This window comes from Manis pentadactyla, chromosome 8, assembly GCF_030020395.1.
Source record: "Manis pentadactyla isolate mManPen7 chromosome 8, mManPen7.hap1, whole genome shotgun sequence".
Lineage (NCBI taxonomy): Eukaryota > Metazoa > Chordata > Mammalia > Pholidota > Manidae > Manis > Manis pentadactyla.
The window spans coordinates 71,322,594-71,383,541 of NC_080026.1; the positions used below are offsets into that span (position 1 = coordinate 71,322,594).

Consider the following 60,948-nt stretch of genomic DNA (forward strand, 5'->3'; position numbering starts at 1 on the left):
TCAAAGATGTATTAAAACAGTATTTTTATCTCAAAAGAACTGTTTGGAACCAATTGTGTTATCTATGATACAGCCCATAAGGTTGCAATTTCAGAGACCATGAATTTGCATAAGAATCCAAGTCAGTTAATGGTTCAGATAAAAGAAAGACTTTTGTGAATTCTGGACCTTCTAACCCCTCAGAAAAAGCTCATGGGTTCACGATGAAGCTGTTTCCAAAAGACCATAATCAAAACAAGAGGTTTCACCTTTTGCAAGGGCTTGGGAAGTGCAGACAAGTGCATTTTCTTTCCAAGAAAGAGAAAGACGCAGTCATCAATGAGAAAACATATACAGATCTGGTCCAGATATCTCAGGAAAGTTCTCTTGTCTAATGTTGTCTGCTTCAATTCTGGGAAATCTTTATTTCCAGGTCACCAGATGGAGTGTGGCCCAGTCAGGGTTTGATGCTTTCTTTAGATGTGTCACATGAACCCAAGAGTCTGTTCCCTGGAGTTTGACAGCCCCAGGTTTGGTTAGTTCCTGATGAAGACCTTTCTGGTGAGGTTGAAGAGTCTTCCTGGACGTGTCTTTTCTAATAGGTGAAATCTCAGGTTAGGTGTGATGCTTCAGGTCGTTGTCTCCTGAGTGTGCACTGTGAAAGATTGCTCTACCAAGCATGATTATTTTAACAGAAGTAATTGGGCCTTCACAGTATTAAAGTGTCTCCTTTTATCAGCTGTGAGGTAAAGGAGGAAGGGGCCAAGTACATTGGACTATCTCAAAGGGGGAGAGTCTACTCATTCCAAAAGGGTGTATCTGAAGCTTAAAAGGACTAATAGCTATATTTTTGGCTAAGGTATTTGGATGGGCTCTACAAATTTTGCCAATTGAATCTTAATTGTGCTGTTAGTGCGTTCAATTGCCCCGAGGATGTTATACATGATGCAAGTGCAGTAAAACCAACCAGACAGCACAGATCAAAGTACCTGACCAGTAACTGGGTTCCCCTAATGACTGTGATGTTTGAGAGGGATTCTCCAGGAGGGGTAAGTTTTCCTAACGGAAATTTTAGTCACAGAAGCAGCATTGGCCTGTCAACAAGGGAAAGCTTTGGTCCAGTGAGAAAACAAATATAACATGACTAACCCATTTTTATCCATGTGATGCGGAAGCTGTAAGAAATTCCTTTGTCAGAACTTACATGGCTCATTCAGCAATTTAATACATCCAGAAGCCACATGGACAGGTGGGACAAGTGAAGTAGGCTTTTTTTTGCAGGCTTGTTCCTGTTTCCCCACCAATTTTGGTTCACGAACACTATCACTGTCAGTAGACTGATGGTTTAGTGCATGTTCAGTGGTAAGTAGGAGGAATTTTAGAATTTCTGGTAGGGCCAGATTGTTATTTAGTCCAACCCAGAGTCCTCTGTTTTTACTGAACCAATAGTTATTAGATTTCAGATATTGTTTTTCCCTCTCCAGGTCCATTTGTTGGGTACCTTTTGTCAATTCTCCAGATTATCATTTGGGAGAGCATCCCTTTGGAACATGTCAGAGATTTGGCTTTTGCCTTCTTTAAGGGCAGTATTTTTGGTAGAAATACTTGTGAGGTGGTCTCCTTTGGCCTCCAGGGAGTTGAATCTGGAATGCCCAGAGCCACCTGCAAAAGAATGGCATTTAGTAAATTTTGGACTTAAGAGCTGTTTTAAATTTTACCCCCATTGGAGGTTAGAAAACCTCATTGTTTCCATAATATTCCAAAGTCATGAACTACCCCAAAGGCATACCAACTGTCAGTAAACATGTGGTTTTACCCTTGACTTAAGTTATAAGTTCGACTAGAGGCATATAACGCAGTTTATTGGGCCAAAGTAGCCAAACGTAAAAGTATTGCCACAATGATTTCAAGTGTAGTGCAATTTCATACCCTGCACAATACTTGCCATCTTCATTTTTTAAATAAGAACAATCAATGAGCTATGAAAAACTGCTATTGTTAGAGGAGTTACCTATAAATTGTCATGGAGTCAAAAGGTGATCTGCCAGCATTAAGCAGTTGTGAGGGATTTCCTCTGCAGCCAAATGTAGTCCTATTGCAAGACCAGATGCCCTAAGTGTTGAACTTGAGCTTGAGCAAACTGCAGCTTTTCTTTGGAGACTTCATACGCCGAAAAGGCCAAAAGTTTTAGCAGGTAGAATCTGTCTTCCTGTAAAGGGACTTGAGAAGGAGAGCAGAAAAGCAGACTATTTATGTATTTAACAAGGTAGATCCTGGAAACTTTCCATCATCCAAGTAAGTCTTTAAGGTTTATGGAAAGTAAGGATTCTCTGTGAAACCGCAGGGCATTACCTTCCAGTTGTATTTCTGTTCTTCCCAAGTGAAAGCAAAAAGATATTTGCTATCCTTATCAAGTGGAATGCTAAAGATACACTGAATCGATCAATTACAGTGAAGAATCTGCTTTCCGCGGGAATGGATGTCAGCTGTTTATGGGGGATAGGAACAACAGGGTACTAAGGGAGAACAATGACATTTGTTGCTCAGAGGTCCCGGACAAACTTCCATTCTCAGCCATTGGGTTTTCGCACAGGTAAAATGGGGGTTTTATGGGGACTGGTGCAGGGGAAGAGGTCCTGAGCCTTGTAATCTTCTATTAAGGGCTTGATGCTTTAAAGGGCATGTTGTAGAGTATTGTTTATAGAGGAGAGGTTTTGAGTGATCTCTTTGAATTTTGATGGGAGTTTCTGTGGAGTCTGCCAATGTGAGTTGAAAATTTTGCCCATCCAGAGGATATCAGCTGATCCAAGAAGACAAAATGATCAATGTTCCCAGACTCAGCTGGAGTACCTGTCACAGACAGAGCAAATAAAAGATGTTTAAGGGTCACTTAATTCCCATGGTTGGCTATTTTGATTACTACTGTCAAATTCTAAGATTATTTCCCTCCTTTTGGGAGAAAGAAGTTCTGTCATGATATATATATTTTAAAGAAATATTGGTTCAATAAATAAATAGGGTGGAGGAATTGAGGAGAAGAGGATATTTATCTCTCAAGGGCCCAGACAAAAGGGAATAGGTTCAGAGGCAGGAGCTTGAGGTCTATTTGAGACCCCATTATTTGCACCGTTTTAGCGCTCCAAGGCAGGGTCTGCTGTATAGCAGTGGGGTTGAGCAAACGTAGCTCTCGTGTTAATAAGGACAGAGAGAGACTCATGCCCAGTCCAGCGTGGTTCCTCCAGGCCAATTAAGAAGGAGGACTGGGAAGAGTCTTTGTAGTTCCTTGGAACCTGACCGTTGGGAATTTAGGACATTGGAATGGGTGGCTAGAAGGCTGAAGGTGCCTGAAGCATTTAAATTTTAGTAGTATTTTTTTCTCTTTTTAAACCAGTATCCTGGCTCTTTGCAAGAGTGGTAAGAATAAGAGGTTTTGGGTTTTGTTAGGGCCCTTCATTTGCTGGAGTTGAAAGTTAAGAATTTTAGTGGTCTTTATTTTAGGTGAGCTACCATTGTGTTTTATTTAGAGTGTGAATAACCATGGACATGTCCAGAGAACAAAGGAAAGGAACAGTTTATTATAGAGGAAAATGGCTGAGTTGAGAGGGCTGTTCTAAACACAATTATCCATGCAGGACACTGGGAGTCCCCTGTGTTGTGGCTTCTCATTGGCTGAGTTGTGACAGTCTCTCATTGGCTGGGCTGTTGGGAGGTGGTGGAGGTGGAAGCCTTCTTCTTCCTGCTGGGAGTAAAGTAACTAAATTGTAGGGTGACCATCTTTTCTGGTGGAGTCTGAGGTATACAAGGAGTGGTGGGGTGAGAGCTTCCTCTGCAGGCCTCCTGATGCCATGTCAGTGAGGTTTCCCTTTAATAAGTTTTACACTTTCTTGAGGACATTGCATGGTCCCTCCTAGCGGGCTGCAGGCTGTGTTATGATTTTCCCAGTACATGGAACCCTGGGTGGTGGGGTTGCCTTCTCTCTGCCCATCTTGGATACCTGGGCCTGACCTCTGCCCCTCCATCCCCTACCAGTGTTTAGATCCAAAGTTGTAGGATAATTCTCCTTTCCTATATCCACAGTAACTTCTGCCTTGGATTCTCTTGTGGTTTCTTTCTTGGGACATGCTTCCAGTAGCTTTGTGTGATTACTATTTAGTGTATGACTTGATCCTCTATTGGATTAGAAGCCCCTTTAGGGAAAGGATTATGTTGGACCAATTTCTTGATGTGTGCAGAGCTAAGCATGGTATTGGTTCAAGCTTGGTACTTAATGGTTTTGTGTTAATTATTATGATGGTGAAGATAGTAAGTACCAATTACTATATGCTCATGATCTGTCTGGCCCTGTGCTATGTTACTTTAAACATGTTGTCTCAGGTAATCCTCATGTCAGTTCTGTAAAGAAGCATTACTATGCTCCCCTTAAAGACAAGGACTGGACACTTAGATTAAGTGAACTGGCTAAGGCCATGGAGCAAAGAAAAGGTAGAACTGGGTTTTTAATTTATTTCCACGTGAATAGATAGATGCATGGATGGCCTAGTGAAACACACATACAGACTCGTCACAGAATTTGCAAAATTACCACCTCACACCTGAAACCACCACACCTAAGGACAGCTGGCTTCCCCCAGACAACCTGGCCCAGCATCATGATGTGGTCTTCCCATTTGGGGGCTGCTATTGGTCCAGTCCCAGGCTGGGGCTGCCAAACTTATCAGCTCCTGGACTTCAAGATGATCTGCCCAGTGGCTTCTATCCTTTCTCTAGCTTCATATTCCTACTTGGCCTCAGCATACTCTGTAAGCTCCAGCTGGGCAGGGCTTTTGTCTCTCCTAGGAAAGTGCTTGTACGTGGCAGGTGGTCAATAAATAAGCACTGTTTTCAAGTTGCCTTTTATATAAGGTCTACTTGTATCTTCTGAGCAACATTAGTGAGAAATATGGAGGCTAACACACAGGTATTTTACATAAAATTAAGTGCTAAGTGAAGCTCCATGAAAACAAACACAAAAGAGGGACCTTCCTGCAATCTGTGGACAGATCCGTCTGTCTGGGCTTGGCTCTTTGTATAAACAGACAGTCCTGATGAGAATTGTTGCTGAAAGGCCTGAAAGGTAACAACCGGCCAGTTCAGATGAAGCGTGTGATGTGCTGGTGACACCACATGGTTGTGAAGGGAAACACAGTTTGGGTCTTTTGACAACATAGGGAGAAAAATGGTGGAGGTGGTCAGGAGCCGGGAAACCCACAGCAGGAACACAGCTGCAAGTTAAAATTATGTGGCTCTAGCATGTGCACCACGCTGATGACGATGACAACAGCAGCAGTAACAGCTGATGTCAGGAGGATTCCTGATGTCCCAGCACCCCATGCTGTGTGCTTGATGTAAATTAACTCATTTAAGTGTCACAGAGGGTAGTGGAAGTTGGAGGGGGGATGCTCATGTGGGGAATAACCAGAGACTGACTTGTTGAGTATGAAAACCCTGAAGGGCTGTGTCTGGTAGGAGAGAGTGAGAAACCTTGCATTAATGGTGGTATATTATTTATCATACTACTAGCCAGGAGCAATGAGAAATGGCAATCGCAAAAGCCATTATACAAATTATGATCTGAAGGGCAGTGTGATGATTAGTGAGCAATTTCAGTGGGTTCTCCTTGTATTTCAGTGGAGTAACAGTTTATTTAGGATTGTGTTCATAGAAAGAGGTACTCAGCTAAGCTCGAGAATGTGGAGGTGTCTCCTAGATCTCTTCACAAGCCTGACTTTCCCACCAAATTGCAGGTAGAGAAGCTAAAACTGACAGGCAGGAGACTTGCTGACCCTCTGACAAGTACCAACAGGTTCAAGAAACCAAGGTCGGGGGAAACCAGAGAGTGTGGCATTTAATACATTTAGTCTGCAAAGCAGAGAAATGTGTCCCCACAGCTATCAGCCACCTAACAATCCCAACAACTGGAGAGGTCAGTTTTCCTTCTAGAAGAAAGACTGGAGGAAAAGTGACCAGAATTACCGTCCCAATCTGGAGGCTGACATAGAAGAATCCACTGAAACACAAAGACTGGGGTATGAAGTATCCCATGCATGTCACAGTGGAAACTAAAGTTACAAATGCACATTTCATACTTTTTTAAAATAATGAAATTGAGCTGCTGAGATTCATATGAATACATTTTACTTAAAAAAATAAATTTCATTTCCCCAATGAAAAAATGTTTTATCTTTTTAATTCTTATTTTATAAAGCATTCATGATCATTTAAAGAAGTTTAATACAGAAAAGCAATAACAGGAGGTTAATACAGAATAACAAAATAAAATTCAGCAGTAATCCTATCACTCAAATGACCATCTTTTTATATATTTTTGTATGCACAGACACATGCGCACATACACACACACACACATGCCCAGAGGTAATATATTTTCTCTGTGACCCAGTATCTTTCTACACAATTGCTTTTAATGGTTGCCTAATAGTCATTGTGGAATGATTCCCTGATGAATTCCAGTAATGTCTTTTGTTCTTTTTATCTACCTATCTGAAACACACAAGAAATTAAATACCAAATCAAAGTACTCTTTTTGTTATCAGCTCTCAAAATTGTTGTCAGTCTGCGTTGCATGTTTTTGCTTTTGTTCTGTGAAGTTGTTCAGGAAATGTTCAGATTTTTGTTTTAAGAAAAGGTTAGATGCTAAGCAGATTGGAACCTGAATACCACAAGATCCTGGAGTTCATTCTCCGGTTATGTAAAACAAAACTGTTAGAGCTGAGGGTGGGCAGGGAGGACTTGGAAAAGTTTGTGAAACCTGGAACCCCTTTCCCTGCACATCTGCCCCCAATTCTCTGACACTGCCCTCTGGTGGTGGAGGTGGCAGTCAACTTGGACCTAGCAACCTCTGGTTCATGTCTTTGTTTTTTTCCTCCTTTTTTCCTTCCCTTGAGTGCTGGAATGGCACTACTTCAGCAGGAAGAAGAAATACTAAAAGGTGCAAAAGCTTTCCTTTTATTCATGTAGATTCTGAGTCTAATAAAATAGTTTGAAATAGGTAAAAAAGAAACTGACCCTTTTTTTTTTTGAGAGGGTATCTCTCATGTTTATTGATCAAATGGTTGTTAACAACAATAAAATTCTGTATAGGGGACTCAATGAACAATCATTAATCAACCCCAAGCCTAATTCTCAACAGGAAACTGAGCCTTTTTATAGCATCTTTTCAAACCCTGCTTTTCTCTCCCACTAAGTTCTCTCTCTCACACATACACACTGATGCACACATACATACTCAAACCACAGGATTGTTTAGCTGTATCATCCATCACATTCCCCTATTGGTGGAAATCCTGATTGCTTTGGCTTTTTCATTATTTTGATGAACAACTTTGCACATACATCTTTATACATCCTGATGAATTAAAAGCTCATTTCCTGCCTTAGTTCCTTTGTGTGAGCAAAGGTGCTGCAAACAGAAACCAGAAGAGCTCCTTCCAAAGAGAATTCTTCAAAACTGGGGCAATAGTGACCTGCTTTTACGGTCTCATTAAAAACAGGTGGGCAAAGTGGCAAGAGGTTCTTTTCCTGACTTCTACCAGAATGTCCCATAGCCTCAGGGCTCTGCCTCTGGGGGATATGGTGGCCTTGAGGCCCTTGAGGGAGGGTGTGCAGGCTGCAGCAGCAGCCCTGGAAGTGGGAAGGCGCAGAGACTGCTTGAGGGCAGGTCCCTTCAAACCATTCCTGAGAGAGCAGAGGCCTGAAGAGCAAAAGCCCTGAGTGGGAGAGGCACTTCTTGGCATCATATATGAGCTCACATGACATATGCAAATAATTTAAGGAAGAATCTGAATAGGTGGAATAAGACCACTAAAATACAGGTAATCACTCTTAATGTAATGTTTTTCAAAGGCCATAATGGGCTGGGGGAACATGGCAAAGAGCTTATTGAGCATTTATATGTATTGTTTCATGGAAACCCCAAAACAACTTTACATGGGAAAGCTTACAAATGTCTTAATTTTAGAGGCAGGCAGGCATCTGGGGCCATGGAGAGGTTAAGTAACTTGTCACAGCCTTACAGCCACTAATTTCCAGGGCTTGTATTTGTGCTCAGGTCTTGCTGAAACCAAAATTCTTGCTCTTAATCATTATGTTATATTACTTGCTTTCCAATTAGAGGGGAAAATAGAGTAGGGATTGATCAATCTTATCATCGATTTGTTGCAGAAACCGCAGGAACTATGAACAAGGAGTCGGGACACCGAGACGTTTGGCGAGAAGCAGAGTTTATTGGTGCCGGCATTGGCTCAGCAGATTCCCATCCAAAGGCTGAGCCCCGACTGCAGCAGGGCCATGCCATTCATACATCCACTACAAGGTTGGGGAGTAGTCAGTATCCAGGAACCGTTGCAGTGAAAGCTATTAGGTCACCATAGGTGTATCCAGGATGCTAGTTATATTTTAATCTATCCCTGTAAAGATTACCCAGATACCGTATTATAAACTAATGGGCTTCCGTGACTCTGGTCAACAAGCTGTTCCATACCACTGAGTCCTGGTGGGGGGAATACATTGTTATATTGTTCCAATCCCAAGCACCCAAGCACCTTGTGATTCCTCTACATTCCTGAAGCCTCAACAGAAACTTTGTCTCCTTGGCTTCCTTGACTTCCTACCACAGATTCTTTATTTTTGTCTCCATTCTTCATTGAGCTTAAGAGCTACACTCCCCTCATTTATCCACTAGGTACCCATATAGTCATTTGTTTTTTCTTCTCAAGTTTCTGAAATATTTGATGCATCTTTAGATCTATTTTGTTAATATTGATAATCTGTTGAGAAATAGCTTCTTAGATAATTTCACCATCATTCTTCTTGTCTGAGGAGTATCACTTAACCATCATGGAAAAGTTATGGTTATCTATAAAATAACCACATTCAAGAAGGAATTTAACTCAGATTGAGAGAATATCAAGGAGTAATTCAATCTTGATTAACAGCCTTAAGAGGACTTGTCTCTTGTGATGAAACTTCCTTGTGAAGCATGGCTGGATTCCTTCATCTCTTCTCAGTGGTGTCTGTTCACTGGCTTTAGGTCCAACATCCACCTCTCCTGGAGAGGCAATTTGCTAAACAGCTCCTCTCAGCTGCCAACTTGTTTTTGAAAACAAACACTAGCAAAACTTCATATCATTTTAAAGGCAAGTCTTTGGGAATCATTCTTTGGGTAACTTCATCCTGACTGACATTCTCTGATGGCTGTGATTTTCATTTTTGTTCACTGAAATATTTCATCTTTGTTAATCTTAGTCTGGAGTTATCTCTTGTGAAAACTTTTGTAAAGATTACTTTTGAAATACTAAAGTTAAGCAAATTAAACTTGAAATGAAGAAAATATTTATGCTTTCATGGCTACCTAGAAATGGGTCATAGCACACTGAAATACCTTCTGAAGTTTTACCTTGGGCAACCCTGACTTGCATTACAAGATGACATCTGTGGGAATACTTAGCCTGAATTTATTTTACCTTGCTTATCTGTTTTTCTTGATAAAAGATTGAGATAATGGAACTTACCTCAGGAGAGGTGGTATCTTCAGGAGAGAAAACACTGAGCATTTTGTCCTGATGGGCTACAGGCAGATGGCATTGTGAGCTCAGCGTCAGCCCAGCCTTGCTCCAAACTGCTCCCAATTCCTAGGACATTTTTTGTGGCTATCTTCCACTAAAAATTTTCTTCCTCTCTATAGTATTTGCCAGGGGACTTCACTGAGTTGGATCCTCTCCATAGATTTTGTGACAGCATTTTCTGGGAAGAATTGCTCTGTTTCAAACTATTCACTATTTGTTCCCCTCTTAAAAAATGCCTTAGATTTTTATCCTGACTCATCTTATACTTCAACCTTTTTATCTCCAGATGTATTTAACTTGACTTATGTGCTATTATTTGTGATGACATTTGCTGAGAAATTTGTTCTTTATTTAGTAGCTTTATCCATGACAATGATAATTCTTTTGATATTTTGTTTTGAAGGGACCTGGATCTGGGTACTAATGTGCCTAAAGGCATGTTCTTAGGCATAATACCCTGTAGAAACTCTTCAGTAAACCTGTCTACTTCTGAAGAGTAAAGCCAAGAAACTCTGTCCTGGGGCTTCCCTTATAATGGTTTAATTCCTCCTGATTTCAAGATTTGCTTAGTTTTATCATTTCTCCTTGACTTAACAAACCATCCTTTTTTGTTCTGAGTATCTTGATTTTGGGGCATTATTTTTCTGTATGAACTTCCTGAACATCTTCTGTTCTGGCCAATTCTATTGATGGAAGCTTCTCTTTCTAAAGCCATTTTCTCAGTAATTATACTTTAAATGTAGTGATGGAAATGCTTCATACATATTGGAAATTTGGGAGAGTTTCCCTCTGGATTTCTCTGTCAATTTGACTCAACTGCCCTAAATAGACTTCTGAAGACATGTGTTTTAGTCCACCTCTTTTCTACATGGCAACCTCCCAGAAGGAGCTGCATAAGCATTGCATTTTGAGGAGCCTTGTCTTGATTATCTTTATCCAAGGATCTCAGGTGTACAAGGGACCCTCTTGAGCAAATTTTTTTGTGGCTAGTTTTTATTCATGGAATCTCTTTATCCAACAACTGATTTTTGAGGAATCTCACAAACAATGATTGTGGCAGTGATGAATATTGAGGAATTTTTTTCTAGCTAGCTTTTCTAATAGAATTGCTTTCTATGGTCTTTATTCATGAGGATTTCTCCTTGGCCCAACTCCCCTGATAATAATTCTTGCAAAGGTCTCCTTAGCTATTTTATCCATGAAGTTAATTTCTTCAGGCAAATGATTTGGAGATATTTTATTTTGGCCCATTTATGGTCTTGGAAAATGTCCAGTGTTGACTTTTCTGGAGGTGGGGATAGGGAAATAATTGCAGTCCATCTAAAAACAGCTTTGGGTTTCATCATTAGGGGCAAAATTTCTCATCAATTTCTCCCTTCTTGGCATTATCTGTGGAATTCTATGTTTTGGTGCCTCTCATGGAGTAATTTTTGCCCAAACAACCTGTATCTGTCAACTATATTTCTCCTGATATTTTTGATCATTCTATTTCATTTTGCCTAAATTTATCTACAAGTCTGATATTTTCAGACAATGATACTTTAGGTTCTGTCATTTTATTCCTGGAGGTCATCATTTTGATAATGGCAACTGCAGACTTCTTTTTTCTTTTTAGTAATTTCTTTGCAATGGGTATCTTTCGACCATAACTCTAGAAGGCAGCAGACACAAGAAATCCCATCTAGTGCCAGCATGATTTCTGACCATGGCTTCCAAAGATCTGCTTTTTTGGGGACACTTACTGAGATTCTCTTCCCTCTGTGACATTTGGACTTGCCTTTTGTTGAAAGACATCAGAAGGACTATCTTCTTGACAAATAGAACACAAACATGAAAGGCAAAACACCCAGAGAAACTTGCCTTTAGTAATATGAGACATGCAATATGACTCAGCTCTAAGCCACCTTCGAGGAACTGTTAGCTCAAGCATTGAACTGTCTTCAGACAAATCATAAATCTTAATCCTGCAGGAAAACTACTCACCAGTTTTTCTTTGCTGACAAGCATCTTCTTACAGCTACATTTTTGGATAATATAAACCATTTCATTTTCATATTGTAAAACTGTCTGGTTGTGATATCATAGCTGTTGTATTTGGTCTCCCAAAATCATTCTTACTCCATGTCTAAAGATAGAAAAGGGGATTTATTTCCCCACTGGCTATTCAACCTTTTGAAAAGTGTTTATGAACTACATCTGTCACTGGTAAGAACTTTACTTTATGGACTTTATCACATATATTGTTATAACAGTGTCTCTAAAGTATCTAACATGAATTTTTGAAGTATCCTGTTTATGATTGTAAATGCATTGGTTAATTCTGGCCTATAAGATGATAAAATATGCGTGAGTGAGCTTAAATGCTTCTGGATAACTGAAAGCTCTTTGAAGATTTCATTTCATCTAAGAGAAAAGAAAAAAAACTGTAATCGACTTGAAGCAACAGTCCCTGGATAGAGGAATTAGACTTCCCTTATTAGAAAGTATTAGGCAGCACAGCCTGGCAGTCAAATATATGAGCTCCTGACATACAGACCCAAATGCCACTTCCTGGCTGTCTAACCTTGGGCCAACCATTAACCTCTGAACTCTAGTTTCATTATCTGCAACACTGAAATTATTAAAGTACCCAACTCAGGGAGTGTTTTGAAAATTAAATGAGATAATATAATGCCTGGCACATATTAAACATCCTACGTCAGTCATATATTATTATTGAAAACTAAGATAATGCTTTTTGACTATGTCTGTTTCTTTAATTAAACACATGTGGACAAATAAACTTGAGTTATAAATGGGAATTTCCATATTCCCTTTAGAAGAGTATTGAAAGACAGTCTGACTGAATACACACCCTTTGGGGGAAGATGCACTCTATCCAAGATCCTAGCTCTTTGGGAAGGGTCCTGGTTTTAGTCACTTCAAAATCCTGCATTATTTTGTGACAGATTTACTCAGCCCTTTAATTTCCCCCTACACAAATAAAAGCTGGGATCCATTCTAGACTTCTTCATCCCACTCACTGCTTATACTTGTTCCCCAGCATCTCTCAGATCTAGTCCTTCCCCTGCACCCTGAGCCTCTTGGACAGTTTGGTTTGTACACATACACCCTGCTTAGCTCTAGTGAGCACTCACTCCTGCCTCTGTGTCTTTGCACGAACCCTTCTTCCAGCCTGAAATGCTCTTGTGGTGTCTTCTACCTGCCTTTGTTTCTGCTGTCATCTTTCCCTGCATTGGACTCTCTGTGGTCACTGAACACCTCCCACGCACTCAGCACTGAGCACTCCTGTCCATCACAGCTGCCCTTAGTAGCTACAGGACAGGTGAGAGGGCTGCTGACTCTAAGAACTAGGAGGTGAGGAGGAAAACAAGGTTGCCTTTCTTCGCGGTAGTCTTCAGTTGCTCAGTAAGAGCTAAGCAAGCTTCCTCAGAGGTTGAATACATAATGTCACCTTAGAGAGAGAGGCCAGAAAGACTATACCCTGAGTGAAGGCATTCAGCTCCCTCCAGAGATTGTGTCCATCAGAGGGGGAAGCGCAGCATTGGCAGTGACCTCCAGGAGAGACCTGGTCATTTCACTTTGCTGTTTTCAGTCCCTGGGCAAAACTAGCCCTCAGTAAAGCCTGAGAGAGTCTGGTAACCAGTCATGACTGGGTTTGTCCTGGACTGTGGGGTAGTGCCATTTCCTGGGAGAGGGATGAAACGGGCTGCGGGCCAGTGCCCTTAACCATCTGGGTTCCAAGGCTCTTCTGAGGGCAGGGCTGATGAGTGAGCTCACACTCTCACTCTGGGACCAAACTGTTGGGAGTTTGAACACTGGCTCTCCCACTTCCCCGGAGGCAGGAAGGGAATTCTGCTAACAATCAATGTGCTTGAAGGAGAACCTTGACCTTCCAGTAGGATTGTAGCTTTGGCTGACACCTTGATTTCAGCCTGTGAGACTCTGAGAACCCAGTTGAGTCATGCTTGGACTTTTGACCTGCAGAACCGTGAGATAATAAAAAGGTGTTGTTTTAAGCCACACTAGTTTGTGTTAATTTATTACACAGCAATAGAATACATTCAGTCGTCTGTATTAAAATGTAGAACAGAGGATCCCTAATCTTTTCCTAGTCCTGGCGTACCGGAGGAAACTGGACAAGAGAGTGTTAGTGACTGCAGGTCATCATTCAGGGGTGTTCCCTAGGGATGAGAGGGGTTGCCTGAAGGAGCCCTCAGTTGGCTCTATTTACCTCTGTTATCAATCACTATTGCAAATGATTTAGGCATACTCTCTCATTTTTGCTAAATATCAGAACACAAAATTAAGATGATTTTCTTTTGATGGTCCTCAGTTGATTTTTTCCTCCTGTCACTCAATGGCTCTTTGAAAATAAAGTTTCCCTGCTCCTCCTCTATGCTATCTACCTCAAATTCTCATTGACTTGCCTGGTTTTGGTTCCACACAAGAATTCACTCAGTATGGCTGAACACATTAATACTATGCACCAGCCAAATTACCTTGCATAAGGATCATTTGGAAAAATGGGAGAGGAGAGCACAGTATTAAATGATTTTTAGTTGTACTTTAAAACAGCCCACGTTTTCATTGATATTACCACAGTTAGGTTTCCATGTCCTTTTTATATCACACATCCAATTTTACAATTTAAAGAAAACATGGTGTTCATTATGTTACACAATTTCAGCTGAAGCATCATTAGAAAGAAGGGATTCCAAGTTCTTGGGCCTTTCTACAGCGTGGGTAGATTGAAAATGTCTCTAGATCCTGATACGCTGGAGAGGACTCTAACCCCTGGACAGTGGCCACGAGTTCCACAGGGAGCCTGCTCTCTGCAGAAATTGAGGAGTGTGGGGAGATGGGAGCATTCTATGCAAGAGAAGAGAAAGCAAAGTTCTGTGGTGGGACCAGGCCTGGAATGTTTGAAGAGCAACAAGGTGTCAGTGTGGCTGGAGTGAAAAGAACAGTATGGAGAGTAAAATGGGGAATCAGACTTTTGAGAGTCCAGTAGCTCACAGTAAAAGCCTTGAAAATTTCTGTGACTGAGATAGAAAGCCACTCATTAGACATGACGTGACTTATATTGTATTTACCAAGATCATCCTGGCTTCTTAATGTTGAGGTTAGAAAAGGCCAAAGGCAGAAGGGAGACCAGTTAACAGGCTACTGTAATAATCTAGGCAAAAGATGACTGTGGCTGGGCATTCAAGTGGTTGAATTTTGGGTTTATTTCAAATGGAAAGTCAACAGACCAGATGTGGGGTTACCAATAAAGAATGGAGTCAATGATGACACCAAGAGTTTGACCTGAACAAACAGAAGAATGAAGAGAAATTGGTTCAGGGAGAGCATCAGGGATTCCATTTGGATAAGATGAGTTTGAGATGTCCCTCGGTCATCCAAGTGGACATGTTAAGCAGGCAGTCAAGGAAATCTTGATCAAAGATGTAAATCTAAAATCATCAGTTTAGAGGTGAATATAGATAGAAAATAATCAGGAAAAAAACCTTTGCATTTAATTATCATATGAGTTGTTTCAAAATACCTCTTGTCAGTGACACAGGTACACTCTCGGCCACGTGTAAACACTCTGAGGGGCCTGGCTGAAAAGTCCAACTGAAGTTAAGTCATGAACATATGAGGTGAATGTCTAGTCTTCAAAAAATGATAAAACAAGAAGAAAAAGTCTCATCAGTTTGGTTATTCATTTAAATCCTTATTATGAGTTTATTTCATCCTATGAGTAGTTCAAATTTTTCATGATTAAGGTTTTTTTTTTTTTTTTACATTTTTATGGCTATTACAACAGGACTTAAGCTGTAAGTCCCTACAGATATCTCTTCCATTGTCCCTCAAATTTTTGGTTTTATCCACACGATTATCATCTTCAAGTGAGAGTTCTTCTAGCTGGCCATTGTCTTAGCTTGCGGCTTTGAGGGAATCATCATTAGAATTGCTTGCCTTCTGATAAACCTGACAGGGAGATTTGGAGCCAGGATGCATTCTGGGAGCAATGTCATGTTGAAAAGCCTGGTACTTTCTTTCTTGTGCAGTTCTGATGTTCAATAAGTCTGGCCAGATGACTCCGAAGAAGCAATCTGCTGAGGCATTCCTGGAATCATCCTGGAAGTACCTGGCAGGGACTCCTGCTTGAAAGCCTCCATCTCACGGGGGTTTATGTTTTCCTGCGTGAATATGACCTCTTTTGTGGAACTGGCTACAGATACCAGTGGCTAAATAGAAAACGAAAAACCAAAAAAGTCATTAGCAGAGACCAAAACACACTTGGTATGGCAAGAACACAATATTGCCATTTTCATGCCTAAGACTAAGAATAATACTGAAACAGATGTGCTCCAGTGAAGCATAAAACAAATCTGATAGGATCCAAATGACTCACCAATAATTTAACTACCTGCCAGGAAATAAAGCAATAGCATTTGAAGGAAAATTACACAATCTAGACTCCCTGGAAAGTATCATCTACAATGTTCAGTATACAAACAATTACTAGACATAAGAAAAAGTAGGACAACGTGAACCATAATCTAAAGTTAGTATTTAACAGAAGAGACTTCAAAGAGACAAAGATGTTGGAATTGACAGACAAGGACTTAAAACAGTGATTACAAGTATTTTCAAAAAACTGAAGGAGAAAAATGGACGTGGTGAGTGAAAAGATAGGGCATATCAATAGCGGAAATGGAAATTACACAAAGGAACCAGATGGAATTTCTAGAATTTATAAGTACAATATTTGAAATGAAAAAACTCGCTGAATCCCTAAGCAGGATATTGGACATTGTAGGAGAAAGGGTCAGTAAACTTGAAGACAGATCAATAGAAATTATCCAAACTGAAGCATAGAGGAAAAAAGATTGAAATATGAACACGGTCTCAGTGACCTACAAGACAACATCAGTCTAGCACTGACATGATTGAAGTCCCTGATGAGGTAGGAGTCCTTGGACCTTATGTTGTACTGGCCGCCTCCACTCCCGTCTTCTCCCACTGTCCACTCCACAGCGGATCCTGTGGGGGCGCTGCAGAGGGGTCTTTGAAGTACTTGCCCACATGATCTCTAAGATCCTTCTGACTTCAAAGTGTTTTCAGTCTATGCAGCAAATCTAGGTACTGATTCCATAAAAAATGTATTTCTAAAACATTTGCTCACTCAGATCTTTATAAATAAAGGGATTGCTTTCAGACTTAGAAACTGAATTAGGATTTACTTCTTCAAAGCTGCCTCTGCTTAATGTAGAGAAACCAATAGAAGGTCAACTTTTGCCACCTTTCTTCTAGGTCTGATTCAAATGCTGCCTCTCTGTGAATTTCTTCTTTTAATTGGATATGATCTCTACCACACACAGTGCACTGTTTCTACTCTTTTGACATGTCCAGTGGACCAGTAGTATTCGATCGGGGATTCTCAAAGACTTTCTAAGGAATATGCAAGTAATGATGGCTTTGAGATATTAAGGAAAATTTTGCAAAGCTTTGAACATGTACATAAAAGCCCATCAGCTAAATCAGGAGGCTTGTTAAAATCTTATGCAACCCATCCTGGGCCTATTTGAGATCAGATTTTACAGCACTAGTGACACAAAATCTGAAGGTAACCAATAGAAAGGAATAGTTTGTAATTCACCTTGAGCAATAGATGCATCTCCACCTCTTTGCCCTTTGTTTAGCTCTTTCAGTTTTGTACTAGGAAAGTAACTTGCACTTGAATGATGTGGCTCTCCCTTGCCGGGTAAACAATACCTTCAGCTGTGTTTCAGATTACTGTTGGGTTCTATTTCCTTTTAACAAAAGGAATCAGTTTCCAATAATCACAGCTTGCATATGAACTCTTCCCTAAAACAGAGAACTTGCATGAGTCCAGGCACCATGCTGGCTCTTATTTCCCATATTCCCTAACAATTGCCTTTGTCTCCACTTGGCAAAAGAACAGCATACTTTTCACTCATCTAAATCTTGCTAAGGAATATTGCTACAGGGCATAAAACTGCCTGAGTGCAACACAAAGGGACAATTCAAAATAATGATATGCGCAAAGTTTTCTTTAATAAAGTCATAAAACCAGCGTGGAGTTTTGGGAGTCTTTTCCTGCCTTACATTGCCATATTCTATTAACAGTGAAGTATGGTATTAGAAAAGGAGTAGAATAGGCAGCAAGGTGATGACAACTTTTGCTTAATGACCTCACCTGTATTATCTCCCAACAATTATTCAAAGAATGGATTATTCCTGAGGGAGAGTTCTTTCACACTATTGTCAACCAGTAGTATGAAACTACTTTCTGATTTAATTTATTTATAAAACATCCAGACTTAAAAAATAAACCTATTAATTGTGAGGAAAGCTGAACATATCAGTATAAATGTCCATAAGCATAATATTTTCATGTGTTTATCAAAGTTGGGTTTGGAAACTAGCAAAAGTTAGTGAATTGTACAAGACTGCATTGAAGATTGTAATACATAGGATATAGTGATAGTTAAAAAGATATCAGATGTCTAGCCCATTAAGTCAATTCCTTATCCAGGCGTCATATACTCTGTAGAAGGCGCAAAAGTGAAACAGCATTTTTCAGAAGATTGGGGCAAAAATTGTGGGAGATAAAAGATATGCTTGTCAGACTAATGAATAAAAAGTTGTTTCCAATTACTCTAAGTTAATAATTTATGACCACTATTACAGCATCACAGAGGAGGGATTTGTGACTTGATACATAAACAAATAACATAAAAAATAAAATACATAAGTAATTAGTATATAATAAACTAATATACCTGAAGTATATAATAATAACCATATTTGATTTCTGAAAAATATTGAATCATTTTTTGAAAAAGGCTCAAAGGATCTTGAATGAAATATATTAGTTCTAAGTGATGTATTAGATTTTTTTTAAATCTAATTTTTAAAAAAGTATAACACCTAAGGTATGTTTGAAATCTAAACTGGAATTGCCTTTAAACATTTTTTTCATTGACAAGAATTTCATTGGCAAGGATTGTCAATAAGATTGGTGTTATATGTGAATATGGAAGGAAAAGTCTGCTTTTGGGAACCTCCATGCACTTTGCCTTGTGGCTGAGCTGACTTGTGGATTTCCTGGTATGGATCACTGGGATGTATGTGCCCAATGCTGAATTCTTCCTCCCCACCTTGTGATACTTTTCACGCTTCTGTTGAATCTAACTCTCTCCTTGCTTCAGCACTTCTGTCATTTCAGTTTTTTTGAGGCTATTATCATCCTTCAGCTGGATCTTCTCTTGTCTATTCTGGGGCAATGGGACTCAGATGAATCAGGTCAGCCCCTGGGAAGCAAGTTTAAACGCGCCCTCCCTCACTGGGATAGGCTGCAGGCCCTGGGCCCTTCAGGCCTCCTGAGTCTGCCCTTGTAGCTTTTACCTGCTAGTGCCTCTCAAACCCACCAATCCACAGCTCTCTGGGTTGGATTCCTTCTTCAGATCCTTGACTCCCCACACTTCAGGAACATCTGGGCCTAAGCCATCTCACAAGTTGGATAACTGAGAAACTCCCCAGGGTAGCTCCAGAATCCTGCCTTGGATTTCAAATGACTCTGGGAAAGCCGGAAAGCCCTCCCCATGCCAACCCAGTGCACATACACACCTCTTCTTTCGCTTTAGTGCTCTTCCTGTAATGATAAAGCCAGTGGGCCAGGTACTCTATGGGGTCGCTGGGCCGAACCTTCGCCACATCTGCCAGCGCCTGGGCCAGGCAATTTCCAAAGCACCTCTTCAGATAGTCAGTTTCCATCCCTGTAGCCCAGGAAATACCAAAACAAAGTCACACTGTTTTATACATCTAATCTGATTTTTAAAATAGATACATTCTAACCAATTCAGATTCATTTCAGGATAAATATAAGATGCTTCTGGATCCCATTCTTCCCAAAAGCTTCAATAAATACATACTTGCCAATAGCGCTTATATTCAAATAGTCTTTTAAAAAGCTTTCCAGCTGTTTGAGGTCAGACAATAGGTCCAGCAGGTCATCAGCTAAGAGGAGCTTTATATGTTGGTAGTTAAGGGTGTCTAAGGTCTCCATGCACACATTTCCACCCTTGAGCAAGGAGGAAATAAGTGAGCAGGCAGGAAGTCCCCAAAGGGTCTCTGAACACCCAGCAAGCTGTGCTATTGTGAGGCTGGAAGCTGAAGTCATCTATGACATAGATAAGATAGACTTATTTATACACAAGGGACAACTGAGAAGCCCTGGGGAGGAGAGGAGAGGAAGGGAAGATGCAGCTATGGATGATCAGCTTTGCCAGCACTTAGCACAATATTCTGCTCTCTATGGCTTAAGCATGAAACTGCTTTAGGTTGAGTTGTTGATCCTGAACTTACTATTAATCAGATTTCATGAGCTGGAGGCAACGTAGCCTGAGTTAGACTGTAAATTAGGTGTGACAGTGGAGTGCAGCAGTATGAACACAGACTCTGGGATCAGACAAAACAAGTTCCAGGGCTGGTTCTGCCATGTATCGACTGTGTGATCTTCAGCAAGGCACCCAGTCTCTCTGAACCTCGGTTTTCTCATCTGTAGAACAGAATAAGAAAGATATGTACCTCATTACTGTGAGTATTAAAAGAGATAATAAATACAAGTAAAGCACTTAACCTGGCACATAGTGTTTAATAAAAGCTATTACAGTGGGAGGTTGTGACATGAAATGTTGTAGCACCTGACCAACTCCATATTCCTGAAGTGTGCATACATATTTCCAGTCCAAAAGAGCTAATAATAAAGTGAATAATAAAGACTTGGGTCCAGTCTTGGTATTTTCTTTAGGCATTTTTCAGTTCTAGGAAGGATAGGTGAAGGGCCCCCACCCATAAGATAGCAAAATTCCTGCTTCTCTTCCGGGTCCTCGGTTCCCGCCGGCGCCACCTGAACCCCAATCACCCCTCGCCCCCCTAATCCCAGCACCTAGCCAATAGCCACCAGCCCCGTAGAAGTGACACCACAATCACCCCATGCCCCTTCCTATATAACCCAGCACCTTTCCCTAATAAAGCGGAATTCTCCGGTGAATTGCTGCTGTGTGTCGCTCCCTTCCTTTCATTGGTGCCGAAACCCGGGAGACGGGACACCCCAACTGGGCCCCGTCTTCCCCCGACACCAGCAGCAGCTTGCCCTCGTCCTCTTTTTCCGGCGCTGGCCACTCACACTCACCACTCCTCTCTGGCCTTTGGGTAAGTTTTCCCCCGGAGTGGGCCGCTCTTCCCCGAGCTATCGCAGCACCATTGACCGTGATCGTCCGGCAAGGCCCTGACGCTCGGGGACGAGGAGGGAACTCTCCCTGCCTTAGGCCTTCACGGCTGCGGCGGACCCTCAGGCCCCTCCTCCAACAGCCATAAACGAGGTGACTCCTTTGCGGATGAGAACGCTCCCTTAATCCTCCTCCCTCCTCCTTCCGTTCCTTCCACCGAAAACTCCTAGTACTAGGTTCCTCGGACTCCGGCACTCTGCCTTCTTAGAGGAGTCTGGGTGACGACCCACACTTCCTAAGAAACCGACTCGTATACGAGTTTCCGCAGACCCCCAAGGATCACCGGGGACGCCCTTTGTCTCCTTGCCGTCTGCTCCCAGTCCGAGGATCTCCGTTCATCTTCCCCTGTTCGTCTCCTTCTCTGTCCTTTAGTCATGGGAGCCTCCTCATCCTCCCTGAAAGTTCACCTCTTGAATGCCTGCTCAAGCATCTAGCCACCCTCTCCCTGACGCCTGATATAAAACCAAAACTTCTCTGTAAATACTGCTCCCAAGATTGGCCGACATACCCCCTAGACAATAACAACCAATGTCCCGCAGGGGGAGCTCTTGATCCTAACATCCCTCGCGATCTCTTTAACTTCTGCCAGCGCCTGAAAAAATGGAAGGAGATTCCCTATATCGAAGCTTTCCGCCTCCTCCTCCCCCAGCCTCTCCCCAAGTTCTCCTAGCCTGCAAGCCGTCTCTCCCACAGAAGCCTCCCATTCACTCCCTTCCCCCTCCTCTCCTACAACAGCCCCTCCCCCTTCCTCCACCACCACCTCCTCCCCCACCTCACACCCCCCTGCAGATCAAGCCTGAGCCTTTCAGCCCCCCTCTAAGTCCCAGGAGCCTCCTCCGTCTTTGCCTCCATCACCTGTTTCTCCCCCACAGACTGAGCCAGAACCCTTCAGTCCCCCACCGCTGTGGGTCTCCACTCTCGAGATATCTTCGCCTGCTGCTTAATAGCAGGTCTGAAAAACGCAGCTCGTAAAGTAGTCAATTTTCAAAGGCTCCAAGACATAATTCAAAGGAGGGAGGAGACTCCCTCTGAGTTCTTAGACTCACTCAAGCCCTATTACAGTTACCAGCCTGGACCCAGAAACGCCTGATGGGAGACATGTCCTTATGACATACTTCCTAGCTCAAAGCTACCCCGACATTAAAGCTAAACTCAAAAAGTTAGAACAGGGCCCCGCTACCCCACAGACTGAGATCCTAACAGTGGCCTTTAAAGTCTTCCATAACCGGGAGGAAGAGAAAGAACGCCGTAAACAAAAGGCTGATCAGGCCAATTTCCAAATGTTGGCCCAGCTGATAAAACCACAACCTGGGCACTCCTCTACAAACAAGCCCCCCCAGGAGCTGGTTTCAAGTGCGGAAAAGAAGGACACTGGTCAAGGGCGTGCCCCTCCCCCAGATCTCCTACCACCCCATGCCCCAGATGCCACAAAAAGGGCCACTGGGGTCTGATTGCCCAACCACCCAAAGGGGAGGCTGGACGAACAACCCCCATCCTAAGCCCTCCGTAGTGGGGCTGGCAGAAGAAGAGTGACGGGGCCCGGGGGCTTCTCGCCCGACCATTTCCAGCACCAAACAGGAGCCCAGGGTTACTTTAATAGTAGACGGTCGCCCCATCTCCTTCCTCCTAGATACAGGAGCCACCTTCGCAGTCTTGTGAGAATACCGAGGCCCTACCATGCCTGCCATTACTCCTATAGTCGGGGTAGGAGGTAAACAGATTTTCCCATTAAACCCCCCCCTTTTATGCACAATCCAAGACAATCCCATACCTTTCTCCCACTCCTTCCTGGTTATGCCCCAGTGTCCCATCCCCTTACTAGGATGGGACATCCTTTCTCTCCTCCATGTTTCCATAACTATATCCACTCCCACAGCCCCCAGTACTCCCTTTCTGATGGCCCTCATAGCCGACGACCCCCCTCTACCCAATGAAAGCTCCAGTTCCGCCCTCATACACCCTGTAAATCCCAAAGTTTGGGACATTACAAGCCCCTCCATGGCTCTATGTCCTCCTGCCTCTATCAAATTACGTGACCCCTCTCAGTATATCTGTCAGGCCCAATACCCCCTAACCACTTCAGCCCTCATAGGCCTCCAACCCATCATTCAAGATCTTTTTAACAAAAATTACCTATTACCTCAGACCCACTCACTCCCCGTTTAATACCCCCATATTAGCTGTTAAAAAAACCAACGGATCTTTCTGCCTCGTCCAAGACCTTCGCCTCATCAACATAGCCATTGTCCCTATCCATCCCTTAGTCCCAAATCCATACACCCTTTCATCGCAGATCCCTGCCTCGGCCCCCCACTTCTCAGTCCTAGATCTCAAGGACGCATTTTTTTCTATCCCTCTGGACCCCTCCTCCCAAGATTTTTTTCGCCTTTACCTGGACGGACCCATACACAAGACATTCAGAACAACTCACTTGGACAGTTTTGCCACAAGGTTTCTGAGATAGTCCCCATATTTTTGGACAGGTCCTAGCTCAAGACCTCAAACAGTTTCATCATGATCACTCCGAGTCCACCTTATTACAATACGTGGACGATCTTCTACTCTGCAGTCCCTCGTGGGAACAGTCTCAACTTGACACTGCCTCCCTACTTAACCTTCTAGCTTCCAGAGGTTACCGGGTATCCCCTGTCAAAGCTCAAATCTCTTCCCCTTCTGTCACTTACCTCGGATTTCTTCTATCTCAACAAAGAAAGTCCATTACCTTAGACAGAAAACGGCTCCTCTCTGACCTGCCCATTCCCAAAACCAAGACAGAAATCCTTTCCTTTCTAGGCCTGGCTGGGTATTTTAGAGCGTGGATCCCTAACTTCTCCCTGTTGGCAAGACCCCTATACGACCTCAGCAAGGGCCCCCCTGAAGAACCATTATCCTCCTCATCCCGACACTCCTTCATTAAGCTCCGTCGAGCCCTTGTGGAAGCCCCAGCTCTCCATCTTCCTGATTTGTCGAAGCCCTTCTCATTATACATTCATGAGAGGTCCAGTCAAGCTCTAGGAGTCCTAGGCCAACATTATGGCCCATCCTTTGCCCCAGTAGCTTATCTTTCCAAGCAATTAGACCCCACAGTTCGGGGATGGGCCCCCTGCCTACGGGCATTAGCCGCTGGACAGCTCTTGCAGAAGGAAGCTCATAAACTGACATTCAGGGCGCCCCTTACCATTCTGTCCCCACATCACCTAAAGGATCTCTTAACCTACAAAAGTTTATAGACTCTCCCTCCCTCCAGACTCCTGACCTTACTGTCCTCTTTCATCCAAAATCCCGTTCACCCCCTTTGCCATCCATACCCGAATCATGACTTTTTCCTCCTTTACTGCTCCCTCGCTCTCTCTCGCTTTTTTTCCTATTCCTATTGTCTTCCCCGCCACCCCAGCCTCCTTTGTATGGCGATTCAAGGTCAGACAGACTTACACACAGCATCAAACAAAAATTACTGCCCTCATTGCCACATCAGACTGCCCTCTGAAAGGCTGCTCCGAGCCTTTATACCTCCAGTTTCCTCCCTCCACCAAAGTGTTCACTAGCAGCTACCTTTATTCTCCCTACCTCTGCTTCCTCTATGACCAAAAACAAGCCTATTGCAGGCGATGGCCAGACACCTACGGGGATGTCCCTACTGGTCTTGCGCCATTCACTACATGGGTAACTCCCGGTACCCACAGTATTACTCCTCCAACCCATTCTCTTCAATACTAACAAACCCCTTCCTTACCTGGCTTTGGCCCATTGCAGGCCCTATAATAATCATTCTCCTCGCCTGTCTCTTCTTGCCTTGTAAAGTTTATCAAATCCCAAGTCGGTAAAATCTCTAATCAAACTTTCAACCAGCTTTTACTCAGGAACTACCAGCTTTTAGCCACAGAAGATCCCTCACCCTCACGTAACCTCCTCACCACACGCTGAGATGGACCCCTCTCTCCGCTGGAAACTGTTCCTGGAAACAATGGCCGCAGACGCCTGGCTTCTGGCACCCGTATCCTCTTGGCACCATTAGAATCAACAAGTCCTCAACCTATGGTTACAGGGAACCTTCATTGATTTCCAACCTGAAGAAGTCCACATCTACTCGTCCTTACTGTGGGGAATCCTATCAACCCTTTCCTCCCGGTCCTCAAGCCCTCACTCCCTTCTCCGCTCCCGTTCAGCAGGAAGCAGTCAGAGAGAAAGCAACGTCCACAACCCCATAGAGGAGAAAGGGGGGAATGAAGGGCCCCCACCCATAAGATAGCAAAATTCCTGCTTCTCTTCCGGGTCCTCGGTTCCCGCCGGCGCCACCTGAACCCAAATCACCCCTCGCCCCCCTAATCCCAGCACCTAGCCAATAGCCACCAGCCCCGTAGAAGTGACACCACAATCACCCCATGCCCCTTCCTATATAACCCAGCACCTTTCCCTAATAAAGTGGAATTCTCCAGTGAATTGCTGCTGTGTGTCGCTCCCTTCCTTTCAATAGGTATGGATATAGAAAAAATATTTTTGTAGCTTTTTCTACCACAAAGACCTAGATGTACAACACCTCAGTAGCAATGAGCACACTAAGTATACAGAACTTGCTTTTAAATAGTCTTCACCACTTAAGAGGAATCAGGACTCCTTGGAAAAATGGCTAATTCCTATGTTGGAGCAGGAAAAGTCTAATAAGCCTGGAATATTTTGTTGTCCCAGAAAGGAAGAAAATGCTAAAAAATAAAATGGCTAGGGACACAGGAGCCAACTTGAAGAGGGCTTCTACTAACCAAATCTGCAGCAACTGAACCTTCAAAACAAATAATGACTATCATGAATTTAACTATTTGAATAAAATAAGGGTCAGTGAATTCATATAAGAATAGATAAGTAAGTGAACAGAAGAGAAGGCAAGTTCTTCTTAAAGTGGAATTCCAAGTAATAAATGTGTAAAGAATAAGGGAGTTTTAAAAAAGTAACCATTTTGTAATCTTGACAGTATAACTGAATCAGGCCAGAATCACTGCTAAAACTTGGTGAATATTTGACAAGGAATAGAGTATTTATATAGTCTCAAAGTTTCTCCCCATAGATTGTTTATTTCAGAAGGAAATACAGAAAGTTTACTTTCTGGGTGAAACTGGCTGACAGAAACTTAACGAAGTGATTAACATAAACATCAGTAATAAAGGACAAAGTGATATCACATGTTTCTTTGATGTGATGCACTTTTTAGTGGGGCATAATACATTTCCATGGATTCCTGCCCAAAATGCAAAACTTGAATCTCATTAAGGAAATACCAAACAAAAGAAAATTGAGAGACAGTCTGCAACTGGCCCGTACTCTTGAGAATGTCAAGATTATGACACATACACACAAAAAGATGAGGACCCATTCCAGATCAAAGGCGTCTAAACAGGTTTAAGAACTATATGCAACACATGATCTAGATCAGAAAAAAGAATTCTATAAAGGATGTTGTTCGGAAAACTGGATGTGGATTGTAGGTTACATAATAGAATTGTATAAAGGTTAAATTTCCTAGTTTTGTTAACTGAAATATGAATAAGAAAATGTCCTTTTTCTTAGGAAATACACAGTATGGTAGGGCTGAATAATGGCTCCTAAAGGTTTCTAGGTCCTAATAACTGGGACCTATGAAAAATGTTACTTTATGTGGCAAAAGGGATTTTGTGGATGTGATGAAGTTAAGGATTTTGATTTGGGGAGATTATATACTGGATTATTCGGGTAGGCACAATGTAATCACAAGGGTCTCTATGGGGTCAGACAGGGAAGAAAGTGATGGGATGATGGAAGCAGAGGGAGAAAAGGTGAGGCAACTCAGGGCCATGACCCAGCGAGGGTGGGCAACCTCTAGAAGCTGGAAAGACAAGGAAATGGATTCTTCCCAAGAGCCTCCAATAAGGAAATAGCCCTGGCAACACTTTGATTTCAACCTGTGAGACTCATTTTGGATTTTCAACTTCAAAACCTGTAAGAGAATAAAAGCACTAAATTTGGGGTCGTGGTGGAGGGTGGGGTTGGTGGTGCATGGTATCTGTTTCTGCCAATCTGTGGGTCCCCTGAACCAATGCATGTGTATAAACAATCTCGTACATCCTTTTTACTCAAAGTGTGGTCTGTGATGAACAGCAGCACTATATCATCTCTGGGTTTGTTGAATTGCAGATTTTCAGGTCTTACCCCAGACCTACAGATTCAGAGTCTGCATTTGCCCTTCCCAGAGGGTGAAGTCATCAATTGCATTCCCAGTCCTTGGATGGCTGCCACACTGTGTAAGTGTGGTGACCCTTTCTGGAGAAAGCATCGGATCTAAATTGCACATTTTCAATAATTGTCTCAGTGAAATATGTTGATCTGATGGTTACTAAGACTTGAGATGCAAAGACAGTAGAGCCAGAATAACAGAGCTACAATGTGAGGCCTGAATTACACTATGCCCACCTGCATAATCCAGTATAATCTCCCCAAATCAAAACCTTCATCACATCTGCCAAGTCTTGTTTATTTACTTACATATGATGCCTTTTACGGTCCCCTCCCCCACAAACTTAGGGCACACTCACCAAAGAGGAGGGGGCTATTTTCCCCAGAGCTCTGGAGTTTCCCAGAGTACATCCGAGGGTGTGCTTACACTGGCCCTCTTTGTTCATGGCCGTGCACACAGTAGGCAGGGCAATAATCATAGAGTTGGTCTTCATTCACACTATATTGCCAGTGGTAGGCCCACAGTAGGTGCTCAGTAAATATTCCGTGACTTCATCAGGAGGGCTCTGATATCTGTGAGCCCAGGCAGGAGCTCATGCTCCATTCCATCTATCAGCGCCCACTCTAGCACTTAACTCCCTTGACCAACGTTTAGTGCGGTTTCTCCTGCCCAGCACTGCCCCACACCTAAATTAAAATATTAGAACCCGGGAAACGCAAGTAGATTATTGTGCACAAACGACTAGGCCAGGGAAGACTGCAATGGCTGTGGCTTGCAGAGGTCGGGGGGCTTCCCCGACGTGGGAGCGCCTAAGCCGGTTCTGAACGGAACCAAGCAGAATTCACCCGTAAGTGCAAAGGTGCGAAGTTGTGAAAATACCAGGCCATCAAACTTGCTGTGATTTTTCTTCAAGGCCCGGGGGCTGTGGGCCTTTCCCCCCATTCACAGACAGGGCCCTTTACAGTTGCGTCCCGCGAGCCCGCCGCCCCTTTATCTCCCCAGAGCGCGTGGCTCGATTTCCTCTTTTCTGCAGCCTGTAGGTTGCAAGTCTGGTCACCTACCGCGGCCTCCTTCCTCTCCGTCGGGCACCCGCCACACCTCGCGCGCGCCTCCAGCCCACCCACGCTCGCGTCCCGTCCTCTCTGCAGCGACGTGTTCCCCACACTCCCGGCTCCCCGCCCAGCGGATGCTCTCCACTCACCCGCCCCAGCGCCGCTTCCTCCCTGCAGCGCAGCGCCTCTGGCCGGGAGGGAGCGCGAGCTCGTTGCCTAGCGACGGGACGCGCCTGGCGGGTAGGCGGTAGGCGCCGGCGCGGGGAGTGCGCGCCGAGAACGCAGGCGCCGTTCGGAGAAAGGTTGGCCGGGCGTGACTGGGCTCTGACCGCCGGCGGCGGCTGGGCCGGGTGAGTGGGTGGGGCTCCGGCGACTCCCAGGCTCTGCTCGGTTCGTTCGGCGCCTGGGGGCTCGGTGGGCGTCTGTGGCAGGCTCCTCAGGGGTGAGCCGCGCCGCGCCGGCTGGAGGGGCGAGTGTGGCCGCAGACCTTTCTGCCGACCCGGGACCGGAAAACGAGCCGAAGAGCCCCGAACCGAGGGTTGCGGAATACAACACGCGATGGCCAGTTAAACATCAATTTCAGAGAAATAAGGAATAACGGTTTAGTACAAGTATAGTATAACACCAATCATTCGCTGCTTATCTGAAATTCTTATTTAACTGGGCATCCTGTATTTTTACTTGCTAAATCTGGCAACCCGACCCGGACCCCTTTCTTTCCCATTCCGCTGACCGGTTTTCTCCCAGGCTGGCCTTAGGGACCTCTATTTTTTTGTGATGACTTCTCCAGATTTGAGGCAGCTGTTTCCGGGGCAAGGGGCTTTCTTATGATGAGCCAAGTTGCCTGTTGGTGTATATGAAAAATAACATTCTTTACAACCACCTTGTAAGGTGGGTATTCTGGCTACATTATGGACAGGTAGCAAGCGAGGTAATGAGCTTCAGGACCCTGGATTCCGCTAATGAGACGCTGCGCCTGTAGATTAGAGACCAACCCTCCGTGGGGTGCTACTCTTAGGTCAGAGGTTTTCTGCCTTAGAAACTACGGTCCCTTCCCATGTATTTTTTTTTTTTTTTGGAATAGCAGCAGGAATCTGTTCCCTTTTCTATGTTATTCCTCTTCAGATAACATTGAGATGTCAATCTAGTTATTTTTGTCTTTTGAGTATATCCCATTGAAGAAGTGAAACCATGTGTTCCAAACTCAGTTTGGAAAATCTTCACTCTGTGAGGTTAAGACACCAGTGCCAGCTTGATAAAGAATTAGGTTATTTTGTGCCAGGTTTTAGAGTTTTAGTTTGACTACATACACACACACACACACCTTGCTTTTTTTTCACTCCACTGTCCTAGAGGTCACTCCCTGTTTTAGAGATCTTCCTGCTGTCTCTGCTCAGTAATTTATTGTGTTGCTGTATCTCATCAATCCCTTAATGACGAACATTTGAATGGGCTCAGTTTGACTATTCTAAGTAATGGTGCAAATAACCACATGCAAATATTACTTCATATTTTTACAAGGTAGGATCCCTGAATTGAGATTGATGGGTCAAAGGGTAAATACATAGGTAATTTTTTAGATATTGTCAAATTCCTCTCCATAGGGATTACAGTACTCTCACCACCATCATATGAGAGCAAGCAGTGTTGAGAGCTACAGATGAACTTCAGGAGGCCATTATTTTCAGATAATTCTCAGGTAGTGGACAAGTGCTGTGTGAACTGTGGGGAAAGGAGGAACTTCTTTATAGTGCCTGGGAAAGCTCAGAGAATGAGAGATTATCTATATCTTGCAGGTGAGGAGATTTTTTTGAAGTTGAGAGATAGGGATCATGTGCAAAAGTCATGGAGATGAAAACATGCAAGGTGTGATCAACAGAATAACAGGATGTTCAGTGTAGCTAGAGCCAGGATATGTTGGAGGCAGAAGAAATGTCTGGAGTTGAGCCTGAAAAAATTGGTGCCACAGTGTAAAGAGCCTCATATGCTATTCTTTGAAGGTTGAATTTTTTAAAAATTCTTTCTCCTGGAGATGCATGGACTCCTTTTTTAGGTTAATTATTGTGATGTTTTCTAAAAATAATTCATGGTTTGGGAGCAGCATCTTATTACAGTCAGGATAATGACTCTGGAATTAAGAGTTGGTATGAATCCCACCTCTACCATGTGCTGCATGTGTGATCTTGGACTGTTCAGTTTATGCTCTTTATGCCTAAATTGGTCCTTATCTGCATAGTGGGGATAATGACAACTATTCTTCAGATTATATTGTGAGGACTAACTGAAATAATACATTGCTTGGCATAGAGTCATCTCACAATCAATAAGGACAGTACCCCTTTTCTGAATCTTGGGCTTGAGGGTTCTTTCAGATTTTCAAAGCATTTTAGTTGTGACTTCTGTGGAGCCTTTTAGGAAACCATTAGAAGTTTTCTGGAGCCAGCTTGTGCCATCCCTAATGGGAGATGCTGCCAATAGCTGGTGGCAGGATGCAATGCTTGTTGGCCTCACTGGACTCTACTTTTATTACGCTTTAATTTAAAAAATTGCTGCTCACTAATGTAAAAACACTTATTTTTTTAAAAGTTAGGAATTTGAAATGGAGTCGATATATCTTCAGAAGTATCTTGGGACATGTTTAACTCAAGGTCTTGCAGAAGTGGCAAGAGTTCGCCCAGTGGATCCAATAGAATATTTAGCATTGTGGATTTACAAGTATAAGGAAAATGTCACCATGGAGCAACAGGTGTGTATGGATGTTCTTTAAGAAAATTAGAAAAGTAAAATAATTCGTCCAATTTGTTTTTTTTTTAAAAAGTCCAATATTGTTTATTATAAAAATAGTATGTTTATTATATAAAAACTTGGACATGAAAAAATAGAAGAAAACAATATACAAAGACTTCTATTTAGATTTTTAGGTATTTTCTTCTAGTCTTTTTTTCTAACATTTGTCTGTAGATTTTCCCATTATTGTGATTATAGTCAATGTATAATTTTGTGCTTTTTCTTCAAATAAAACACATTTCCACAAATTATTAAAGTTTCCAAATGGATGGACTATAATTTGCTAAACCCTATCCCTACTTTTGGTGATGAATGTGCTTTCAAGATTGTTTTTACAAATTGTTTTATCTCTAATTAGACATGTGATATTGTTTTTTAAACAATGCTAGAGACAAAAGGAAATGATTGACTTGGAGCGTGAGAGAGAACTAGCTCTAATGGAGCAGGAAATGATGGCAAGGCTCAAAGCAGAGGAGCTCATGTTTCAGGAGGTAAGACGGGAGTTCAGAGGTGCTTGAAATTAGCATATCGACTTTGGTGTGATGCAACCCAAATGTTGAAAATCTCCCCATCTTTGGTTCCTTGGATATGTCTTTCTTATCTCCTCATCTTACGTGTCTTCTTTGCTGGAGAAGAAGCAGCAGTGAGGTAGGAGGAAAACCCCGAGTGTGTGCTCTTGGGATCCAAGCGGAGAGAGCCTCTCAGTGAGACCTGAGTGGTCAACCATGCCTGCTGCTGGCTGAGTGAGAGCAGGACGGCAAAGTGCCCATTCTGGGGCCGCTGGTGACCTTGGTGGGAGCAGCGTGCATAGCATGGGGTATGACGGGGGATGACTAGTGTAGGTAATGCTTTCGAGGAGATTTTCAGGAAAGGTGTTGTTTTGTTTTTGTTTTTTTTTAGGAACAGAGTAGACAGGGAGTGGTTAATGTTAAGAAATAGAGGAAATGATTTCTAGTGTCAGCTTTCCATGAAGATAAAAAGAGATTGAGTCTGGAACATAGGTTAGGTAAAAGGGCACTTCTTTGATTCTTCGATTCAAGGAAAGAGGAGAGAGGATGGTGTAGGTTCTGTGGGTGTATAGGTTTTGTGGCACAAAGTTGAAAGCTATTTCTGTGTGCCTGTTTCTTAATGAAGTAGGGACCCATGATCATGAAATATGGAGAGCTTCTGAACTATAGTCACACCCCTATAATTATGTCATATAGTAATTAATTCTAGAGTCTTCACTTGAGTCTACACATTAAAAAAAAAAGGGAAAGAGGCCTGTTATTCAGGGATGTGGATAAAAAGGAAAATATAGAAATGGTAAATTGCTTCTTTGCCTAATCTCCCATGCCTGATACTGGGATAGAACATTCTAGGAACCTTAGAAGAATATGGCTGTTGAAAAAACTTCCTTTTGTGTCTTCATTTTTTCAGTCATTTGGCTTATTCTTGTTGGGTAGTTGTAAAGTGTTGAGTTGGATGTCCAATGCTCATCCAAATGGGCAGGTGTCTGCTGCAGTAGCCTCAGCTTTGAATGAGATCTGCCCTTCGCCTTACAGTTTCTATCTTAACAGCTAGTATCTGTTCCCCATCTATCAGAAATGAGAACTTCTTAATTGTTCTCCTTCCTCAAGACAATACACCACAAATGTGAAAATAAATTAACTTTCTTTGACTCATTTACTTTGTCCTAGTTAAGTAAAATTTGGCAATACTAGAAATCCAGCATTTCTTTAGCTGTATCATTTGACCAGTAGGAAGCAATCCACTGTACATCGAACTCCAAGCATTATATTGGGAGTGGAAGATAATATATTTTGCGAAAGTTTTTATGGCCAGAAGTGGACTGGTGGGCAGAAATAGATGAGAGGAGGAGAAGATACATGTGGAGAAATGGACCAACAGAGGAGAGCTTCAGAGAGAGAGAGAGAGGCCGAGGTGCAGAGGAACCAGCAGGCCCTCTCTGCCCCAGTCAGGTGAGCTGGAGATGCAGGACTCTGGCCACCTCCCTGTTGACAGCAAGCGCAGGTGTGCTCTGGGAGGTACTACTGACTTGAAATTCCTTGATATTTTAGGCACTCAACAGCAAGCTCAGGTCCTTGTGAACAGGGAAGTAAGTAAGTACTTTTATTGCCATTTTTTAGCAGTTTATTTTGGAAGTAAAAGCTTTTTTTTTTTAATATCTTTCTAATGATTTTACTCGTGTGAAGAACTGGGTTTTGAAAATTTCCTGAAAATACTGAGAAACTGGTTATGTTGACCAATGTGGCTGGTATTAACAATTGCACTTTACATTACTGTTGAGAGATTAGAGTTATTTCACTTCTTCTACCAATGTCTGAAAGTTTATTGACTGACATATTCCTTCATTTTAGCTCCCTACCCCATCACTTACATTGTAGTGGGTATAATACAGGAATACCAAGAAATTATCTTTAACTGTCATTTACAAATAAATATTAATCACTGTTTATTCCCTCTTATTTGTAAAAATGTATTGTTTTTAAAATGTGATTTTAAAATACTCTTAATGGGATGAGCTTATTAGCATGTTTATGGGGTGGCATTGGACTGATGGTAAGAAATTATTTTCTAGCTTGGGGCTGACAAACTCTTTCTGTTAAAGGTAGATATTTTATGATTTGCAGGCCAAGCGGCAAAACTGAAAATATTATGTAGGTACTATAGTATATCATATAGATATGCAAGGGAGAAAGCAAATTTCTACAAATGAAATTTTTATTGATGAAATAAAAAGAAATAATGAAATAGGTTTTCTTTTTATGTAATACAGGCTTACTAATGAGAAGAATTCTTTTTTTAAAGATAACATTTCACATTCGTTGGAGTTCAGAGTTAATGTTCTTAACAAAATTGACTGAAAATGTTTATCTGTTCATGCTGATCTATAATGTGCTTTTATGTATTTCATCTTTGAAAAATTTCCTTTCATATACATAGGTCCTGCCAAATAGTGATATCATGTGCATATAACTTTATACATAGTCATCTCTTGGAAAGCATTTGTAAAACTCTAAGTTCTATTAGATTTTTTCCCCTCAGTATTTGCCTTTGAGCATGTCATCATTTCCAATTGAGGATTGGTAAAATCTTCTCAGTTACAGTTATTTTAATATGGAAATTTCCTTTGTACTTACACTGAGGCCTAACAAAACTCTGGAACTATAGTTTAAGCTTGGAAAATATGTCTGCTGCAAATTTGTGTGGGAATGGACATCTAGTTTCTTGTTTTATTTTTGACAGCACTAGAATCATAGCTTGACATTGGATTTCCCACAACCTTAGTTGTTTCCTGCAGTGTAAATTTTACATGCAAGTGAGGTTTTGCCTTAAAATTTTAGGTTGAATTGATTAAAAAACTATTAAGTCTGCAGCAAAAGCTATTTCCAAAGCCATTTATGTTTGGTAATAGTGACTGAAAATGTCTCTTCTCATTCAGAAAAAATTTAATCTTGGCCCTGAGCTCAAAAATTCACAATAAAACATTACTGCTGTTAAGCCATGGAACTGCTGTATGATAGGGCAAGTCAGGATTTATTCAAGATTATTCTATTTCTGACAAAAACTCACAGAACTATTGGTAGCTATGTTCATAGACTGAATGAAGGACAGTATTCATCTGATTGGCTCAATCACACATGATAGATTCAAATATATATTTTCTACAGAATAACAGCTGTTGAATAATACAATACTCATAGGCTACAAACACTATTTTCATGTGTTTGTAAATTTGTACAACCAAGCTTTTTTCTGTTCCATACATATTTTTATGACCATTGGTTGTAACACATCTTAGAAGATTTCACTGCTGGTTGTACTGAATTAATGTTTCTCAATTTCTTTGAAAATATTCTTGCCTATTGTCCCATGAAGACTAATCATGGAGGCTGATTTTTCCATCACTTCAAACTCAGCATTGACTTGTTGAATAAACAACAACTGAGCAGTCTTGGGAACATTTGTTTTCTCATCAAGAGCCCAGGAAAACCACTCAAAATCATTTGCCTTCTTTTTTTAAAATTATTTATTTATTTATTCATTATTTTGTTATCATTAATCTATAATTACATGCAGAACATTATGTTTACTAGGTTCCCCCCTTCACCAAGTCCCCCCCGCCACAATCCCCATTACAGTCACTGCCCATCAGCTTAGTAAGATGCTGTAGAATCACTACTTGTCTTCTCTGTGTTGTACAGCCCTCCCCATGACCACCCCCACACATTATACATGCTAATCGTAATGCCCCCTTTCTTTTTCCCTGACCTTATTCCTCCCTTCCCACCCATCCTCCCTAGTCCTTTTCCATTTGGTAACTGTTAGTCCATTCTTGGGTTCTGTGAGTCTGCTGCTGTTTTGTTCCTTCAGTTTTTCTTTGTTCTTATACTCCACAGATGAGTGAAATCATTCAGTACTTGTCTTTCTCCACCTGGCTTATTTCACTGAACATAATACCCTCTAGCTCCATCCATGTTGTTGCAAATGGTAGGATTTGTTTTCTTCTTATGGCTGAATAATATTCCATTGTGTATATGTACCACATCTTCTTTATCCATTCATCTATTGATGGACACTAAGGTTGTTTCCATTTCTTGGATATTGTAAATAGTGCTGCAATAAACATAAGAGTGCATCTGTCTTTTTCAAACTGGGCTGCTGCATTCTTGGGTAAATTCCTAGAAGTGGAATTCCTGGGTCAAATGGTATTTCTATTTTGAGAATTTTGAGGAACCTCCATACTGCTTTCCACAATGGTTGAACTAATTTACGTTCCCACCAGCAGTGTAGTAGGGTTCCCCTTTCTCCGCAACCTCGCCAACATTTGTTGTTTGTGTTTTGGATGGTGGCGATCCTTACTGGTGTGAGGTGATATCTCATTGTGGTTTTAATTTGCATTTCTCTGATGACAAGCGATGTGGAGCATCTTTTCATGTGTCTGTTGGCCATCTGAATTTTTTCTTTGGAGAACTGTCTGTTCAGCTCCTCTGCCCATTTTTTAATTGGATTATTTGCTTTTTCTTTGTTGAGGTGTGTGTGCTCTTTATATATTTTGGATGTCAATCCTTTATCGGATCTGTCATTTATGAATATGTTCTCCCATACTGTAGGATACCTTTTTGTTATATTGATGGTGTCCTTTGCTGTACAGAAAGCCTTTCAGCTTGATATAGTCCCACTTGTTCATTTTTGCCTTTGTTTCCCTTGCCTGGGGAGATATGTTCATGAAGAAAGTCACTCATGTTTATGTCCATGAGATTTTTGCCTATGTTTTTTTCTAAGAGTTTTATGGTTTCATGACTTATATTCAGGTCTTTGATCCATTTTGAATTTACTTTTGTGTATGGGGCTAGACAGTGATCCAGTTTCATTCTCTTACATGTAGCTGTCTGGTTTTGCCAGCACCATTTGTTGAAGAGACTGTCATTTCCCCATTGTATGTCCATGGCTCCTTTATCATATATTAATTGACCATATATGTTTGGGTTAATGTCTGGAGTCTCTATTCTGTTCCACTGGTCTGTGGCTCTGTTCTTGTGCCAGTACCAAATTGTCTTGGTTACTGTGGCTTTGTAGTAGAGTTTGAAGTTGGGGAGTGAGATCCCCCCCACTTTATTCTCCCTTCTCAGGATTGCTTTGGCTGTTCAGGGTCTTTGGTGTTTCCATATGAATTTTTGAACTATTTGTTCCAGGTCGTTGAAGAATGCTGTTGGTAATTTGATAGGGATTGCATCAAATCTATATATTGCTTTGAGCAGGATGGCCATTTTGACGATATTAATTCTTCATAGCCAAGAGCATGGGATGAATTTCCATTTGTTAGTGTCCTCTTTAATTTCTCTTAAGAGTATCTTATAGTTTTCAGGGTAGGGGTCTTTCACTTCCTTGGTTAGGTTTATACCTAGGTATTTTATTCTTTTTTATGCAATTGTGAATGGAATTGTTTTCCTGATTTCTCTTTCTATTAGTTCATTGTCAGTGTATAGGAAAGCTACAGATTTCTGTGTGTTAATTTTGTATCCTGGAACTTTGCTGAATTCGAATATTAGTTCTAGTAGTTTTGGAGTGGAGTCTTTAGGGATTTTTATGTACAATATCATGTCATCTGCAAATAGTGACAGTTTAACTTCTTCTTTACCAATCTGGATTCCTTGTATTTCTTTGTTTTGTCTAATTGCCATGGCTAGGGACCTCCAGTATTATGTTAAATACCAGTGGGGAGAGTGGGCATCCCTGTCTTGTACCCAATCTCAGAGGAAAAGCTTTCAGCTTCTTGCTGTTCAGTATGATGTTGGCTGTGGGTTTATCATATATGGCCTTTATTATGTTGAGGTACTTGCCCTCTATGCACATTTTGTTGAGAGTTTTTATCGTGAATAATGTTGAATTTTGTCGAATGCTCTTTCAGCATCTATGGAGATGATCATGTGGTTTTTTTCCTTCTTTTTATTATGTCGTGGATGATGTTGTTGGATTTTCGAATGTTATACCATCCTTGCATCCCTGGGATGAATCCCACTTGATCATGGTGTATGATCCTCTTGATGTATTTTTGAATTCGGTTTGCTAATAATTTTTGAGTATTTTTGCATCTACATTCATCAGGGATATTGGTCTGTAGTTTTCTTTTTTGGTGGGGTCATTGCCTGGTTTTGGTATTAGGGTCATGTTGACTTCATAGAATGAGTTTGGGTGTATTCCCTCTTCTATATTTTGGAAAACTTTAAGGAGACTGGGTGTTATATCTTCTCTGTATGTCTGATAAAATTCCGAGGTAAATCCATCTGGCCCAGGGGTTTTGTTCTTAGGTAGTTTTTTGATTACCAATTCAATTTCTTTGCTGATAATTGGTTGATTTAGATTTTCTGTTTCTTCCTTGGTCAGTCTTGGAAGGTTCTATTTTTCTAGGAAGTTGTCCATTTCTTCTAGGTTTTCCAGCTTGTTAGCATATAGATTTTCATAGTATATGAAATATTTATTTCATATACTCTAATAATTCTTTGTATTCAAGGCTCTAATAATTCTTTGTATTTCTGTGGTGTTCGTCGTGATTTTTTCCTTTCTCGTTTCTGATTCTGTTGATGTGCGTTGACTCTCTTTTTCTCTTAATAAGTCTGGCTAGAGCCTTGTCTATTCTGTTTATTTTCTCAAAGAACCAGCTCTTGGTTTCATTGATTTTTTTCTATTGTTTTATTCTCCTCAATTTTTAAAATATCTTCTCTGATCTTTATTATGTCCCTCCCTCTGCTGACTTTAGGCCTCATTTGTTCTTCTTTTCCCAATTTCGATAATTGTGATGTTAGACTATTCATTTGGGATTGTTCTTCCTTCTTTAAGTATGCCTGAATTGCTATATACTTTCCTCTTAAGACTGCTTTTGCTGCGTCCCACAGAAGACTGGGGCTTTGTGTTATTGTTGTCATTTGTTTCCATATATTGCTTGATCTCTATTTTGGTTTGGTTGTTGATCCATTGATTATTTAGGAGCATGTTGTTAAGCCTCCATGTGTTTGTGGGCCTTTTTACTTTCTTTGGACAATTTATTTCTAGTTTTATACCTTTGTGGTCTGAAAAGTTGGTTGGTAGAATTTCAATTTTTTTGAATTTACTGAGGCTCTTTTTGTGGCCCAGTATGTAGTCTATTCTGGAGAATGTTCCAAGTGCACTTGAGAAGAATGTGTGTCCTGTTGCTTTTGGATGTAGAGTTCTATAGATGTCTATTAGGTCCATGTGTTCTAGTGTGTTGTTCAGTGCCTCTGTGTCCTTACTTATTTTCTGTCTGCTGGATCTGTCCTTTGGGGTGAGTGTTGTGTTGAAGTCTACTAAAATGAGTGCATTGCATTCTATTCCCTTCTTTAATTCTGTTACTATTTGTTTCACATATGCTGCTGCTCTTGTGTTGGGTGCATATATATTTATAATGGTTATATCTTTTTGTTGGACTGAGCCTTTTATCATTATGTAATATCCTTCTTTATCTCTTGTTAATTTCTTTGATTTGAAGTCTATTTTGTCTGATACTAGTACTGCAATATCTGCTTTTTTCTCCTTGTTGTTTGCATGAAATATCTTTGTCCATCCCTTCACTTTTAATCTGTGCATGTCTTTGGGTTTGAGGTGAGTCTCTTGTAAGCAGCATATAGATGGGTCTTGCTTTTTTATCCATTCTATTACTCTGTGTCTTTTGATTGATGCATTCCGTCAATTTACATTTAGGGTGATTATTGAAAGATATGTACTTATTGCCATTGCAGGCTTTAGATTTGTGGTTACCAAAGGTTCAAGGTTAGCTTTTTTAGTATCTTTCTGTCTAAGTTAACTCGCTTATTGAGCTATTATAAACACAGCCTGATGATTCTTTATTTCTCTCCCTTCTTATTCCTCCTCTTCCATTCTTTATATGTTAGGTGTTTTTTTCTGTGCTCTTTGTGTTTCCTTTGATTGCTTTTGTGGGTAGTTGATTTTGTTTTTTGCCGTTAGTTAGTATTTGGTTGGTCTGCTTTCTTTGCTGTGATTTTATTTTCTCTGGTGACATCTGTTTAGCCTTAGGAGTGCTCCCATCTAGACTAGTCCCTCTCAAATACACTGCAGAGGTGGTTTGTGGGAGGCAAATTCCCTCAACTTTTGCTTGTCTGGGAACTGTTTAATCCCTCCTTCTTATTTAAATGATAATTGTGCTGGATATAGTATTCTTGGTTCAAGGCCCTTCTGTTTCATTGCATTAAATATATCATGCCATTCTCTTCTGGCCTGAAAGGTTTCTTTTGAGAAGTCTGATGATAGCCTGATGGGTTTTCCTTTGTAGGTGACCTTTTTCCTCTCTCTAGCTGCCTTTAAAATTCTGTCCTTGTCCTTGAGCTTTGCCAGTTTAATTATTATGTGTCTTGGTGTTGTCCTCTTTGGGTCCCTTCTGTTGGGGGTTCTGTGTACTTCTGTAGTCTGAGCAACTATTTCCTCCCCCAGTTTGGAGAAGTTTTCAGCAATTATTTCTTCAAATATACTTTCTATCACTTTTTCTCTCTCTTCTTCTTCTGGTACCCCTATAATGCAGATATTATTCCTTTTGGATTGCTCACACAGTTCTCTTAATATTGTTTCATTCCTGGAGATCCTTTTATCTCTCTCTGTGTCAGCTTCTATGCGTTCCTGTTCTCTGGTTTCTAATCCATCAATGGCCTCTTGCATCTCATCCATTCTGCTTTTTAGTTCTTCAGAGATTGTTTTATTTCTGTATTCTCCTTCCTTAGCTCTTGCATATTTCTCTGCAAGTCCATCAGCATGGTTATGATGTTAATTTTAAATTCTTTCTCAGGAAGATTGGTTAGGTCTATCTCCCCAGATTCCTTTTCAGGGGAGACTGTCTGGGTTAATCTGGTCTGTATCAAATTCTTCTGCCTTTTCATGGCGATAGAGATAGTCGTGGGTAGTTCGCACATGTCAGCTGGGAGAATGTCCCTTCTTGCTAGTTTGTGGCCTTCCTCTCCTGGGAGAACGGCGACCTCTAGTGGCTTGTGCTGGGCAGTTGCACGTAGACGGGGTTTCTGATTCTCACCTGTCCACTGTGAAGGAAGCTCCATGCGGTTGCTGTGGGCATGGTCACTCTCAGGCTGCTGCTCTGGGCCACGCCAGAGCAGGAACGTGCGGGCGGCTGTTTATCACCCTGAGGGGCCTCTGAGCTGCGCTGCTGCCCAGGGGTGTATGGCGCCCATAGTTCCCCGTGTTCGCAGCTGCTGAGCTGATTGTGCTGGGACACCTCCGTCCAGCTATGGGATCCCTGTCCATTTAAGACTTTCAAAAACTACTCACTTTTCTTTGTCCCAGGGGCACAGGCTGCGGGGACCTGCTCGCAGATTTTACTGTTCCATTTCCCTAGTGTCCAGCACCCCATGCACTGTGTGTCCACACTCCAGTGTGGATAGCTGGGGCTGGGTATTTAGCAGTCCTGAGCTCCCTCACCCTCCCTGCTCCTACTCCTCTCCTCTCACCGGGAGCTGGGGTGAGGGGCGCTCAGGTCCCACAAGGCCATGGCTTGTATCTTCCCCACTTTGTGAGGTGCTGGGTTCTCGCAGGTGTGGATGTGGTCTGGCTGTTGTCCTGTGTCTTCTGGTCTCTCTTTTCGGAATAGTTGTATTTGTTGTATTTTCAAAAATATATATGTTTTTGGGAGGAGATTTCTGCTGCTCTACTCATGCCGCCATCTTCGCTCCTCCCCCTCGTTTGCCTTCTTTTTTACTGACTGTTGATGTTGCTCCCAATGTCCTCAACTCCTTGAGGAAGTGTTTTCGCTGAAAGGCAATAATCTTAACAAAATTTTATTTTTTCTGGACACTGAAATCAGACATGTTTTAGTTAACTCACTGTAGGTAAATGTATTGCTTTGCATGGCTGACAAATGAGCCACTTGAAAACTTAACTTTTGTTGCAGTTTCATGTTCATTTTTAACTTTTGTGAGGAAATTCTGCTGTGATGAAATAATTGTTTTAAATTTTCTGATATTTCTGATCTTTGGTTTCCTGTGGATTGAGAATATTTTGATGAGTGCTGAGTCTAGTATTATTGATATTTATTGTATTCTTTTAATACAGTGTCACTGCTTAGCAAACACCATACATTGCAATTTAATTTGGTAATAAAATAATCCACTTTCCACTGTGTCTTAAAAGGCAACGTTAAAATGTGCTTCTTTTCTTGTTTTGACATAATTAAGGGTATGCACTGGGTAAAAAAGTATGTCATGGTAGAGTAATACTGTGGTACTCCAAAAACTGAGTTATAATGGTGTCACTGATAGGCGGTGTGCTCAGTAGCTGTACAAAATGCTGACAGTACCACCTCTGGTTCCTGTGGCAACTACTCAACTTTGCTGTTGTACTGCAAAAGTAGTCGTAGATAATAAGTAAACAAAACCATGGCAGTATTTCAACAAAACTTTATTTATAGACACTGAAATACGAATTTCATATGATTCTCATGTGTCATGAAATAGTGTTATTCTTTGAAATTTTGCAACCATTTAAAAATGTAAAAATTGTTTTTAGCTCATGGGTTGTACAAAGAAAGGAGTTGGGTCAGATTTGGCCCACAGAATTTAGTTTGCTGACCCCTATTCTAGTGTGGCATATATGTTGAGTTAAGATCAAATGTATTGTGGATTAAAAGATAGTGTTCTTAAGATTTTCTCATCCACTCTTCTGCAACCAAGATTTGGCTATTTGAAGACACATCTATGCTTAGATTCTGACAAAACTATTGCAGTCTCATTTGTTGCTTCAAGAGAAGAGAAAAAATGACTTGATTTTGTATAAATTGTGCTTTTCTTCAATTAGCAATTAAGGAAGCTTCCTTTTTACTTTATATTTCAGAAAACATTTGAAAAAGTGAAAACTGTTAGGTGGCTCTGACCATTTATTTTTGTAACTTTCTGAAATTTAGTTGGGTGTAAACTTAATTATCCTGGGACATTTTAGAGTAATAGAGTTAATTTCTGGCAATTGATCTAACTCTAATATGACTTATTTCTGAATATTTAGCAACAGCGGGCATTACAGATGGAGTTGGAAATGCAAGAGAAAGAGAGACAGAGAGCAGAACTGCAGAGGGCTCAAGAACAATTAGAGAAGGTAATTTGAAGTTTTATAAATGTCTGTTTACTTAAAACCTCTTAGAATCCTCAAACTGTTTCTTTCTTTTTTTATTAAGGTACCATTGATATACACTCTTATGAAGGTTTCACATAAAAAACATTCTGGTTACTACATTCACCTGTATTATCAAGTCCTCCCCCACACCCCATCGCAGTCACTGTCCATCAGTGTAGTAAGATTCCAGAGTCACTACTTGTCTTCTCTATGCTACACTGTCCTCCCTGTGACCTCCCCAACCATGTGTCCCAATAATAATACCACTCCCTCCCCACCAACCATCCCCAACCTCTCCCCTTTGGTAACCACTAGTCCTTTTTCAGAGTCTAGTTTCTTATAGTGGCTGCATAATATTCCATTGTGTATATGTACCACCTCTTCTTTATCCATTCATCTATTTATGGACACTTAGGGTTACTTCCATGTCTTGGCTATTGTAAATAGTGCTGTGATAAACATAGAGGTGCATATGTCTTTTTGTATTTGGGATCTTGGTGTGTTTTCTTTGGGTAAATTCCTAAGAGTGGAATTCCTGGGTCATTTTCCTGAATAGATCACATGTTAGGCCACAAAGAGAGCCTCATTAAATTCAGAAGGCTTGAAATTGTACCAACCAGCTTCTCAGACCACACAGGTGTGAAACTAGAAATAAATTATGCAAAGAAAAGAAAAAAGCCCACAAACACATGGAGGCTTAACAACATGCTCCTAAATAATCAATGGATCAATGACCCAATTAAAACAGAGATCAAGCAATATATGGAGACAAATGAAAACAATAACTCAACACCACAAAATCTGTGGGACACAGCCAAGGCTGTGCTAAGAGGGAAGTATATTGCAATACAGGCTTACCGCAGGAAAGAACAATCCCATATGAACAGTCTAAACTCACAATTAATGGAGCTAGACAAAGAAGAACAAATTAGGCCCAAAGTCAGTAGAAGGAGGCACATAATAAAGATTAGAGCAGAAATAAATCAAATCAAGAAGAATAAAACAATAGAAAGAATCAATGAAAGAAGGAGCTGGTTCTTTGAGAAAATAAACAAAATAGATAAACCCCTATACAGACTTATCAAGAAAAAAGGAGAGTCTACACACATAAACAGAATCAGAAATTAAAAAGGAAAAATCACTATGCACACCACAGAAATACAAAGAATTATTCAAGAATACTATGAAAAATTATATGCCAACAAACTGGATAACCTAGAAGAAATGGACAACTTTCTAGAAAAATACAACCTTCCAAGGCTGACCCAGAAAGGAACAGAAAATCTGAACAGACCAATTACCAGCAATGAAATCGAACTAGTAATCAAAAAACTACCTAAGGACAAAACACCTGGACCAGATGGTTTCACTGCTGAATTTTACCAAACATTTAGTGAAGACCTAATACCCATCCTCCTTAAAATTTTCCAAAAAGTAGAAGAGAAGAGAATACTTCCAAACTCATTCTATGAGGCCAGTATCACTCTAATACCCAAACCAGGCAAAGACACCACAAAAAAAGAAAATTACAGACCAATATCCCTGATGAACATAGATGCAAAAATACTCAACAAAATATCAGCAAATAAAATAAAAAAAATACATCAAAAAGATCATCCATCATGATCAAGTAGGATTTATTCCTGGGATGCAAGGATGGTGCAATATTTGAAAATTCATCAGCATCATATACTACATCAACCAAAAGAAGACAAAAACCACAGGATCATCTCCATAGATGCTGAAAATGCATTTGACAAAATTCAACATCCATTCATGATAAAAACTCTCAACAAAATGGGTATAGAGGGCAAGTGACTCAACATAATAAAGGCCATATATGACAAACCCACAGCCAACATCACATTCTTGTCCAGTTTTGCCAACACCAATTGTTGAAAAGGCTGTCATTAATCCATTGTATAACCCATTAATTAATTGTATATTAATTGACCATATATGTTTGGGTTTATATCTGAACTCTCTGTTTCATTGACCTATGGGTCTGTTCTTGTGCTAATACCACATTGTCTTGATTACTGTGGCTTTGTAATAGAATCTGAAGTCAGGGAGCATAATCCCCCAGCTTTATTCTTCCTTCTTAGGATTGCTTTGCCTATTTGGGGTCTTTTGTGGTTCCATATGAATTTTAGAACTATTTGTTCTAGTTCATTGAAGAATGCCATTGGTATTTTGATAGGGATTGCATTGAATCTGTAGATTGCTTTAGGCAGGATGGTCATTTTGACAATATTAATTCTTCTTATCCATGAGCATGGGATTTATTACCATTTATTGTTGTCTTCTTTAATTTCTCTCATGAATGTCTTGTAGTTTTCAGAGTATAGGTCTTTCACTTCCTTGGTTAGGTTTATTCCTAGGTATTTTATTCTTTTTGATGCGATTGTGAATGGAATTGTTTTCTTGAATTGTCTTTCTGTTAGTTCATCGTTATTATATAGTAATGCAACAGACTTCTGTGTATTGGTTTTGTATCCTGCAACTTTGCTGAATTCAGATATTCTAGTAGTTTTGGAGTGTATTCTTTTGAGTTTTTTATGTACAATATCATGTCATCTGCAAACAGTGAGTTTAACTTCTTCCTTACCAATCTGGATGCATTTTATTTCTTTGTGTTGTCTGATTACTGTGTGTAGGACCTCCAGAACTATGTTGAATAAAAGTGGGAGAGTGGGCATCCTTATCTTATTCCCAATCTTAATGGAAAAGCTTTCAGCTTCTTGCTGTTAAGCATCGTGTAATGTAGGTTTGTGCTCCCAGAGCAGATCTCCAGGGCTGGGGGTTCAGCAGTCCTAGGCCTCCACCTCCTCCCCACTCTGTTTGTCTTCCTCCTCCCTGTGAGCTGGGGTGAGGGACGGGCTTGGGTACCACCAGATTGTGGCTTTATTACTTTACCCTTTTCTGTGAGATCTGCTCTTTTCCACAGATTTAGGCAGTCTGTCTCAGTCTTCTTTCCTGTTGCTCTTTAAGGTTAGTTGTATTTGCTGTATTTTCATATTATATGTGGTTTGGGAAGGAGGTTTCTGTCTCACCTCTCATGCTGCCATCTTTTTTCTCAAACTGTTTCTTCAAACTGTTACAGCATGGGATTTATAATCTAACAACCTGCCACATGCAGCTGTTTGACTTAAACAGGTCTTAATAACCTTTTTCAGTCTCAGTTTACCTTTTTAAAAATAAGGATAACTATATAATATCATTAGCAATATCTCACTGAGTTGTTGTAAGCATCAGATAAGATGTATGTGAAACTTCTTTGTGAACAGTAGATATTAGCAATATATTTGTTCTCTCATAGTGATATTATAGCAACATTTTAGTCAAGAGATAGTTGTTCCTAATTACGGTAGTTGATGTTGAAGGTTAAGTTCTTTATAATATTGGGGGTATTCTGAAGTCTAAGACCATAGTACATCTCTTTTCATCATGCTTTATGTATTCTCAACAATAACTTACATTTAAAAAATGTTTTTATATGGATTTTTCATGTCTTTCATTAAATATACTATGTAATAACTTATGTCAAAAAGTCCATCTTCATTGATTGTATCTAATAATGTCAAGCCTCTAGTTTGGCCAGTGTTTTCTGGTATCCAAAAACTATGTCACAAAGACCAAACTTCTGAATGATTGATTATACTTTTCAGCTGGATATTTCATATCGTAAGTTCATATGTATGTCTTTATGTATGTTTCATATTATATGTATGTATGTATGTTCATATTGTATGTTTTACTCAAATGTTACCCCTCTATTTATTTCATAGTTAAAATTAAAAACAGAAACATGTTAATCACAATATAAGTTGGTCACAGGGATGGTAGTACAGCATGGAGAATATGGTCAATGATTCCATGACATCTTTCTGCATTGATATATAGCAACCACACTAGAGAGGGTGATGATTTAATAACATGAGTAACTGTTGAATAACTGTGTTGTACCTTTGAAACCATCTAAGAATTGTATCTCATCGAAACTTTAATTTAAAAAAGAAGTGTATTTATGGAATATGTTTATGAATGGTTCAGATGAGGACATCATTATTTAAAGCAATTTGAAAATAATTGGAAAGTTGAATTGAATAAAAAAAAGATTAGATTTTTAAAAGGATAAATTTAGAATCCCATACATAGTTTTAAAAAATACAGATGCTGATGTTACCTTAGTCTGAATATAGAGGGCACCTATACATACATGCATGCAAACACACATATAGATACACAAATATGTATCTCCTGTTCATTTAAGTTCAGTTTGAAAATGAACGAAGAAAAACTAGAATACATCGAGAAGACAGTGATCAAATGATAAGGCAATTGAATGGGAATTACTTGCTAGCTATATTTGAGTGTTGGAAAGTCTGTCATTTATAAGAGGGATCGGACTCTGTTTTGTGGCTCCAGAGGGTTACACTCATGTTTACTCTCTGTAGGCATCATCAGCTTGTGCGACCAGAACTGCAATAGCTTTCATAATCCATATTCCTACTGGCTTATCATCCCTCACCTCTTTCCTGAAAAGTACCCTTATCTCACCCATTGCTCAGAGATGAGTCCATTTGTGGCCTTTTCTCCTGGCCTTCTTGTGGCTGCAGAGACACAATTTAAATTATCATTTGCAAAAGGAAATTTATTGGGTCAGTCTTGGATTGAAGAAGGGGTTTTACAACGAAACTGTGAGGGGCTCTGGTACAGTTGGGCCTTCTGAACCTTTGGGAGTAAGAAAATCAAATGTTACCAGGGCTTGTACCTCTACTGTTCTCTGGCTGTTAGTTTTCACTCTCACTACGGTCTGGCTTGCTGCATATGGGTTAGGAATGGTCCTTATTGACTCCAGGGTCTTATAATGTTGTGGCTCCTACTGTCTGAGAGGAATGGGTTCTTTTGTTTGGGTTTCAGTTAAGAAAAGCATCTTTGGGGGAAGGATTCTGACTGGCTTAGTTTGTGTCAAGTATCCAAACTAAGGGGGGACAGAGTCCTATAAGAACACGGACTTTACTGTTAACAGTTAGATGGTTGTGAGAAAAGTTCCCACGAGAACAGAACAGTCTTGAGAAAACAGTATTATATATGTTACCTATAATTAGGGTCACCATATAGGTGATCATGAGATCATTAATCTTTCAACAGCAAAATGAATCATTTTAGGGTCAGTTAGACCACACTGCTATCTTAGAATAAAAAAATAGAGGTCATAGCAAGGTTTGGTTTGGTTAGAACATTTTCACATTCAGAAAGAGGCCTCCCACGTGGTCAGAGTATTATAGAGGTCATTGCTCAGGTTCTATGGAAAGGATGTGTGCAGTGGATAGTGACTTGGGCCAGATTGATTCCTTCAGAAATATTTAGTATGTGTACAGTTGTACTTAACTGCAAATTCTCTTTAAAATCTCTTATTCTAAGAATTTGTTAAAATTTTCATTCTTTCATTTTCACATTTGCTAATAATTTGACTGCAGGTTTAATATTTCAGACTATTCCATTTTTAAAAAAATTGGATTGAATTATAAACAAAATGTGATCACTTTCTATTAGTGTTGAGTAGTAAATGAGACTGCAATCTGCAGTTTTGTATTAAGTGTATTCAGTTTAAATATGACATTTCTGCTGTTTATTTTAAGTATAGTTGATATACAATATTATATTGGTTTCAGATGTGCAACACAGTGATTCAACAATTATTTACATCACTAAATGCTCACCATAAGTGTGTTTACCATCTGTCAACATACAAAGATATTACAGTCTTATTGAATATTTTCCTTATCCTGTACTATTTTTGTTGTTAAATGGATCATAGCATTACATAAAAATAAAAATGCTTGAAAATTAAACATGGAATCAAAATGAAAAGTTATTCATAAAGTATTTTTCTTCATTTTTATATATTATAGAAGATGAGAATGAATATAGAAAATATAGCTAAAGGTAAAGATACTTTACATTCAGAGGTGAAAAGAAAAAGTTATATTATCTGAAATGAATGAATATCCTGGAACACAAAGCTTAATTTTGATGCATTAGTAGCTAAATTTTTAATAAGGAAATTATAAAAATTGATAGTCCAAATATAAATTCTAGTAATAACAAGTCAAGTTTAAATATGATGTGCTTTAAAATTTCAAAGTGTAAAGTGGATAAAAATTGGGCATTCTGTTTGAGTTTATATTTTCAAAAACTAGAATGTTATAAGATATTGACCACATGTTGATTACAATGATATTTTTTAAATTTCTGAATGTATTTAAAAATTATTTTAGCATTTATTCCTAAAATTCCCATAATTAACAGCTATTGTACAGTCCATTAATTAGCAATATTGCATTTTGATGTTGAAATTCAGAAATGTATCAGATTGAAAGAAAATTTATATATAAATTTTGCAGTTACTTAAAAGTAAAAATGAATTTTACAATTGTAGGATGCAAACTCAGGCAAAACACTAGCTGAAATTAGTGATCGGTATGGGGCACCTAACTTGAGCAGAGTGGAAGAACTTGATGAACCAGTGCCATCTGATGTGAGTATCTTTAGGAAAGTGCTTTGTGAAAAACAGAGTTTGCGTATGAGGCTTGAGTTGGTTGGTAAATGGGCCTTTTGCTTCACAGAAAGAGAACCAATTCCCTGGGGGCTGATTTTAGCCCTCACTGGCCTTCTACTCTTTGGTGAATATGTGCTACTGCCTACGAGGGTGAGTGAGGGCACATGTCTGGCTCCTTACAGATGTGAGAGCACCAATGGGAAAGTAGCTGGAGCTAATGTCGAGGTAATAGTGCTTGCTTATGTAGAGGATGATGTATATATTTTGGAGTTAGGCTTTGCAAATCTCAAAATCTCTCCAAAATATATGAACTATTTGGTCAAATACATAGCCATTAAATTGGTTGGGCGGGGGCACCACTTTGGTTCTCACTAGCAAACCATGGAACCAAATAAATGTCCTAATGAAAGTGCATGCCTTTACAGTATGTAAGTACAGTAGTACAATGTACATTTAATAAACATACATTGTTTTCTGGGTGCAGGGCACTGCCTGAAGCTGTTGTAAATGAAACAGATCATTTTTGACCTTGTCTAGGGAAGAAATAAGTAAATGGACAGTTAATAGTTATTGTTAGAGAGACCAGGTAATTTACTCTCCAAACCAGTGTGCCTTAAGAGTGAAAGGAGGAGCTATTAGTAAATAAGCCAGACAGATCAGCAGATGTAAAGCAGTACTGTCCTGGCTAAGGGGTATATTTAGTCGCCTTGGTCACAGTACACAAAGTGGGATGACCAGCACAGTTGGGAACGTTGCCAGGGAAGACTCCCTGAAGGAAGTCAGTTATTAGTTATGCAGTGGTGGTGGTGGCGGGGTGGGGAGAGGGAGGTCAGGGGTTGAGAACACAGGAAGTGTGAAGACCCAGCTAGGGGAAAGTATATATTATATATGAGGCAGAGGGATGAGAGATGAGTCAGGGGAGAAAGCAGGGGCCATAACATGAAAGAACTTAAAATTTGTGCTCACTGTTTAGATTTTATCCTAAAGTCATAGAGGCTGATATGATCAGAACTACATTTTAGAAAGGTCATCTGACTACAGCATGAAGAGAATGGAGAAATAGATTTGGGAAGATCTGTTAGGAGACTATTGTCATAATCTAAAAGAGATGACATTGATAGCCTGAAGTAGTAAATGGTGTTTCTAAGAGCTGACCAGAATGTGGAGCCAGAAGGACTTGGTGCTAATCAGTCAGTGATAGTATATTTTAAAAAATGTCTGCTATGTTTTGGTACTATGCAGGGAGCTAGAAAATACCAGTGAACAAAACAGATTGGGTTCCTGCACTTTGGGGACCTTGGACCAGTAAGGAAGGTGTTCTTAGAAGACAAGAAAACCTAACCTAGCCTGGATGAGTCTTGAAGAAATGAGTTTTATGGCATTGGCCGAAGATAAACCCAGTAGATGGAGAGAGCAAGATTCTTTCAGGGAATGAAATAGTCCAATATTATAGCTGGGTTGCATGGAGCTGGGAGAATGACATGATTTGAAGCTAAAGAGATGGCTAAAAGCCAGATCACACTGTGTTGTATATGTCATGTTAAGGATTCTGGAGTTAAGTGCAGTGGGAGTCAATGAAAGTGTTTATGTAAGGATTAAAAGCATGTTTTTAAAAGGTGGAGAGAGGTTTTGAGTGGGGCAGTAGTGGAAAAGGGAGGTTATTACAGTCATCCAGATACAAGATGACCAGGGATAGACAGTAGAGATGGGGAGAACCGAGTGGATTTGATATTGGCTGGGAGCATAGAGGAGGGAAGGAAATAAAAGTAAAGCCCAGATTCCTATTTTGGGCAGCTTCACTAAGAGCTTTACCACGTGTTGTGTTGAAAAACATAAGAAGAGGAAGTAGGTTTTGTGAAAATGATAACTTCAGTTGTGGACATGTTGAGTTTCAGGTGACTCTGAGAGATGCAGGTAAAATGGCCAAAGACCAGTTGATGTATGATACTGGTCTGGAGGACAGGAGAGAGGACCAGGCAGAAGATAGGAATTCCACAGTTACCAGCATACATGCTACATGAAGCCGAGTGAGCAAGGTCCCTAGGAGAGCATGCAGAATGAGAAGGAGCAGGCTCAGGGTGAAACCATTAAATTCCAGCATTTAAGGGGTGGGTACAGGAAGAGGGCCCCCAACAGCTGGATAAGGACAAAAATCAGAGGGGGTAGCAAGAGAAGTAAAAGAAAGGATGGGTTAATAAACACACTGAGAACAATCATTAGTGTGTTTGATTTGGATTTTATTTGAAATAATTTGAAACTATCAAAAAGCTTCACTTACATTGTCACAAAGAGATTACCTAAACTCTGTCTTCTTTGGCTTGTACATTTTTACGGTTCTAATTGTATTAAAGCATTTTTACTTTTTATTTTGCTTTTAGGTTGCATTAAACATCGATCAAGATTTGTAGGATCAACCAACCTAGGAGCGATACATTTTTCTGCTTGTTTTATATTTCAAAATATGAGGTTGCCAGTTGTATTTTTTGCTCCAGATTTGAACTCTTTTTTTTCCCCTAAGACAGCTTTATAAGTGGGCTTTGAGGGTAGCCATAATGTATTGTTTTCAATTCCCCAAATCTCAGGCAGTCTTGTTCTCACAAAGATACACACACTTTTTTTTTTAGCTCATCTCACATTTGCCCCATTTAGTTACTTTGGGAAACTCTCCCTTTTGTTCTCTCAATGGAATCATAAAACAAATAACCAGTTGCATTGGGTGTGTTAATTTTTCTTTAAATATTTGGTAAAATTCACCTGTGAATCCATCTGGTCGTAGACATTTCTTTATTGGAAGCTTTTGATTACTAATTCATTCTCTTTACTTTTAGGATTTCTGTTTCTTCTTAGTCAATTTTTATAGTTTCTGTCTTTCTTGGAGTTTGTTCATTTCATCTAGGTTATTGGATTTGACATACAATTGACATAAAATTGGCCATAGTATCCCCCTATAATCCTTCATATTTCTGTAAGGTCAGTAGTAATATCCCTTCTCTCATTCCTGATTTTAGTAACTGAATCATCTTATTTTCTTGGTTAGTATTTCTGACCAAGATTAAATTTTTTAATCTTAAATTTGTTTTCTATTTATTTTATTTCTGCTGCAATCTTTATTACTTCCTTCCTCCAGTTTGCTTTGGGTTTATTTTGCTCTTCTTTTTCTTCTTTATTTAGGCAGAAGATTAGATTATTGATTTGAGATCTTTTAAATTAATGCATGCTATATGTGTTTTATTTTGTGTTTAATTAATGCATGCTATGAATATCTCCTCCCAAAATTCACATGTTGAAACCTAATTCTGAATGTGATGGCATTAGGAGTTGGGGACTTTGGGAAGGGATTATGTCATGAAGATGGCGTCTTAATGAATAGGATTAGTGCTCTTTTAAAGGAGACCCCAGAGAATTCCCTCACCCCTTCTTCCATGTGAAGACACAGCAAGAAGGTGGCTGGCTGTGAAGTAGGGAAACAAGTCCTTTCCAGATACTAAATATGTCGCTGCCTTGATCTTGGATTTCTTAGCCTCCAGAACTGTGAAAAATAAATGTTTGTTGTTTAAGCCATCCAGTCTATGATTTTTTCATTTCAGAAATCCAAGTGGGCTAAGATAATGCATTTGCAGCTATAAAGTTTCCTCTGAGCACTACTTTCCTTGTGTCTCAGTAGTTTTGGTATACTGTGTTTTCATTTGCATTCACCTGAAAATATTTTCTAACTTCCTAAATTTCTTCTCTGACCCACTGGTTAAATACAAATGTGTTATTTAATTTTCTTGTCTTTGTGATTTCCCCAAATTTCTAATTTCCTTATATTTTGGATTTTCCCAGATTTCCCTCTGTTTTTGAGTTTTAGTTTCTGCCTTGATCAGAGAATATACTTCACATTGTTTCAGTAATTTAAAATCTATTGAGAGTTGTTATATACCTACCATATTTTGTTTTGTGGAGAGAGAATTTTCTATGTGCACTTGAGAAGAACTGATGTTCTTCTGTTTTTTGGTGCAGTATTCTATACATTTGTAGGTCTAGTATTATTTAAGTTCTCTATTTTCTTTGTGATCCTATGTCTAGTTGTACTATTATTGAAAATAAAATTGAAGTTTCTAATACATATTGTTTTTCTCCCTTAAATTCTGTTTTTGCTTCATAAGTTTTGGTCTTATATGTTATAAACACATGTGCTTACAATTGTTATATTTTCTTGATGGCTATTTTTATCATTATAAAATCTCCTTTGTCTCTAATAATCATTTTAGTCTTAAAGCGTTTTCTGTAGTTTTAGTATAACTAATCCATCTCTATTTTGGTTACCCTTTTCATGATGTATCTTTGTCCATTTACTTTCAACCTACTTGTGACTTTGAATACAAAGTGTATATTTATCAATCACATTGTCATTCATCCTGCCAATCTATACTTTTGATTTGTATGTTTAATCCATTTACATTTAATGTAATGACTGATCAGTTAAGATTTATATCTACTGTGTTGTTATTCTATATGTCATTAATTTTTCTTCCTCTGTGTCTCTCTTAGAGTCTCCTTTTGTGTGAAAATTTTCTAGTGTGCTGTTCCAATTCTGTTGTTTCTTTTACTGTATGCTTGTAATTTTCTTAGAGAGTGCAAGTAATGTGTTAATTTATAACAGTCTGGTTCAAATTAATACCAACTTAATTTTATTTATTTACAAAGCTTTGCTGCTGTATGGGTCTATTCCTTTGTCTACTACTGTCATACAAATCACACCTTATAATTTGTATGTCTGTCAAAAAAATTTATAATTATTGCTTTATGCAGTTGTGTTTTAAATCATATGAGAAAAAATTTACTCACGCCGCCATCTTCCGCCCAAGCCATATGAGAAAAAATTTAACAACAAAAAGGACATTTATAATGTCCATTTAAGTATATAATTATGTTTACCAGTGCTCTTTATCTCTTCATGACAATTAAAGTTACTGTCTCATGTCCTTTCATTTTAGCCTGAAGGATTGTCTTTAGCATTTCTTATAGGGCAAGTATGTTAGGAATGGATTCAGTCAGTTTTTTTTTTTTATCCAGGAATGGCTTGATTTCACATTCATTTTTGAAGAATAGTTTTTCTGGACATAGAATTATTGATTATCAGTGTTTTCTTTTAGCACTGTGACTATGTTATCCCATTGCCTTCTGGCCTCCAAAATTTCTGATGATTTAGCTGTTAATCTTTTTTTTTTGGTATAATTCATCTACAATTACATGAGGAACAGTATGTTTACTAGATGCCCCCCATCACCAAGTCCCTCCCAACAAACCCCATTACGGTCACTGTACATCAGCTTAGTAAGATGCTGTAGAATCACTACTTGTCTTCTCTGTGTTGCACAGCCCTCCCAGTGCCCCCACACACACATTATACATGCTATTCATAATGACCCCTTTCTTTTCGCCCCCTTATCCCTCCCTTCCCACCCATCCTCCCCAGTCCCTTTCCCTTTGGTAACTGTTAGTCCATTCTTGGGTTCTGTGATTCTGCTGCTATTTTGTTCCTTCAGTTTTTTCTTTCTTCTTATACTCTACATATAAGTGAAATCATTTGGTATTTGTCTTTCTCTGCCTGGTTTATTTCACTGAGCATAATACCCTCTAGGTCCATCCATGTTGTTGTGAATGGTAGGATTTGTTTCCTTCTTATGGCTGAATAATATTCCATTGTGTATATGTACCACATCTTCTTGATCCATTCATCTACTGATGGACATTTAGGTTGCTTCCATATCTTGGCTATTGTAAATATTGCAGCGATAAACATAGGGGTGCATCTGTCTTTTTCCAACTGGGCTGCTGCATTCATAGGGTAAATTCCTAGAAGTGGAATTCCTGGGTCAAATGGTATTTCTATTTTGAGCTTTTTGAGGAACCTCCATACTGCTTTCCACAATGGTTAAACTAATTTACATTCCCACCAGCAGTGTAGGAGGGTTCCCCTTTCTCCGCAACCTTGCCAACATTTGTTGTTGTTTGTCTTTTGGATGGTGGCTATCGTTACTGGTGTGAGGTGATATCTCATTGTGGTTTTAATTTGCATTTCTCTGATGACTAGGAATGTGGAGCATCTTTTCATGTGTGTGTTGTACATCTGAATTTCTTCTTTGGAGAAATGTCTGCTCAGCTCCTCTACCCATTTTTTTAATTGGATTATTTGCTTTTTGTTTGTGGAGGTGCATGAGCTCTTTATATATTTTGGATGTCAACCCTTTATCGGATCTGTCATTTATGAATATATTCTCCCATACTGTAGGATACCTTTTTGTTCTATTGATGGTGTCTTTTGCTGTACAGAAGCTTTTCAGCTTGATATAGTCCCACTTGTTCATTTTTGCTTTTGTTTCCCTTGCCCAGGGAGATATGTTCATGAAGAAGTCACTCATGTTTATGTCCAAGAGATTTTGGCCTATGTTTTTTTCTATGAGTTTTATGGTTTCATGACTTACATTCAGGTCTTTGATCCATTTCGAATTTACTTTTGTATATGGGGTTAGACAATGATCCAGTTTCATTATCTTACATGTAGCTGTCCAGTTTTGCCAAAACCAGCTGTTGAAGAGGCTGTCCTTTCCCCATTGTATGCCCATGGCTCCTTTATCATATATTAATTGACTGTATATGTTTGGGTTAATATCTGGACTGTCTATTCTGTTCCACTGGTCTGTGGCTCTGTTCTTGTGCCAGTACCACATTGTCTTGATTACTGTGGCTTTGTAGTAGAGCCTGAAGTTGGGAAGCAAGATGACCCCTGCTTTATTCTTCATTCTCAGGATTGCTTTGGCTATTCGGGGTCTTTTGTGGTTCCACATGAATTTTAAAACTATTTGTTCCAGTTCATTGAAGAATGTTGTTGGTATTTTGATAGGCATTGCGTTGAATCTGTATATTGCTTTGAGCAAGATGGCCATTTTGACGATATCAAGTCTTCCTAGCCAAGAGCATGAAATGAGTTTCCATTTGTTAGTGTCCTCTTTAATGTCTCTTAAGAGTGTCTTATAGTTTTCAGGGTATAGGTCTTTCACTTCCTTGATTAAGTTTATTCCTAGGTATTGTATTCTTTTTGATGCAGTTGTGAATGGAATTGTTCCCCTGATTTCTCCTTATGTTAGCTCATCATTAGTGTATAGGAAAGCAACAGATTTATGTGTATTAATTTTGTATCCTACAACTTTGCTGAATTCAGATATTAGTTCTAGTAGTTTTGGAATGGAGTCTTTAGGGTTTTTTATGTACTATATCATGTCATCTGCAAATAGTGACAGTTTGTCTTCCTGTTTACCTATCTGGATGCCTTGTATTTCTTTGTTTCGTCTGATTTCTGTGGCTAGGACCTCCAGTACTATATTGAATAACAATGGGGAGAGTGGGCATCCCTGTCTTGTTCCTGATCTTAGAGGAAAAGCTTTCAGCTTCTTGCTGTTAAGTATGATGTTGGCTGTGGGTTTGTCATATATGGCCTTTATTATGTTGAAGTACTTTTCCTCTATACCCATTTTGTTGAGAGTTTTTATCATGAATGGATGTTGAATTTTGTCAAATGCTTTTTTGGCATTTATGGAAATGATCATGTGGTTTCTGTCCTTCCTTTTGTTGATGTGGTGAATGATGTTGTTGGATTTTCGAATGTTGTACCATCTTTGCATCCCTGAGATGAATCCCACTTGATCATGGTGTATGAATCTCTTGATGTATTTTTTTTTATTTTTATTTTGGTATCATTAATCTACAATTACAGAAAGAACATTATGTTTACTAGGTTCCCCCCTTCACCAAGTACCCCCCACATACCACTTCACAGTCACTGTCCATCTGCTTAGTAAGATGCTGTAAAATCACTACTTGTCTTCTCTGTGTTGTGCAGCTCTCCCCGTGACCCACACACACTATACATGCTAATCGTAATGCCCTCTTTCTTTTTCCCCACCCTTATCCCTCTCTTCCCACCCATTGTCCCCAGTCCCTTTCCCTTTGGTAACTATTAGTCCATTCTTGGGTTCCGTGAGTCTACTGCTGTTTTGTTCCTTCAGTTTTCCTTTGTTCTTATACTCCACATAGGAGTGAAATCATTTGGTACTTGTCCTTCTCCACTTGGCTTATTTCACTGAGCATAATACCCTCTATGTTGTTGAGATGCTCCATCCATGTTGTTGAGAATGGTAGGATCTGTTTTATTCTTATGGCTGTGTAATATTCCATTGTGTATATGTACCACATCTTCTTGATCCATTCATCTACTGATGGACATTTAGGTTGCTTCCATATCTTGGCTATTGTAAACAGTGCAGCAATAAACATAGGGGCGCATCTGTCTTTTTCAAACTGGAGTGCTGCATTCTTAGGGTAAATTCCTAGAAGTGGAATTCCTGGGTCAAATGGTATTTCTATTTTGAGCATTCTGAGGAACCTCCATACTGCTTTTCACAATGGTTGAACTAGTTTACATTCCCACCAGCAGTGTAGGAGGGTTCCCCTTTCTCCACAACCTCGCCAACATTTGTTGTTGTTTGTCTTTCCGATGATGGCGATCCTTACTGGTGTGAGGTGATATCTCATTGTGGTTTTAATTTGCATTTCTCTGATGATTAGCGATGTGGAGCATCTTTTCATGTGCCTGTAGGCCATCTGGATTTCTTCTTTAGAGAACTTTCTATTCAGCTCCTCTGCCCATTTTTTAATTCGATTATTTGCTTTTTGTTTGTTGAGGCATGTGAACTCTTTATATATTTGGATGTCAATCCTTTATTGGATCTGTCATTTATGAATATGTTCTCCCATACTGTAGGATACCTTTTTGTTCTATTGATGGTGTCCTTTGCTGTACAGAAGCTTTTTAGCTTAATATAGTCCCACTTGTTCATTTTTGCCTTTGTTTCCCTTGCCCGGGGAGATATGTTCATGAAGTCACTCATGTTTATGTCCAAGAGATTTTTGCCTATGTTTTTTTCTAAGAGTTTTATCGTTTCATGACTTACATTCAGGTCTTTGATCCATTTGGAGTTTACTTATGTGTATGGGGTTAGACAGTGATCCAGTTTCATTCTCTTACATGTAGTTGTCCAGTTTTGCCAGCACCATCTGTTGAAGAGACTGTCATTTCCCCATTGTATGTCCATGGCTCCTTTATCAAATATTAATTGGCCATATATGTCTGGGTTAATGTCTGGAGTCTCTATTCTGTTCCACTGGTCTGTGGGTCTTTTCTTGTGCCAGTACCAAATTGTCTTGATTACTGTGGCTTTGTAGTAAAGCTTGAAGTTGGGGAGCGAGATCCCCCCCACTTAATTTTTCCTTCTCAGGATTGCATTGGCTATTTGGGGTCTTTGACTGTTCCATATGAATTTTTTAACTATTTGTTCCAGTTCATTGAAGAATGCTGTTGGTAATTTGATAGGGATTGCATAGAATCTGTATATTGCTTTGGGCAGGATGGCCATTTTGACGATATTAATTCTTCCTAGCCAGGAACATGGGATGAGTTTCCATTTGTTAGTGACCTCTTTAATTTCTCTTAAGAGTGTCTTGTAGTTTTCAGGGTTTAGGTCTTTCACTTCCTTGGTTAGGTTTATTCCTAGGTATTTTATTCTTTTTGATGGAATTGTTTTCCTGATTTCTCTTTCTATTAGTTCATTGTTAGTGTATAGGAAAGCGACAAATTTTTGTGTGTTAATTTTGTATCCTGCAACTTTGCTGAATTCTGATATTAGTTATATAAGTTTTAGAGTGGAGTCTTTAGGGTTTTTTATGTACAATATCATGTCATCTGCAAATAGTGACAGTTTAACTTCTTCTTTACCAATCTGGATTCCTTGTATTTCTTTGTTTTGTCTGATTGCCATGGCTAGGACCTCCAGTACCACGTTGAATAACAGTGGGGAGAGTGGGCATTCCTGTCTTGTTCCCGATCTCAGAGAAAAAGCTTTCAGCTTCTCGCTGTTCAGTATGATGTTAGCTGTGGGTTTATCATATATGGCCTTTATTATGTTGGGGCACTTGCCCTCTATGCCCATTTTGCTGAGAGTTTTTATCATGAATGGATGTTGAATTTTGTCGAATGCTTTTTCAGCATCTATGGAGATGATCATGTGGTTTTTGTCTTTCTTTTTGTTGATGTGGTGGATGATGTTGATGGATTTTGGAATGTTGTACCATCCTTGCATCCCTGGGATGAATCCCACTTGGTCATGGTGTATGATCATCTTGATGTATTTTTGAATTTGGTTTGCTAATATTTTGTTGAGTATTTTTGCATCCATGTTCATCAGGGACATTGGTCTGTAGTTTTCTTTTTTGGTGGGGTCTTTGCCTGGTTTTGGTATTAGGGTGATGTTGACTTCATAGAATGAGTTTGGGAGTATTCCCTCCTCTTCTATTTTTTGGAAAACCTTAAGGAGACTGGGTGTTATATCTTCTCTGTATGTTTGATAAAATTCCGAGGTAAATCCATCTGGCCTGGGGGTTTTGTTCTTTGGTAGTTTTTTGATTACCGATTCAATTTTGTTGCTGGTAATTGGTCTGTTTAGATTTTCTGTTTCTTTCTGGGTCAGTCTTGGAAGGTTGTATTTTTCTAAGAAGTTGTCCATTTCTCCTAGGTTTTCCAGCTTGTTAGCATATAGGTTTTCATAGTATTCTCTATTAATTCTTTGTATTTCTGTGGGGTCCGTCATAATTTTTCCTTTCTCGTTTCTGATTCTGTTGATGAGTGTTGATTCTCTTTTTCTCTTAATAAGTCTGGCTAGAGGCTTATCTATTTTGTTTATTTTCTCGAACAACCAGCTCTTGGTTTCATTGATTTTTTCTTTTGTTTTATTCTTCTCAATTTTATTTATTTCTTCTCTGATCTTTATTATGTCCCTCCATCTGCTGACCTTAGGCCTCATTTGTTCTTCTTTTTCCAATTTTGATAATTGTGACATTAGACTATTCATTTGGGATTGTTCTTCCTTCTTTAAATATGCCTGGATTGCTACATACTTTCCTCTTAAGACTGCTTTTGCTGCCTACTACAGAAGTTGGGGCTTTGTGTTATTGTTGTCATTTGTTTCCATATATTGCTGGATCTCCATTTTAATTTGGTCATTGATCCATTGATTATTTAGGAGCATGTTGTTAAGCCTCCATGTGTTTGTGAGCCTTTTTCTTTCTTTGTACAATTTATTTCTAGTTTTATACCTTTGTGGTCTGAAAAGTTGGTTGGTAGAATTTCAGTCTTTTTTATTTTACTGAGGCTCTTTTTGTGGCCTAGTATGTGGTCTATTCTGGAGAATGTTCCATGTGTACTTGAGAAGAATGTGTGTCTTGTTGCTTTTGGGTGTAGAGTTCTATAGATGTCTATTAGGTCCATCTGTTCTAGTGTGTTGTTCAGTGCCTCCGTGTCCTTACTTATTTTCTGTCTGGTGAATCTGTTCTTTCGAGAGCATGGTGTGTTGAAATCTCCTAAAATGAATGCATTGCATTCTATTTCCTCCTTTAGTTATGTTATTATTTGTTTCACATATGCTGGAGCTCCTGTGTTCGGTACATATATATTTATAATGGTTATATCCTCTTGTTGGACTGAGCCCTTTATCATTATGTAATGTCCTTCTTTATCTCTTGTTACTTTCTTTGTTTTGAAGTCTATTTTGTCTGATACTAGTACTGCAACACCTGCTTTCTTCTCTCTTTTGTTTTCATGAAATATCTTTTTCCATCCCTTGAGTTTTAATCTGTGCATGTCTTCGGGTTTGAGGTGAGTCTCTTGTAAGCAGCATATAGATGGTTC

The 60,948-nt window shown here is 39.9% G+C and overlaps 2 protein-coding genes across 2 annotated transcripts; one reads left to right on the forward strand and one right to left on the reverse strand.

Annotated features, from left to right (window-relative positions):
* Nucleotides 1-13,844: 13,844 nt before the first annotated feature.
* DYDC2 (DPY30 domain containing 2) lies at nt 13,845-19,396 on the reverse strand. The gene is given in 6 exon segments (XM_036883960.2): nt 13,845-15,058; nt 15,151-15,673; nt 15,676-15,838; nt 17,392-17,400; nt 18,740-18,895; nt 19,248-19,396. Coding segments are annotated over 5 exon segments (624 nt in total). The 5' UTR covers nt 19,395-19,396; the 3' UTR covers nt 13,845-15,058; nt 15,151-15,524.
* Nucleotides 19,397-28,440: 9,044 nt separating this feature from the next.
* Nucleotides 28,441-53,225, forward strand: DYDC1 (DPY30 domain containing 1). The gene is made up of 6 exons (XM_036883942.2): nt 28,441-28,515; nt 30,756-30,911; nt 31,342-31,443; nt 42,491-42,580; nt 49,044-49,142; nt 51,542-53,225. The coding sequence occupies exons 2-6, from the start codon at nt 30,765-30,767 to the stop codon at nt 51,569-51,571; spliced, it is 468 nt and encodes a 155-aa protein (XP_036739837.1). The 5' UTR covers nt 28,441-28,515; nt 30,756-30,764; the 3' UTR covers nt 51,572-53,225.
* Nucleotides 53,226-60,948: the final 7,723 nt, after the last annotated feature.

Bases quoted from the DNA above. Each gene is read 5' to 3' on its own strand.
- DYDC1 (XM_036883942.2), top strand. From the start codon at position 30,765: ATGGAGTCGATATATCTTCAGAAGTATCTTGGGACATGTTTAACTCAA. The intron at 42,581-49,043 runs GTAATTTGAAGT...TTACAATTGTAG, and splicing joins CTCAAGAACAATTAGAGAAG to GATGCAAACTCAGGCAAAAC. The intron at 49,143-51,541 runs GTGAGTATCTTT...TTTTGCTTTTAG, and splicing joins ATGAACCAGTGCCATCTGAT to GTTGCATTAAACATCGATCA.